Below are 72089 nucleotides of genomic sequence, written 5' to 3'. Positions count from 1 at the left end.
TTGAGGTGCTAAGGATTTTATTCGCTACCGAGGGTTGTTCTCCTTTATAAACTGCTTTAGCGCCTGAGTTCTTTAAGTCTTAATGACTGCACGCCAGCCCTAATATTGGAGCCCCCTCTGATTGGAACTTTTTTAAATGGAAAGTATTACAAAGCTTCGATATCCTCAACCTCTGATATGCCAACCTCTGATTATGACGTCATCATTTCCATGTGGCACCTTCTGAGTGGTGACATGTGTCACCTTGCTTTGCCCCCTTAGGACCCCACGAAATGCTAAAATTGTTCGCTACATGTTTGTCATATCTCTATGTCATGCTGACGTCAGATGCCACATGGATTTATTAGAACCAATCATATTTCAGCATGCGTACCACTAGAGGAGAGAGAAAAGGGCCCGCCCATCCTTGATTTTCAAAGAATTTCTTTGTAAATTTGTTTTGGCGTTCCCCGACGGTTTAAGACTATTGACACTTTTTATACGAAACGATTATTATTAAAGTAGATTCACTTCTCATTGCAATTGAATGATCTTTATTACCAATTTCTTTCAGATATTATTGTCGATCACATACATCAAGTTAAATACTGGGTATATTTATAATTAGATAGAGCTTAAATTAGGATGAAATCCATGTGATTAGATTACTTTTAGCTTAGACATTACTATAAAACGTCACATATCATCCCGTTAGCACAAGCATTAAATAGATTTAGAAACTGGTCCCATTATCCCAAGTCAGAGCCACTACTCCAAATGGAAAAGGAGCTGCCAACCAAAGTCTAGATGGGGTGGTTTTCCCCCATGTTGAGGCAACAATTTTCGAGATTTCAACAAGAAGATATATTTTATATCATAAAGGTACAGGTTGCCAAAAACTATGCCAAAAATATCTAACGACACAACATCAAGCTCCACTTCATCTATGAAATTGTGCATTGTCACACACCCATCCAAGTGGATACATTTTGTGATGTCGAACGGTTTCCAATATTAAACTTTTGAAATTTTTTTCAGAGATAAGATTGGCTTGAGAGCCATTATCGAAAAGCGTATCAATCTTGTTGTGTTTTGATATCACCCTTATGTGAAAAATTTCTATTCTCCTCTTTTTGTTTGGAGTTTCATTTTGCAAGTCTGAAGAACTAGTGTTGGTAATGGATTATTTTCCTTTTAACCCCATGGTTGTGATTTTAGTTTCATCACCCGAATCAGATCCCAAATCCTGTTGAGTGGTTGCAGTTGTCTTTTGTTTTCTTTTGTTGTTGCTTCTCTTTGGTCTCATTTTGGGATGAAGCTTCCGACAATGAGCTTCATCATGATCTTCTCTGGAACAATGTTTGCATGTAACTTTCTCTCCTTTTTTGATAGATGCATTTTTCTTTGACTTCCCTTTGAAATCATTTTCCTTTCCTTTACTCTTAAATGTATTTTTGCTACCTTCTTTTGGAGTGTTTTTCCCTCTTTCCTCAAGATGAGTGGCTTGCAAACACACATCATCTAGATTATTGGGATTAAACATTAAGACAATATGCCTAAGGTAATTGTGTAAACTCCCTATGTACTTCAACAATGTGTCATGTGATTGCAAATCTACACCTAACATCAAAAACCTTTTTTCTGAATTCTTGGGTGTAATCTTGCACATTTTGACCTTTAAGCTGTCTAATGTTCTGCCAATTCATGATGGCTTTCTGCTTATAAGCTAGAGGGTAGAATTTTCTTTTGATTGCAGCAATGAAATCAATCCAAGAAATTAATATTTTACGGTTTTTTTTAATCTCCTCTTGGGTCTTTGATTCCCACCATACTAGTGTTGCACCCTCCATTCCCAAAGAAGCTAACTGAATCTTTATGTCATCCTCTTGAAGGTTTTGAATCCTGCAATAGACCTCCAACTGATGAATCCAATTGTTGAGCTTCTCTGCATTCACTTCACCATTATACATGGGCAAATCAAATTTAACATCAAGTTTTAGAAAAGGTGATTTACCAGTTCCTTTTTAAGAATGATGATGAATAGGAGTAAGGGTTTTGTTAGTGGAAAAGGGTGAAGATGCTTGTGAAGAAGAAGATGAAGAATATGGTGGAGAGAGTGGATGTTTGTCTCCATTTGCATTACCTCCTCCCGAAGAGCCTTCTCCTTTGGGAGGTTTGGAACTTTACCCTTGCAACCTAGTATTCCTCTCTTCATAGAGGACCTTCACCATCTCTATCATGTCAAAGAAATCCTTTCTGAAGGTATTCTAATCTTCTGTCATGTTTATAGGTTCTCCTTCATGAGACATGATCTTTGGATTCTCAATTGCAACTTGAGGCTGAACTGGTGTTGGATATTATGGCAACCTTCGTCTCCTTCCCCTTGACCCAACGTTAGGGATTCCAACCAGCTTTCATTCACCTCTTTTGAGTTTTAACCTTGTAAGCATGACATAAACTTGCAAATAATTAAATCATTCTTTCACAAAGGAAACCTAGTGTTCTGATTCCAAATTGATCTGATTTAGAATATTAGATTGTTGTGCTAAGATCCTCCTCAGATTAGAAACAAAATGTTTTCATTGTGCTTAAGGATTCATGAATTTTTGCAAGTGAAATGAAGAGTTTTTATATTAATTTTATGAGAAATTTAACATAAATAAGAAACTGAATAATAACATAAACATGTACAAAAAATCATCAAAAACACATTACAACAAGCACATGATAAAGGAGTTCACCCTTCCTGGGCTACGTCTCCTTGGTCTAGCTTCCAATGGCTTGGGCCTCTCTATTATGCTCAAAAGTGTAAAAACATGTGTTTACAATACTCAAATGCTTCTTAAACCTACTCCAATGAGTGTGGAAAGTCCAAAAATGGCTATCTAGCCTCTTTTTGCATCCAATTTGGTAGAAAACTAAAGAAGTTATGACTTCTCCTTGTTTTCCCAATATTCGTCCCACAAATTACCCCATTTCCGGCATGATCCTACAAATTAGCTCCCAAAAGCGCTAACTGAGCAAAAAATTTTCCACGCAGTGGTCCATAATCTCTCAAAACCGACTATCCCATCGAAAATCACAATTGGTGGAAATCCGACGGTCTTATGGTCTGTGAATGTGGCGGGGCGGTGTGTGATTGTGATATGGCAGACCCGACGGTACTATTAACGGTAACCCTTAGTCGCATCGCATCTAGGATTTCGTAAATCGCAATCGACAGAGAACTGATGGGTAACATAATGCGAGACTTTGCCTTCCGTGGTGTGTGATTACGGTCTGTGATTACGATTATCGCATTGCAACCCAGGTACACTGGGGGCCGATTTCTGCAATGCCTTCCCTGTTGCGAAGTGTGATTCTGCTTTATCACATCGCAACCACGACCTTGCTTGGGGCTGCTTCTTTAGCATGACCTGCCTACGATACACAATTTTGTGAAATGCGGGGGCCAATAGTGGCCTACCACTTGGCACTTCCCCATTCGTTGAAGGGCCTTGCCACATCATCTTTTCCTGCCATATGTCCAAGTTAAACCTGAAATTTGACTTTCTCTAACTTCTTCATATGAGCTCGGATTCGAGTGCCGTTCACATCGTTGGAATTAGACTAATGAGCTATTCGATCTGAATCTAAGTTTATCAAGATTTTGAAACTTAGAGTTTTGAGCCTAATTTTGAGCACCTATTCACTGTTGCACCAAATCTCACTATAATATAGGTCAACCCTTAAGCTAAAAATATGAGTCCAAAAAGGTGATTTACCTATCGTTGACTTAAGATTTCTTTATATAGTCCAATTCCTTTATTCACAATCACTTTTTCACCTACAACAACCCCAATCCATAGCACTCTTTCACATTAGCTTGTAATCCAACGAATGGGATCGGTTTCAAAAATCAACACTCCATTAGGCTCATGAACTTTCCTTCACGACTCCAACATACGATGGCCAACAATTTTCACTCGTAGAATTCCAAATATTTTGAATTGTGGATAAATTTCACAACTATAACAATTATCATTACAAATAGTCTTTCATTATATTCATAAATATTGCAATATAACTCAACATAATTCCTACATCAATTATATGGCTGCTTATATAGTCAATTTTTTGTGTCCTTAAGTGAATATACTCTATATAGTATCTCTAATGACATTAGGCTACAAAAAACCAATTACTTTATCCAAACAATTCCCCAAACCTAAAATTTCCTTTTAAATAAAATAATTCATATTTATAATTTAAATATTCAATTAAATCACATAACATATCACATCTTCTTACTTCTATGCTACTCTTTCCTATGCTACAACCTTACGACGTTTCCTTTGCAACATTTGGTGCGATTAAATATATCTATGTTATTATTAGTTTATTATAATTTGGGCCCATTATAGTCTTTTTTTTTTTAATTACTTAATTATTATTTTTCTGAATTTTATTGACTTTCTATTTCATTTCCGTTTTTCAAATAGTTTGATTTTTTAAATTTATTCTCTAATTATATTGGTAAATTTAATATTATTTATTGGATTTAACTAATGCGTCTCCACTTTATGTATTTGTTGTTTTAGTCAGATTATCTATCTTTGTCTTGATGATAATATCATTTATTGGATTTAACTATTGCATCTCCACACTTTTTTGTTGTTGCTTTAGTCAGACTATCTATCTTTGTCTTGATGATGAACCATTGTAAGAGTAAGTAGTTCCAAACACGCTGGGCTTAAAAAATTCCATGTGATTTATCCAGAAAATTCTTTGTAGATAATTTAAGAGCTTGGAAAATGTGCAAGGTGAAAGAATGTAGTTTCCAACATCCACAAGGTCAAAGAATGTAGTTTCCATCTTCAACTATTCTCACTCCATATAACCCTTCTAATGAAAGCCAAATCTTTGCTTTACCTCAGAGGAAAAAAACTTGTATTGGATAGTTATGGATATAGAAACTGAACCCAATTTTGCCATTGAAAAATCCAAATACGTCAATAGGATGGACAAGGCGTTTGGTCCTCTATTGTTGACCATTTCTCCAACATTGTGCTTCCATGTGGACACATATACCACTCTAAATGAATAATGTACAACCTTGGAGAAATTATTTGGAAAGTAGGATGAAGTTTTTGTCGGTTATCCATAGTTTAACATTGAGAATTTATTTTTTATTTTATTTTTAAGTTGATTGGTTTTGGTCTTATTATGGGTGTTGTTTGGTGACTTACATTTTTCTATTATTTACTAATTGTTTTTGTTTTTATTTTTATAACATGTTTATTTAAACATGCCCAATTAAACATATGTAGATGTCTCAGCCAATTATTCCCCAAGCAGATGGGCTCAGATATTAAACGTTCAGGAACAACTACTTAGAAACATATACATAAGAGTCATAACTCAGTCAAAAATCATAAGAGCATAGAATAATTTACTTATCTGAATGATTCAATGAGCAACTTAAGGAGGGACTTCCGCTCTCCTTCCAATTGTAGGCCAGTTTTCACTGTGAATTCTCTTGCAATCGACCACCTTGGAGTCAAATCCAACATTTGAGGATTTTGCAAGTGGTTTCAACGGAAAAATAGCAAGCACCGAGTTTTCAGCTCTCAGACATTTGCTTCGAATTCATAGTCTTCTTTCCTTGCAGAGATGAGTAATAATGCTCTAGTTAATGCTCTAATTTTAGTCAAAGCTCTGAAATTCAGACTTGCAACAAGGGGTGCAGAAAATTGGTTTGCATATACAAATTACGTCTTGAAGCCCCTCTTGTTTTAGAGAGAATAATGTTGTCGAAAATTTGGTCACAAGTGCGATGAACCGCGATGAACCACGTTTGTAGTTGCAATTGCAAAAACCATTATATATATGTTTTTATTTTGGTTTAAATCCAGTTACATATTTGTTATATATATGTTTTATATATTTCATATATTTTATTTAATTTGATTTATATATGTGTTATAATTTCCATGATAATATGTGAAAATTTACTTTGAATACTATTACAAAATGTATCCTATAAAAGTTTTATTGGAAAACATAACATAAACCATAATTATTGTGGTGAAAAGAAAAATTAAAAGATGAAATAACAGTATGCAATATAAGAATTTATTAATAATATTGTATCATATCTTGTCGCACTAAATGTGGAAGGGACCCGAATTAGACTAGTATAAGAATATGGTAACAGATTATTGATGGACGACTTTAGAAAGCACATTTTAACCTTTATCCCTATGAATGATACCACCATATATGTTTCTAACCTTTTCAAAATAAGTTAGAGTTACGCATGGCCATGCTAAGTAGAAGGATTTGGTGGGCGAACTTGGTACCAAGTATTCATGATACCTAAACACTGCTCTGTTGTGCCACTTCACCATTTCACAACCCCTGATTGTTTCCACCGACTGTGCCAAGTGCTAGATCCAACATCTCTTCGCTAAGTTCCTGCCCAAGAACCCCTTCTATAAAATATAGATCCCATGCCGAAAACAACTAAGGTATATAATACAAAGGTAGCAAATTTGACGTATCGATATTGAATGACAAGTCCAGTTTAAGTTTCACTGGTTGACCTAATTCCATCAGGAGTTCTTGCAGATACCATTTAAGATACATATATAGTGCCAGTTGATCAAAATCTCATAACTTAATACCTGGAGATCCAAACCCTGCCTGTAACGCCCTGGCAGTTCGGGCAGGGCGCGCACGACATTCACCCGGCGGTTAGACGTGGGCACGACCCGGGCGGGCGCCCTTACACGATGGGCGGGCGGCCCGACGAGATGATGTGCGACGGTTGAGGCACGACACGACGAGGTTTGGCACGAGCTGCGGAAGACGAGTTGGTGCGGTGCGTTGGATTGGTGGGCGAACCGATGGGCGGACGACCCATGGGCAACCCACGCTCGATGGACGAACAGCCCGAACGACAAATGCGGTGGACAGCATGACAGAACGAGGGCGCGGTTCGACAAGGTGGGCATAAGGCAACAGTTAAGGGCGCGGTTCTGCATACAAGCACGAGCACGACCACCCGACGAGCGGACACGGTCATCCGATAATGTGCGACGGGGCTGCAGGATAGTGCGACGAAACAGAGTTACAGTGCGACGAAATATATGGAGACACATTGGCGGGATGTGGCCAAGTGTCGAGCGAATATATTGAGAGCACGAAAATGGAGCTTATGCGCATGTATGAAATAGCATGTAAACATAAGCGTATATATTAGCGCATAAACATATGTTATAAGGACGTGAACGCGTGTGGAAATATACAATGTGCATACGTGGATTTATATGGGGATAATGGGGATGGCCGTAAGTGAATACCCCCTTAAAAACATATAAAAGGATGCGTATGGGACAAGGGCTTTGACACATGGCGAAAGACCAACATAACGTATGTATGGGCATAAAGATCATTCATATAATGGCTGTACGCGCATATGGATATGGGCGTGAATTAAATAAAACATAATATGTACATGTATGGACTTATATGTAAAATGACGTGGAGGCCATAAAGCATATGAAGGAAAACATGTATATATCGATGGAGAATGGATGGAATGAAGTCGACGTGTTGAAGGTGCATTCGTGGGCTTATGGTGAGAAAACGGTGTCGGCCTTAAGGCTAAGACACCCGTTCATAATCCTACGATGAGGCATATAAATAAACATGTGATAAGAGTTCATTTAGATCATCACCCATCGCTCTTGTCTTCGCATCACAAGTGAGAAATGCGCAGTTCTTATGCGCATAACTCATGCGCATGACAAAGGGAATGCGAAGGACTTCTACTTGGAGTTTGGGGGAACGAGAGACTACGATTGGAGCAGAAATTAGTATTCGGGCAGCAGGTTGGTTATATACGATTGCGCAGATTATGTGAGTGTTTGGTACGCTCGGGTAGCAGCGCAGAGGGTTATACATAACAGGTTGTCTCGGTTGGGGAGATCATATATGAGCACGGTTTATGCAGTCGGTTATACGTTGGAGGAGTGAGCAGTTTGCGCAGTTTTGGTGAGAGTGCCTCACGGCCTATGGTATGAACATACGGTTGCAGGTGCAGATTTATGGTCTCGATATATACACGGTTTTAGTGCAGGATTGGGGTGAATGTCTTGATGATTGTGTGGGCATTCGTTCACAACAAAGGTGTATAATCGTGTATGCAAAGGCTTCTTAAAGTCTTGTTGTAATTTTTCTAAGTATGGCCGTGAATTAACCGGCATACTTGTGTATATGTATTATTGAAAAGGAAGTTTCATAATATATAATTGCGGGCAGACTCACTTGGGAGTTGCCCCTCCCGTTCATATGAATGTTGTTATTATTGTTTCGGTTTAAGTTATACATGATGATGTTATGATGTATAATGAATATTGAAGATTTAAGCATTTATATGAATAAGATAATAGGTTAATGCATGTTATATCGGTTTAAGAATAAATTAATATCGGTTAATGCTCGGTTATCTTGGTTAAGGCGTAGTCCACAAACGTGCACTTGGCAAAAGTGAGCGTTCGGTGGTGCCGCACACCGCCCAATTAAAGAAAAAAAGATTGGGGGCGTGACAGGTGGTATCAGAGCTCGGTCGGAGCTGGCAGTTGACAGGTGAAGATAAGGTATGGAGAACAACCGAGGACTTGTAACCTTGAATATTTGTGGCAGAGATGTTCAAGCGTTGGCAAACACAGGTGGTTCATATAACCTTATATCGGCACGGTTTGTAGAGGAAGTGGGGCTGATAGCTACTATGGAAAGCTGGGAAATAACCTCGTGGAATCTGGCAATAGGCTTGATACAAGATGTACCGGTACAGTTGGAAAGATGTAGAGGTCAGCTAGACTTCGTGGTGATCAATACCGATGGCATTGATGTGATACTTGGACGAGATGGGCTTCTTCAAATTAGTCAGGCAATAGATGAGGTTGCAGACCGAGAAGAGGAAGTCTTGATGGCCGAAGATGTTGAAGACTTAACTATGATGGAGGTTAGACTTGATAATGATCAAGCTAAGCCCGAATCATGTAGCTCGTGGACATGGACCGATGAAGATACTCATATGGAAGGACCATGTGATGATGAGGATATGATAGAGGCCGAACTTGAGTTTAATCAAGTTGAACCGGGGTCATGCAGGTTGACAGCATGGATGGGCACTCACATGGATGGACCACATGAGGATGAGGACTCGATGGAGGCCGAAATTGTAGATGAACAAGTTGAACCAGGATCGTGCAGCTTATCGACATGGATAGGTGAGGTCACTCATAAGGAGGAGCCTCATATGGATAAAGTAAGTATGGATACTTGTGTTTCATTTGGGCATTTGGTAGATGGATCATGTGTAGGAGAGGACAAGATCAGCTTGTCTAAACATAACATGGAGACATTTTACCATGGATGACTATGATGGAGCCTTGTATGAAGAAGCAAGGATCGTTGGTTGATGCAGGACTTGTTGAGGTTACTTGTGACCTTGAGGTTGAAGGTGCAAGGGCCCGTGACAAGGGTGGAACTTGATGATCGTTGTGGATGATTGAGTCATGCTTTAGCCATATGGCTAAGTGCCCGGCATGACTCATGGACAGATTGGAGGGCACACCCTTGGGTGGACTTCTCATGGCCGAAACCAAAAGGTAGTCTTGGTGAACCTTTGGTGGAGGAGCTATGGAGAAGGGACTTATGATGATGTGGTTGGTGACCGAGTTCACTAAACCGAAGATTGATTACTTGGATGGATTCTTGATGAGTCGGGGATGTGACAGGTTGCTTTGAGGAACGACTGATGGTGGCATGAGGATGTTCACTCTCATGGATTGGACGTGATGGTTGGACTAGCTACCCAACTAGTTCAGGCGTGAGGGCATGCAGTGGGCAGAGATATGTTGACATCATGTTGGAGTATCATGGCAGCGGTTCACATGAGGACGACACATGGTGATTGAGCATCATGGATTGAGATGACTTCCTATTGATGCAGTCTTGGTGGGGAGCTACTGAGACGGTGTGTTGTCGGGACGACAACGTTTTCGGGTGGAGGAGAATGTAACGCCCTGGCAGTTTGGGCAGGGCGCGCACGACATTCACCCGGCGGTTAGACGTGGGCACGACCCGGGCGGGCGCCCTTACACGATGGACGGGCGGCCCGACGAGTTGATGTGCGACGGTTGAGGCACGGCACGACGAGGTTCAGCACGAGCTGCGGAAGGCGAGTTGGTGCGGTGCGTAGGATTGGTGGGCGACCCGATGGGCGGACGACCCATGGGCAACCCACGCCCGATGGACGAACAGCCCGAACGACAAATGCGGTGGACAGCATGACGGAACGAGGGCGCGGTTCGACAAGGCGGGCATAAGGCAACAGTTAAGGGCGCGGTTCTGCAGACAAGCACGGGCACGACCACCCGACGAGCGGACACGGTCATCCGATAATGTGCGACGGGGCTGCAGGATAGTGCAACGAAACAGAGTTGCAGTGCGACGAAATATATGGAGACACATTGGCCGGGATGTGGCCAAGTGTCGAGCGAATATATTGAGAGCACGAAAATGGAGCTTATGCGCATGTATGAAATAGCATGTAAACATAAGCGTATATATTAGCACATAAACATATGTTATAAGGACGTGAACGCATGTGGAAATATAATACAATGTGCATACGTGGATTTATATGGGGATAATGGGGATGGCCGTAAGTGAATACCCCCTTAAAAACATATAAAAGGATGCGTATGGGACAAAGGCTTTGACACATGGCGAAAGACCAACGTAACATATGTATGGGCATAAAGATCATTCATATAATGGCTGTACGCGCATATGGATATGGGCGTGAATTAAATAAAATATAATATGTACATGTATGGACTTATATGTAAAATGACGTGGAGGCCATAAAGCATATGAAGGAAAACATGTATATATCGATGGAGAATGGATGGAATGAAGCCGACGTGTTGAAGGTGCATTCGTGGGCTTATGGTGAGAAAACGGTGTCGGCCTTAAGGCCAAGACACCCGTTCATAATCCTACGATGAGGCATATAAATAAACATGTGATAAGAGTTCATTTAGATCATCACCCATCGCTCTTTTCTTCGCATCACAAGTGAGAAATGTGCAGTTCTTATGCGCATAACTCATGCGCATGACAAAGGGAATGCGAAGGACTTCTACTTGGAGTTTGGGGGAACGAGAGACTACGATTGGAGCATAAATTAGTATTCGGACAGCAGGTTGGTTATATACGATTGCGCAGATTATGTGAGTGTTTGGTACGCTCGGGTAGCAGCGCAGAGGGTTATACATAACAGGTTGTCTCGGTTGGGGAGATCATATGTGAGCACAGTTTATACAGCCGGTTATACATTGGAGGAGTGAGCAGCTTGCGCAGTTTTGGTGAGAGTGTCTCACGGCCTATGGTATACGGTTGCAGGTGCAGAATTATGGTCTCGGTGTATACACGGTTTTAGTGCAGGATTGGGGTGAACGTCTTGATGACCGTGTGGGCATTCGTTCACAACAAAGGTGTATAATCGTGTATGCAAAGGCTTTTTAAAGTCTTGTTGTAATGTTTCTAAGTATGGCCGTGAATTAGCCGGCATACTTGTGTATATGTATTATTGAAAAGGAAGTTTCATAATATATAATTGCGGGCAGACTCACTTGGGAGTTGCCCCTCCCGTTCATATGAATGTTGTTATTATTGTTTCGGTTTAAGTTATACATGATGATGTTATGATGTATAATGAAGAATGAAGATTTAAGCATTTATATGGATAAGATAATCGGTTAATGCATGTTATATCGGTTTAAGAAGAAATTAATATCGGTTAATGCTCGGTTATCTTGGTTAAGGCGTAGTCCACAAACGTGCACTTGGCAAAAGTGAGCGTTCGGTGGTGCCGCACACCGCCCAATTAAAGAAAAAAAGATTGGGGGCGTGACACCGCCCCTTGTAGATTCAAAACCCTAACCACTTGGAGATCTAAACCATGCTTCTTGGAGATCAAAACCCCTGGTTAGATAAACTAAAGAATGGTAAGACTAGGGTTTTTCTTGATGTTTTTGTTGCTGCTGTAACTTCCTCATAATACCTTTGCCTCCATGTTTCCCAAACTGATTTATTAAATGCATCCCCAACCCACCCTCTAATTAATTCATTTCCATGCATTTAGACCCAATACTCTATTGTGTTGCCCTGACACTTTGTTTCCTTAACATTCCCTAGAAACTATCAACCTTGATTATTGGGCCTGTCTCGAAGGGGATCAAGAGAGTCAGACCCATGATCGCCCCAACCTTTGGGGGAGAGATCTCATGTCTAGATCAAAACCAACTAAGATAATCCTTGGGGTTTTCATTTCATTAAATAGAATTATGTACTTGTTATTTCAGAAAATATGTAAAATACTATGTCACTAAAACTATTACAATCATAATTTATTATGAAATATTTTGTTTTTATATTAATTGAATATTAAAATTCATTAATCTATAACCCATCTTCCACGAGATTGAATATTCTACTTAACACTCATTGAAATAGGTGATTTTCATAAGGGCGAAGAAGGGGGATTGAAATCGGTAAAATGAATAATATATCATCAATTGTCACCTTTAGGTCTAGTGCCATATAACCAAGAAGTCATGGGAAGGTCACCCATGGAAAGACTCCTCCAAATCTCATAGACTTAACCATGATCTTTTCTCAATATTCAAGCTCACTTATCTTGCTAGCCCACCCACAAATTATTAACAATCATCATGCCTTGTAAACTATTCACTTAAAGCTTCTTTCTCTTTATATAAACAAATAGTTTCAACATTCCAACATTATGAAATACCATTATTATAATATTAATTGCATATTTTAATCCATTAATATATAACATATATCCTATGTGCCTCCATCACTAATAATGAGCTTCTTATGAGGTTAAATCATCTATTTAACAATTTCTTTTTGGTATCAAGTGATGCTCACATAAGTGAAAAATAAAATTGAAAAGTGCCAAAAAAATCACATAACATCCATTTCTCACTTTAAAACATATGAAATAGAGGAATGATGTCAAAGAATGAGCCTTTTAGAGGATCTTGAAAATTCCTAATTTTAGATGAATGCTATGAATTTATCTTAGAATAATGGTATCTATGAAGCATTTTGATTTGGTCATCATACATTCAATTTTAGTTGACTTGATTAAAGATGATGATATTATCATTGTTATCTTGTTACTTTATGTATATATTGAAAACTAACATAATTATTTTTATGGAGAATTATTATGTATGATGATATTACTATCTTTGGATGGATGTTGTGAATTTACCTTAGAATAATGATATTCATGAAATATTTCGATCTCGTAATGACACATTTGAATTTTAGTTGATTTGATTAAAAATGATGATGATATTATTAGTATTATCTTGTTACTTTATATATGTGTTGAAAATTGTCAATGTTTTCTGATGGAGAATCATTATGTATGATGATATTACTATTTTTGGATGAATGTTGTGAATTTACCTTGGAATAATGATATTTGTGATAGGTATTGATTTGGTAGTCATATATGTATATTGAAAATTCTTGATTTTAGACTTTTGTGATCCATACTGATTTTGATAAATTCTTTTTGATTAATCACATCATGAGTTTTTGGTCGATGTTTCGAACCATCTAATGTGGTTCATCCTCAGGACAAAGGTGAAAAAATTAGTCAGTTAGAATGTTTAAATAGCAAGGATGCATTTGGTTCCAGAGTTAGCCGTTAGGAAATAATTGTTAGGAATTAGCTGTTAAAAATTAGTTGAATAAATTTATTATTATTTTGTTATGTTTTATTTTAATTTATTAATATTTTTAATTAAAATAATATTGAATTCAAATTAGTTAGATTAATTTAATAATAATATAATAAGAATTGAATATTTGTAAATATATAATTAAAATAAGTTTAATATGGTTATTATTAAAAAATGAATAATATTCAACAATAATATTTAAATATTGGATAATATTTTAATACGGAGGTCAAAGAGGATATATATTGCAATATAAAAGTAGAATTAATAAAGCAATAATTTATTTTATATATATATATATATATATATATATATATATATATATATATATATATATATATATATATTTATATATATATATATATATATATATATATATATATATATATATTATATATATATATATATATAGTAAAAAAAAAACAATTTACAAAAAGAGGGTGGGGATCCAACTTCTACTTAACTTCCAACCATCATCACTGTTAAGTTTAATAGTGCGCTTTTCAATTTCAATGGCTTCTCGAAGCTTCCTACGATGGAAGTGATCAACCCTAGCGATGACACGAGGATCCTCGATACAGACATGGTGATTGGATTTCACTGCATGTTCAGCTAAATATGAGGAACAAGAGCGATTGTGCTTAATATCTGCTGCATGTTCTTGGATTCTCTAGTTAATGGAGGGACCTGTTTCCCCAATGTAGGGAATCCCACAAGAACATGGGATGGAGTAGGCCCCTTTCATGTCTTTAGGGTTTACAGGGTCTTTGACGAATGTAAGAGAATTTCTAATGGTATTAAGGGGGTTGAAGGTAGCATAAACTTTGTTAATGGTTTTATGATGTGGAATTATTATATATGATGATATTGCTATTTTTTTGGATGGATGTTGTTAGTTTCACTTAAATTTCTTTACAAACAGTATGTTATCAATTTGAATTGTCATGTTTTTTTAACTGATATTTAGAAATTGTAATATATTTCACTATGTAATTGAAATTAGTAAAATGAACCCTTAAGGGGGGTCATAAATGGAAAGAAACATACGCTCTAAACAAGAAGGAAATGTGGTGTAACCAAGGATGCAAAATTGGGAGTAGAATTGGATGTTAAACTAGGCATCAAAACAAGATGCAAACAAGGACAAAAAAAGGTTTTAAATGAGAAGTAAAAAAGGATGTAACACTAGACACAAAGAAGGGAACCAAACATGACATATAAAAGGATACAAAATTGGGTGCAAACAAGGACACAAAAATGGAAACAAAACTAGATACAGAAAAGGACAAGAAACTAGATATAAAATTGGATGCAAAATAGGATGCCAAGTTGGGTGCTAAAAATAAGAAAAAAATGACGCAATTTTAGATGCCAAATGAGTATGCAATGAATGGTGTAAAATTTGGATGAAAAATTGGGTGCAAAAATGGATGTAAGACAAGACACAAAAAAATATGCAAAATGGGGATAAGAAAAGAGTCAAATCAATGACACCATATTGGATGCCAAAGATAATGCATAACTAGATGCAAATTTAGACTGAAATCTAGGCACAAAATGAGATGCTATTGCGGGCACAAAATGAGGAAGAAAAAAGGATGCAAATTTGATGCCGAAAAAGATGCAAAATTAGACAACAAAAATGATGCAAAAATGGATGTAAAAAATGGTGCAAAATTGGACACATAAAATGGTGCAAAAATGGGCATAAAAATGGCTCAAAATTGTATGTAAATTGAGATGCAATGTTGGATGCAAAATGAGGTGCAAAAAGCAATGCAATACTTGGTGCAAAAACGAATGCAAAAGTAGACGTAAAAAATGGCTCAAAATTGAACGTAAAATTAGACACAAAATGTGATGAAAAGGTGGATGCAACACATGGATCAACATTGGACGCAAATCTAGATGAAAATTTGGATGCTCAAAAGGATGCAAAATTGGATGCAAGAAATGATGCAAAATATGGTGAAAAAAAGGATACAAATCAAATGAAAAAGTGGATGTAAAAAGTGATGCAAAATAAGATGCAACAAATGGGCACAAAAATGGACGAAAAATTTGGTGCTAAATCATATTCAATATACGATGCAAAATTGGATGCAAAAAAAGGTGCAAAAAATGTACAAAAGTGAAAGAAAAAATTGGTGTAAGACTAGATGCAAAAATTGGCACCAACTAGATGCAAAAAATGATGCTAAATCGAATGCAAAAGATCGTGTAAAAACCGATTCAAATGTTTGTACAAAACTAGAAGCAAAGAATGACACAAAATTGGAAGAAAAAAATGACGCAAGAACATATGTAAAAATTGGCGCAAAACTAGAAGCAAAAACTATGGTAAAACTAGATGTAAATCCTAGTGAAAAATTGGAAGCAAAAGTTGTCATAAAACACATTGCAAAACTAGATGCAGAAAGTGGTGCAAAATTAGACGCAAAACACGACGTAAAATCTGATGCAAAAAAGGATGCACAATTTGGTGTAAAAAAGGACTAAAAATATGGCACAAAAAGGGATGCTTTAAAAATTGTACAATAGAGTCAAATTTAGCGCTAGGATGCTCATCCAATTTGAAAAAAATGCACTAAAATTTGTTGCTAAATCTAGCGCAAATTTCTTGTTTTGTTGTAGTGGATGGTGTCGTAAATTATGAGTCCTATGGATCAAAGAGACTGATAATACCATTAAATTATTTCATCACTTTACCTCTAAGACGAGTAACAATAACACTATCTAGAATATCAAAAGGAATGATGGGTCATTAACTTTATTTTACAAAGAAAAAACTGTGCAAGGTGTGGAACAATTTCAATTCATCTTTAAAGATCCTTGAGGATGTTTGGTATAGGAAATCTTGAGAGCCTTTCCTTTCTTCCCTATTATGTTTACAAAGGATATAAACCAATTTATTAAGGAAGAGATATATTATAATATAAAGTTATATCAGTTATCATCTTTATATAAAGAGGTAATATCCTAGGTCTAGATGGAATCTTGAATAAATTCTATATCGTTTTCTAGAATTTTCTTAAAGATTAAACTTTGAAAGTGGTTCAAGAATCTCAAAGGTCCTGCAAGGTTATTGGGGCCTTTAGTTGCACCTTTCTGACCCTCAACCCAAAAAAGTAAGATGGAGTTTCATTGGATGACTTCTAGCTATTCTCCTATTGCAACGTGATCCAAAAGATCATTTCCAAGACTATAACTTGACGCATTAAGGTTGTCTTCAGCAAATTTATTTATGTGGAATGATCATTAGGGGAACTTTATGGTCTAAAATGGGCCTCCTAAGAAAAAAGTACAATGAAAATAAACTTTATAAGAACCAATAGGATTCAAGATGACGATGTCAACCATGGGGGATGATTCACCATTTTTGGAGTAAAAAAGTAAAAGGATTAAAAAATAATAAAATAATAAAACTATGACCATTTCCATGAGAGGTAGTCGTAACTGACTAATTTCTCATGATTTTTGAATATTTCACTTAGCACTCATTGCATCGGGTGATGCTCACAGGGGTGAAGAAGTGGGATTGAAACTAGTGAAATGTGGAGAACGAATCACATAGCATCAATCTAGCATCAATCATCACTTCCGGGGCTTGCACCCGGTAACCAAGACTTCCCAGGAGGTCACCCATCCCAGAACTCCTCTGGCTCAAGCGCGCTTAACTGTGGAGTTTTTCCCCACAATCAAGCCCACTTAGCTTGCTACCCCATTTGCAAAACCTTAGCAAGTATTGTGCCTCATGAACCATTCAAGAAGAGATCCCTTGACTCTTTTTGAATTTAAGTATGGGGGATTTACGCAGTGCATTATATTAGATATCATTTTTGGGATTCAACTGCGTTAAATAAGTCATTCAAACGTATGACCATTTCCATGAGAGGTAGTCGTAACTGACTAATTTCTCATGATTTTTGAATAGTTCACTTAGCACTCATTGCATCGGGTGATGCTCACTTAAGCGCGCTTGAGCCAGAGGAGTTCTGGGATGGGTGACCTCCTGGGAAGTCCTGGTTACCGGGTGCAAGCCCCGGAAGTGATGATTGATGCTATGTGATTCGTTCTCCACATTTCACTAGTTTCAATCCCACTTCTTCACCCCTGTGAGCATCACCCGATGCAATGAGTGCTAAGTGAACTATTCAAAAATCATGAGAAATTAGTCAGTTACGACTACCTCTCATGGAAATGGTCATACGTTTGAATGACTTACTTAACGCAGTTGAATCCCAAAAATGATATCTAATATAATGCACTGCGTAAATCCCCCATACTATAATAAAACTAGTTTTTCAACTCATATTTTCAACTTATCTCCCTAAGGTTTTACTCAAATTTCAAACATGAGTACTCGTTGGATGTAAAACTTAAATCCTCGTCCAAAGAGTACCCATGTTTCATACTTTCGATGGACCCTACTACACGAAAAATGAGAAATATATGAAAAAACATGATTGCAATCACGTTTTTCATGTATTTCTCATTTTTCGTGTAGCAGGGTCCATTGAAAGTATGCAACATGGGTACTACTTAGACGAGAAATCAAATTATGCATCCAATGAGTGTGTCTTCTTGAAATTTGAGTAAACCTATCGGGAGATAAGTTGAAAATACGCGTTGAAAAAATAGTTTTTTATTTTTTACCCTCTAAAATTTGATGATGTAATCTAATATTATTTTATTATTTCCACTATAATTCTATAATTTCCTTAGGAGGCCCATTTTAGACCTCAAAACTCCCCTAATGATGGGTTCCTTCATGGCAAATAATTTCATGATGTTGTTTTCCTAACCTAGGAAGCCAGCGATTTTATCAAACCTTTAAAAAATCCAGCAATGGCTCTCAAGTTAGATTTATCGAAATCTTTTGATTGGGATAAATGGATCTTTCTCTAGTTGGTAGTAGTTAATATGGGAATGGGGCTTCACATTACCAACTGAATAATAGGCTTCCTATAATCAACATCCTTTGCGATTTTGTTAAATGGTGTTCCATTTCCCTTCTTTAAAACCTCTCAAGGTATTTTCTAGGGATGTCCCCTTTCTCCTCTTATGTTCCTTCTTATTAATGAGGATATTAGCAATAATATCTTTGATGCATATTCTAGAGGTTTTTTCAAGGGTGTAAAGGTTGTTCATACATAGTTTCTCTCTCTTCTATCTTTTAATGATATTCTTCTCTTTTTTATCAGTAGTAGAAAGGATCTCCCTATTCTAAAGTCTTCCTTAGACCTTTTCTATAAATACTCTAGAATAGAAATAAATCCATCAAAATAATCCTCCTTTTACATAGCCTTCTCAAATAGTTTCATACAAGATGTTGATATTTTGTTTCCCTTTCCCTTTAGGTCACTTGTTGATGGTTTCAAATATTTAGGCCTTTCTCCAAAACCGAATCATTATCATTTTGATGACTAGATGTGGCTCTATAAGAAGCTAGAATCTAATGTTTCTTCTTGGATAAATAAGCTACTCTTAATGGGAGGCAATATCACTCTTCTCAAGGTTGTCACTGAAAATATTTTGGTATCTTGGTTGTCAATTCCCCATATTCCTAAATGGATTTTAACCAAAATCCATAAACTCAATTTTAACTTTCTTTATTCTAGAGATCACAATTCTAGTGGAGTGCCTTTAGTAAAATGGGACAAGATTACTCTCCCAAATAAATTTGGAGTTTGTGGCATTAACAATATTTTTAATTTTGATAAAGCTCTAGTAACCTATGATGGAAAGGCAAAGGAGTAAAGGCACAAAATTTCACACACACAAACAATATGAGTTGCGACTCTTCTATTGATCACACAAACTTCATTTGATTACAATGAACCCAATATGGGGTATTTATGTTTTTTAATTGACGACTCAACTGATGCTAACTTCATCATACAAACACACACTAAATTTAACCTTTTCAAATATAATATTGAACTCAAATTAATACACACTTCACTCAAATTAACTCACACTTTGAATGTAGACTAATCTGCATGCGGCAGTAATTAGCTATTTTTAACACTCCCCCTTAATTACGATTGCTAAATTAACACATGACTCATGACAACTCAAAACATGCCTACTAGTCTAAGTCTCAAATAGGTTTACAACACCTGTGTTTCCTCTATGAAACTCAAATACATATTTTTCTAATGACTTAGTGAATATATCAACCAATTGATCACTTGATTTACAAGGCTTTAAATAAACTTCTCCATCGCTCACAAGTTCTAAGTTTTCTCTTTTGATGGAACACACTATGCTTGGATAATGCAATGGCTAAGGTGTTGTCACAATATATTGTTGTTTATCCTCCTTATTTTTTCTAAATTCCATTCAAAACTCTTCGTAACCATATTACTTGGCATGCTGCTGATGTCGCTGCTACATTTTCTGGTTCTATTTATGAGAGTGCCACAATAGGTTGCCTCTTAGACGTCCATGATATCACACCTGAACCATGATGAAACACATAACCAAAAGTCCTTTTCCTATCATCCAAACTTCCTATAAAATCACCATTAGTATATTGAACCAATCCTTCTTTTACGTGCTTTCATACAATATGTCACAATTTGTAGCTCCTACTATGTATCTCAAAATCCTTGTGAGCCATATGGAGACTCCATAAATCAGACTAACTCCTTCCATAATATCTGGTCTTGTAGCTATTAGATACATAAGGTTGCCAACCAATATTTTTAATATAGTTGGATTGACACCTCATCCTTCATCATCCTTACTTAGATTTGTACCTTTCACTATTGGTGTAGGAGAAATTTTAGAACTTTCCATTCTAAATCTTTTCAATAATTCTTTAGGATATTTATTTTAACAAATAAAAATCCCTTTCTCTGATTGCTCAACTTCTGTGCCAAGAAAATATTTCATAAGACCATGATCCATCATTTCAATTTTTTTCTTCATTGCAACTTTAAATTGATCTAGTTTAAGATTACCGATATAGATAATATAATCCACATACAAGAAAACAATCAAAATTTGACCATTCTCATTTACCTTTTTGTACAAGGTTGGTTAAATGCTTCTTCTGTAAAATCCATTCTTGATCATATAATTGTGAATTCTGCTATACCAAGCTCTTGGAGCTCGTTTGAATCCATTTAATGCTTTCAACACTATGTAAAATTTGTCTTCATGACCTTCAACATCATAACCTGGTGGTTGTTGCACATAGATTTCTTCTTCTAGAATTCCATTCAAGAAGGATGATTTCACATCCATTTGATACACTTTCCACTTATTCTGAGTTGTTGTTGCCAAGACTGCTCTTATAGTATCCAATCTAGATACCAAAGGAAATGGTTCTCCAAAGTCTATTATCGGTTACAAGAACCCTTTTGCAACAATCCTTGCTTTAAATCTGTCAGTCTATCCTTTCCCATTCAACTTTGTCTTATACACCCATTTCATATCAATTAGATTCTTATCTTTCGGTAAATCAACCAAATCCCAAGAATCATTCTTTTATATAGATTTTATTTCATCTATATATTACACCCAATTCTCATCTTTGATAACTTCTTCAAACGATTGAAGGTTGGAATGAAAATAATGCAAAAATTCAACTAATTACATTCAAATCATCATAAATATCTTGAAATATTCTCATTTTTCTCTTACCATTACTTGATTCATCACCTGAATGATAGTTGGGAGTACTTCAATCTATTGATTTGCTTGAAGATCCATGTTGTTCAAAAAATCTTGAAGTCCCTGCTAGCATGAATATGCTTGGTGTCTTCTCTTGTGATCCCTACAACTCATTTTATATTACATCTTCTTCATCCATGAGTGGTACTCTTGCATCAATTTTTTTGTCTACACTCTCATTCCATGATTCTTGTTCTTTGGAAAAACATATTTTCTCATTATAGTCTTTTTGGTGACAAGGTTATATAATTTATATGCTTTTGAATGCTCAATATAACCAATAAATATGCATTTTTCACTTTTATCATCTAAATTTCCTCTCATCTCTTTAGATACATGTGCATATGCTACACATCCAAACACTCTAAGGTAAGATACACTACAAGGCATACCTGACCATTCTTCTTGCAAAACTTTGTTCATTACACTCTTCGTAGGAGGTCTGCTTATGACATAAACATCACATGCAACTGCTTCTACTTAGTACTTGTTTGACAAGTTTCTTCCTTTCAACATGCTTCTTTCCATGTTGATAATGGTTTTGTTCTTTATCTCTACTACACCATTCTGTTGTCATGTGTATCTGGTTGTAAACTACCTTTTAATTCCATGTTGTCTACAGTAAGCATGGAATTCCTTCAAATCATATTCTCCACCACAATCTTATCTCAATACCTTGATCTAACGATCACTCTAATTCTCTACTAAGGCTTTGAACTCTTTGAACTTTTGAAAAGTTTCATACTTATGCATGAAAAAATAGATCCATGTCTTTCTGCTGAAATCATCAATAAATGTGAGGAAGTAACAACTTCCACCAATCAACTATGTCTGCATGGGTCCACACAAGTCTGTATGAACTAGATCTAGTGGCTGCTTTGCTCTGTATGCTACTACTTTTGGAAAACTTTCACATTGTTTCTTTGCCAATATACAACACTCATAAGTACTAGAGGGTTTTTTGATGGGAGGTAATCCTCTAACCATCTATTTTTGTTGCAACAATCTTAAACTAGAGAAATGGAAATGTCCAAACCGAAAGTGGCATAACCAATAATCATCATAACATGAAACTGTAAAAGAATTGACCTGATTTCTATAATTCATGATAAGGGGAAAGAGTTTGTTCCTTGTCATATACACCTTTTCTATTAGATGCTTACTTGGGGGATTGTCACATATAGCACAATATTTCCCCTCAAAAATAATTCTATATCCTTTCTGCATTAATTGACCAACACTTATCAAATTATGTTTTAAACCAGGAACATAGTATACCTATGAGATTGTCCTTGACTCCCCTTTCTTGGTTAGAATTTTGACCACTCCTTTTCCATCTACATCCACAGTGTTGTAAATTCCTAATTTTACCTTTGTCTTGACCGATTAATCTATATTTGCAACCAAATTCTTGTTGCTAGTCACATGGTTACTGCAACCACTATCTAATAGCCAAACATTATTAGAAGTTTCATGCATGGTATGACAAGCTATGAACATGGAGTCACTACTTTTTGTAGTTAAATTAGCTCTATGCTTTCCTTGATCAATTATCCTGTCCCTGCAATCACATGCATAGTGACCAAATTTATTACAATAATAACATCTCACCTTTGATTTGTCAACTCTTTGATTGTTGTTGAAGCTTCTATTGTTGCTTCCACTTTCTTGTTCCTGCTCTCCTCTGTCATCTCGCTAACCACCATTTCTTCCACTTGATCCGCTGCCTCTCATCTACTTCTGCCTCGAACTCTATCACTTGAGATAGAAACTTGGTTTTTAAAAGTGGTTTCTAAGAAGGAATCCTTATTTTTGTCTATGCTTGCCTCATGGGATAGAAGTGATCCCATCAATTCACCAACTATCAATGTTACCAAATCCTTGACTTCTTCAATAATTGCTACTACAACATAAAAGTTAGTAGACAAACATCTGAGGACCTTCTCAACCACTGTTTGATCTTTAGTCTTATGACTCATCACCATAAATCTTTAACTAGCTAACAATAGTCAAAATCTGATTCATGAATGAATCGATATCCTCTGTTTCCTTCATCTATATACTTTCAAAATATCTCCTAGTATTCTGTAACTTAACAATATTGACTTTGGCCATACCTTGATAGATTGTTGCCAAAGTCTTCCACGTTGTCTTTGCTGAAGAGATGGTCATAATCTTCTGAATACTACTTGGTCCACTACTTGTTGGATAAGTTACAATGCTTGTACATTATTCCTTTTGTGTATCGTCAATTGCTCCCTTTGTGCATGTGTGACGACTCGCTCTTCTTCCTCATTTTCAAGTTCAAGAAATCCAATACTGGCGTAGTCCCAAACATCATGAACCTTTAACATCATCTCTGTCTCAATGTCCCACATATCATAATTATTCCCTGCAAACGGTGGTAGTTGCAACTAAAAACTTGTTGAAGCCCTATTTTAAAAAATAACTCTTCTTCAAATAGTAAAACACCCTTCTTAATCTCCCAAAAAAAAAAAAAACTACCCCCTTAAACCTTTTAAAGCTTTGTAACAAAGCCTTTTTTTATAATATTTTATAAAACCCTTTCTATTATGAACCTAAATTAAATCCCTTTTTGCTTTCTTTTCTTACAATAAAGATATTTGTTGAAAAATAGGTCATGTACTAATAAAGTACTTTAAAATGACCCAAGAAACCACGTGACTCCTTTTATAGCTTTTGAATAAAACTTTTGAAAGAATTGAAATTTACGGGAGTTTCATCACATGTTATAATACAAGCCCCACAATGATTCCCAAAAATTTGTCGCACTTTTTGATGCAATAACTGCCATGATTATGCAATAACTGCAATGTTTCCCTAAAATGTTGCACTTTTAGGCTTTAAACCTGCAATGAATCTTCAAAATGATTTTTTTTTTTAAATCACAAGCCTGTCTCGACTCTCTTCTTGGTAGCTCTACTCATTATTTTTTTCTAGCTCCTCTGATCTTGTGATCTATCCTCAATTCTGATACCAATTTTACGAAAAGGCAGAGGAGGAAAGGCATAAAATTTCACACACACAAACAATATGAGTTGCTTCTCTTCTATTAACCACACAAACTTGACTTGATTATAATGAACCCAATATGGGGTATTTATGCTTTTTAATTGACAATTGAACTGATGCTAACTTCAACATGCAAACACACACTAAATTTAACCTTTCCAAATACAATAATAAACCTGAACTGGCACACACTTCACTCAAATCAACTCACACTCTAAATCTAGAGTGCTATGCATGTGGGAGTAATTAGTTATTTTTAAGAACCTATAGCTTCTAGTAGCTTCCTCAAAACATCTCACTATGAGAAAGAGTTTTGAAGGAATATTATCTTCCAAATATGGCTTTTGAAGAGTGGTTCAAGTAGCCTCCACAATGTACTAAAGGCTCAATAGTATGAAAAGCCTTTGTTCTCGCTTCCCATTTTATTGAATCGTGGATAACTTGGTGTATTGGTAATGGTCACAATGTTCATCCGTGTGGATACTTGGGTAGGGCCTAAGGATGATTTTCGCCTCTTAAATGCCATTATAGCTCATTGTCATTAAGTAGGGATCTCCAATCTATCATATATTAAAGCTTAAGCCTCCCAGTTATGTGCACATGAGAGTTAGAAATCCAGAACTCTTTTGGGGATGTCTGGTCTCAAAGCTTCAAAATGGGAGTCCTTCAAAATGGGTAATGGGGGTAAAAAATTACCCTTTCATTAGCTCGAGAAAAAAAAACTTATCTCTTGAGACAATGGACCAAAGATGGACTACTTAGACAAACCTATTCAATGTCACCCTCCTTTCTACAAGGTTGAGGTGGCCCTATACATAAACAATAATCACTATTTGTATGTTAGACATGCTTCTAGGTGTAACATCAATAGCTGCATTGAATTATCACCTTCAAAACTCTTGGTTACCTCTTAGAAATATCACAAACTTATAGGTACATGGAGAATCCAAATTAGTAATTGAATAGGCCAATAAGAAAATTAAGGTAGACAACATTTTCTATCCATCTTTATGGTTAGACATTCCTGAAACAATGTGTTCTTATAAATAGTTATCTTTCAACCACATTTTTAGAAAGCTTAACATTAAAGCCATTGCACTTTCAAAAGAGGCTTTAGAGCTTCCCTTGGACTATTTTAGCATCACTAAAGTACTGGAAAAATAAAAGAGGCTTTAGAGCTTCCCTTGGACTATTTTAGCATCACTAAAGTACTGGAAAAATAAAAAGATGAATAGAATTCAACCTGCCACCTTTTTCTTTTTCTATATTTTACTCCCTTTTTAATTTTCTATGTTTTGCTCTCTTTATTTCGATCTATTAGATTGATATAAATACATGTGAACATACACGTGGATAGAGGTCCAGCTAGATTCTCATTTTTTTTTGGGTTTAAATTTAGTTAAAATAACTTTATTTATTTATTTTTTAAAACCTAACATATATATTCATTTCTAAGAGATTTTTTCTCTATGGAAAAATATTAAATTTCAAAAAAATTATAATCCAAATTCTTATTTAATAAAACAATCTCTTCAAATGAGCTCTTAGATTGGCCATTTATAAAGTTTTGTTGGATATTCAAGTTGTTATTAATAAACCTTTAAAATAAGTTTATGAACCAAAGGTCCGAGTTGTTAATTGTCAACTTTGTTGAGTATCGGAAATTACGGAGGAAAATTTAATATTGGGAACTTAGTTGAGAACAGCGAAAAGTCTGACTCGTCTATTGCTTCCACGTTCAAATCATACCGTGTGGACCCATTACAATGACGTCCATCAATATAGCGTTGACGAAGATAAATAAGACCAATAAAGGACGTCCATCAATATAGCGTTGACGAAGATAAATAAGACCAATAAAGTATCCTTGATCGAAAAATATTCACATAATATTAAGCCTATAAACATAATTGAATAAAATTGTAGCATTATTGCTCTCCCTAATACACTGCACATTCTCCACTGTCGGATGGCAAACAGAGTCCTCACGAATATGAACATCCATGGAAGGGGTTCTGCATATTCTCTCTTCAAATCCCAAATTATTACGCTATTCTACTTTATTATTGTTGTTCCGGCGTTTATCATTACTCTTTATGGACAGATTTGCAACGGTGCAGTGCCGGAAACGCCGACATATAGATGTGACACGAGCTCTACCTATGCAGAGGGCAGTACGTTTGAGAGCAATCTGATTTTTTTACTGGATAGCCTTGTTCAAGGTGCGAACCAAACTGGGTTTAAAATGTCTTCCTATGGCCAAAGTCCCGACCAAGTATATGGCCTCCTCCAATGCCGGGAGGACATGACAGTCGACCAGTGTTACACTTGCTGGCAACTGGCAAGGACTAACCTTCAACAAAATTGTTCGAAGGCCCGTGGTAGTAGTATTTGGCCCTTTCACTGCTTCCTACGTTATGAAGACTACAATTTCACCGGAATACTGGACACAGATTTAGGGTCTATTTACGCTGAGAGCATCGGCGTCTTGGCGGGTGTCTTTCTCCCGACTGATTTTCAAACAGCTGCGGAGAATCTCTTAAGTAATTTATCAGGGGACGCAGCAGCTGAAACGAGAAGATCTGCTTTGGGTACAACTGTAGACTCGTCTCAAACGATCTACGGTCTGGTCCAGTGCACCAGGGATATGTCTAGTAACGACTGCACCACATGTCTAAACCACGCAATCAATACAATATTCACATCTTATTCTGGAAATCAAGGAGTTCAGTATTGGAGTCAAAGCTGCATAGTTCGTTATGAAATATATCTTTTTTTTAATATGACTGCACTTTCACTAACCCCTGGGGAAGGACCAGTGAATACACCACCGAAGCAGATCATACCATCCAGTAATAGTGGGCAGATCAAGCATTCAAACAAAATACCAATAATTTTAGGTGTTGCGGGTGGCTTTTCTCTGGTGTTAATCGTATGCGCGTTCGCAACTTGGAAAAGCATGAGGTCTACCAAAGTTCGAAGGGGATACGAAGGTATTTTACTGCCACATGGTTATAGACACTAACAGAGTGGATGTGTAATTATCCCTATGATTTTCAGTCTTTATGATTTTGTAGATTAGTCTGAATGATATAGGTAAAATTCATCTTTTGTAATATATATCTTTTCTGATATAGTTCTTTATTTTCATAAAATAGATCATGAAGATGAAGAATACACACTCGGGCACGACCGACAAGTAATATTTACAATGGGAACATTACTCGCTGCTACTAAGAACTTTCATGATGATAATAAGCTTGGACAGGGAGGATTTGGCCCTGTATACAAGGTAACATAAGTTAAGGAGGCCTAGCTTCATTGGTTTCTCTGATGTTTATATTGTTAAATTATTATATTATGCTGATTGCTCTGATTGCACCATTGAAAGTTGGATGTAGGAAGGCCGTCAATATGAAATGCTTTACAGAATTTTCCGACGAATCTTTTGTTTGAATCTTTGGAATCAAGCTTAAATGCTTTGCAAAATTTTCATCTGGATCTTTTGATTGAATTTTTCAGGGAATCACTCCAGATGGAAAAGAAATAGCCGTGAAAAAGTTGTCCTTGAGATCTACGCAAGGAAAGCAAGAATTTATGAATGAAGTTAAATTTCTGGCTAAGATTCAACATCGAAATCTTGTGAATCTACTAGGCTGTTGCGCAGAGGGATCAGAAAGGTTGCTTGTTTATGAATACTTACCCAATAGGAGCCTTGATAAAATCCTATTCGGTGGGCTCCTATTGATAAAATCCTATTCGGTGGGTGATTTTCAGGCCCCTTTTATATATGTAGTTAGAAAATATCACTGTTTCAAGAAGCTTATTCGGTCATGATAATTAAATATTGTTCTGAATATACAGATCCAAACAAACGCAACCAACTTGATTGGCCTAAGCGTTACAACATCATAATGGGAGTAGCCCGAGGGCTTCTTTATGTTCACCAGGATTCTCCACTGCGGATTATTCATCGTGATATTAAAGCAAGCAATGTGTTGTTGGACAGCCAACTGAATCCTAAAATAACAGATTTCGGCCTAGCAAGACTTTTTCATGAAGAGGAGACTCACGTCAGCACAGGAGTTGTTGCTGGAACTTAGTAAGATTTCAATATGAGCATCACTTTTACAGTGCCAATGCATATGTTTTACACCATGCTGATTTGATTTCAAGAGTTTATTTGGAGATTTACGTTCTCCGTTTAAGCTTTTACTTTATAAGATCTACTACAGTTTTCTTTCCAAATAAGGTATCATTTCCAAATCTTAATATTTGCCCTCATTATACAGCGGGTACATGCCACCAGAGTATGCCATGCAGGGGCATTTATCTGTAAAACCTGATGTTTATAGCTTTGGCGTTCTTCTCCTGGAAGTTATCGCTGGAAGGAAAAACACTGATTACAATTTGTCACCTGAAATACAGGTTCTTCTAGGATGGGTGAGTGATACTGTAACGGTTGTATCCTAGATTGAGCATATCTACATCGCTTAAAGAAGCATGACATCACGAATTTCAGTCTATCTTATGGATCTCTCCATCTCCTGTTGTGGCTTATATGTGTTAAAATGTTAATTTGAACAGCGCGGTGGAGGTTTTCGAAAACCAGCCCGGTCTCCCCGCACCACCATTCGCAGAAGGCGGTATCCGAAGGGGAGGCTCCGAACACCTTCACACTCTGCCACGCGTTCCATGTACGAACGCCCCAAAACCACTTTCCCCGGACGGTAAAAGTCGTTTGGTTTGCCGGAGGAGGGTGTGCGAACCACGTTGGATCGGCTCAGCGATTTGATCGCTCAATCAGAGCCGTTGACTTCCCGAAGGTGCCTGCTCGCGTCAAATCAATTTTTACGTGGAGTGAAGTTTTGTTTCGTTGACCACCGTGAAGGAAACATTGTAGTTTTAATGCATTTACGTAGAATTTGGTGGCAGCTTTTATTATGGTAATGGGCATACGTCCCATGCCTTTAATACGATATGGGCATATAGTTAATTTTTGGTTATGGGCATTGTCCCATATGCCATACGATATATTTTTTTATATTTTTTTTTGGTGAGTGGTGCATGCGCACGGTGTTATGTAAGTTTTTTTTTGTTCTTCTTGTTGCAAGCACAAAACGCACAGCAGTGCGATAAAGAAATGGCAATGTAATGTTTTGATTTAGTTTTTGAAGAACAGAGAGCTGTGTATGTAATTTCCACAGCAGTGGAAAATCTGTGAGAGCAACAGAGTTTATTTTGTTAATCCCTCTTTGCACAGAGGATGGAATTTGTATCAGTCTTTCAGTTTTTAAATTAATAGAAATGTTTTGTGACTGTGTAATGTTGTGTTCTGAGTCATTTTGGTTTTAAGAGATTTTCTGCAAAGATCCTGGACAAAAGAAACAGAGCACTGTCTCTGTGGTGAATATTTTTATTTGGTTTTGGTATTTCTCCATTGAAAAATACCCAACAGTGGTATCAGAGCAAGGCTTAGGCTCTTTGTAGGAGAAAAAGAAGCTGAAGGGAGAAGGTTGTTGCTGCAGCAAAACCTCTCAAGTAGACAGAAGACTCAGACAGTGAAGGATTCAGGTATTCCCCAAAAGCATTTCTCTTGTTATTGCTGAAGACAGTCAGTTTTAAAAAAATCACAGTCAAGGATTTAAAACCATAGTTCAAGATGCAAGGAATGGCAAGCACAAGCATGGGTATGTTCAACACCCAGCTCCCACACTTTAATGGGAAGAACTATGACTACTGGTCTATAACCATGAGAGCTTTGTTCATCGCTCAAGATATATGGGAACTAGTAGAATATGGGTTTGAGGAACCAGCAGATGAAACTGAATTCAATGCATTAACTCAGGGAGAGAAGGATCAGCTGAAGCTCAATAGGAAGAAGGATGCAAAGGCCATTGTCTTGTTGTATCAAGCAGTGGACCAGAGTATATTCCCAAGGATAGCAGCAGCTACAACATCACATGAAGCATGGCAAACTCTCAAGACAGCCTATCAAGGCATGGAGAGAGTGAAGACAGCAAAATTGCAAATGCTGAGAAAGGATTTTGAAAACTTGAACATGAAGGAGTCAGATAACATTGACTCATTCTTCACTCATGTGATTGGTGTAATCACACAAATGAGAACTCATGGAGAAACAATTGAAGATAGAAGAATAGTGGAGAAAATATTGAGGGTCTTACCCTCAAGGTTCGATGCCATAGTCACCACCATTGAAGAGACAAAGGATCTCTCAAAATATTCAGTTGATGGGCTACATGCATCACTGATAACTCATGAGCAGAGGTTGAGTAGGAATGAAAACTCATCCCTTGAGCATGCCTTCAAGACCCAGATGTCCTTTGGAAGAGGAAGAGGTCAAGGCAAAGGAAACCGAAGAGGAAGAGGCAGAAGCCAGAACAGAGGTGGAAGGAACAGCCCAGCGAATGCACAAGGAAGAGGCAGCAATACAAATCAGAACCAAGGCCAAGGCAACAACCAACAAAGAGATCAGTATCATGCTCAAGGACAAAGGTATGATAAATCTAATGTTCAATGCTATTATTGCAAAAAGTATGGACATTATGCTAGTGATTGTAGAAAGAAACAACATGATATGAACAGCAGACAAAATGCAAATGTTACAAGAGAAAACAGCAATCAAGAAAATGTCCTGTTAGCTTGTAACATGGCTGAAACACATAGTGAGGATATATGGTTTTTAGACTCAGGTTGCAGCAACCATATGACAGGGAATATAACCCTCTTTTCAGCCTTAAATCAGAATTTGAAATCAGAGGTCACACTAGGAACTGATAGTAAAGTGTCTGTTATGAGAAAAGGGGAGGTAAAAATATTTACAAAGCAAGGAGAAAGGAAAACCATAGCAGATGTCTACTATGTCCCCGGAATGAGATGTAACCTATTGAGTGTTGGACAGCTTATCCAAAAGGGTTACAATGTTTATTTTGTAAATGATGTGTGCACCATCATGGACATACCACCCAGCAAAAGATGCATTGCTGAAGTAAAGATGACAAGGAACAGGATGTTCCCTCTCCGGATCCGGGCAGACTTGAAGAACAAGAAGGAAATTGCAGCAGTCACCCAAGAGGCCTTCCAAAGCGTGCCAAAGGATGAGAACTGGTTATGGCACTTGAGATTCGGGCATCTAAATTTTGGAGGTCTAAACTTATTGAGCAGAAAAGGAATGGTAAGAGGATTACCATTGATAGAGAAGCCGGACAGCCTTTGTGAAGGTTGTATATTGGGCAAACAACATAGAGAGAGTTTCCCATCAGGGAAAAGCATAAGGGCAAAGGCACCCTTAGAGATTATCCACTCAGATTTGTGTGGACCAATGCAAGCTCCATCATTAGCAGGCAGCCTATATTTCTTGACATTCATTGATGATTTTACAAGAAAGACTTGGATATATTTCCTTAAGAACAAAAGTGAAGTCTTTGAGAAATTCCAAAACTTTAAAGCACTTGTGGAGAACCAAAGCGGGCTGCACATAAAAGTATTGAGAACTGATAGAGGAGGTGAGTATATCTCCAATGAATTCCTAAAGTTTTGTAGAGAAAATGGGATTCATAAACAGTTTACAACTCGGTACACCCCACAGCAAAATGGAGTTGCTGAAAGGAAGAACAGAACCATCATGGAGATGGCAAGGAGCATGTTGAAGGCAAAGCATTTGCCAAATGAGTATTGGGCTGAAGCTGTACATTGTGCAGTGTATATTTTGAACAGGTGTCCTACAAAGGCAGTCATGAACAAAGTGCCAGAAGAGGCATGGAGTGGGAGAAAGCAAGGAGTCACCCACATGAGAGTTTTTGGGTGTGTGGCCTATGCACACATTCCAGATCAGCTAAGGAGGAAGTTGGACAGCAAAGGGGAGAAGTGTATCCTTGTTGGATATAGTGATGAATCCAAAGCCTACAGGCTGTACATCCCATCTACCAAGAAGTTCTTTGTCAGCAGGGATGTTCAATTCATTGAAGAGGAAGCTTGGGATGGAAGCATAGAGAAAACAGTGAACATTAAAAGCTGTTTGCCTCATGATGAAGATGAAGAGGAGGTGGCTGAAATGAATCCCCAAACAGCAGCACCAACACAAGAACAGCAAGGTACACCATTGAGGATCAATGAGAGTGCTTCTCCAAGCACACCACAAGGAGGAAACTCAAGTGCATCTTCAAGCACTTGCACACCAAGTGAAAGAGGTAAGAAGTTTAGAAATCTAAGTGAAATTTATGAAGAAGGAATGAATTCCTTATTTGCCTTGTTTTGTCATGTTGATGATCCTATTCATTTTGAAGAAGCTATTAAAGATAGAAAATGGATAGAAGCTATGGATGAGGAAATGAATGCCATAGAGAGAAACAAAACATGGGATTTGGTTGAGTTACCAAAAGGCAAAGAAGTCATTGGTGTGAAATGGGTCTACAAAACCAAGAGCAATGCTGAAGGCAAGATTGAAAGGCATAAAGCAAGGCTGGTTGTCAAAGGGTATAAGCAGCAGTATGGGAGAGATTATGAGGAGACTTTCGCACCGGTTGCAAGAATGGAAACCGTGAGAGCAGTGCTGTCCATAGCAGCTCAAAACAAATGGAAAGTCTACCAAATGGACGTGAAGTCAGCATTCCTAAATGGAGTGTTAAAGGAAGAGGTTTATGTGGAACAGCCTCTTGGATATGAGAAGAAAGGAGAAGAGCACAAAGTGTGCAAATTGAAGAAAGCTCTTTATGGGCTGAAGCAAGCGCCAAGAGCATGGTACAGCAGGATAGATTCATATCTATTGGATAATGAATTTGACAAATGTGAAGGAGAACCCACAGTCTACATCAAGGAAAATGATGGTAAAATTTTAATTGTTGTCTTGTATGTAGATGATGTTATTTTCACTGGAAATGATATTTATCTTATTGAGAATTTTAAATCAGTCATGAAGAATGAATTTGAAATGACTGACATGGGTTTGTTGAGATACTTCTTAGGCATAGAAGTAGATCAAAATGAAAAAGGAATTTTTATATCTCAAGCAAGATATGTAAATCAAGTTTTGGGCAGATTTAACATGCAAGAATGCAAGGCAGCCATCACTCCCACAGTAATGGGATTAAAGCTCAGCAGAGAGGACAGCAGCAAGGATTTTGATCCTAGTTTGTATAAAAGTATTATGGGCAGCCTTATGTATTTAACAGCAACTAGGCCTGATTTAATGTATGCTGTTAGTTTAATTTCCAGATTTATGGAGAGGCCAAAGGAGGCACATTGGCAGGCAGCAAAGAGAATTTTGAGGTATGTCAAAGGTACCAAAATGTTTGGAATTCTATATCATGCCTCAGAACATTCAGATTTGGTTGGGTACACAGATAGCGATTGGGCTGGAAGTGTAGATGATCGGAAGAGCACTTCCGGTTATGTTTTTAATATGGGTTCAGGAGCCATTTCATGGGCTTCTAAGAAGCAGTCCATTGTAGCATTATCTACAGCAGAGGCTGAATATGTGGCAGCAACAGCAGCAGCATGTCAAGCAGTATGGATGAGGAGGATGTTGAGAAGCTTAGGCCAAGAGCAGGCAAAAGCAACAGTGGTCTTTTGTGACAATAGCTCAGCTATTGCTTTGTCAAAGAATTCTGTGTTTCATAAGAGAACGAAACACATTGATACAAGGTTTCACTACATCAGAGAATTAGTGAACAATGGAGAAATTGTCCTCGAACATTGCAGGACCCAGGAACAGGTTGCAGACATCTTGACAAAGCCACTGGTTCAGAAGAGTTTCGAATTTTTGAGAAAATGCTTGGGAATGACTGAACGTGCGGCTGTTAAAATTAAAGGGGAGTGTTAAAATGTTAATTTGAACAGCGCGGTGGAGGTTTTCGAAAACCAGCCCGGTCTCCCCGCACCACCATTCGCAGAAGGCGGTATCCGAAGGGGAGGCTCCGAACACCTTCACACTCCGCCACGCGTCCCATGTACGAACGCCCCAAAACCACTTTCCCCGGACGGTAAAAGTCGTTTGGTTTGCCGGAGGAGGGTGTGCGAACCACGTTGGATCGGCTCAGCGATTTGATCGCTCAATCAGAGCCGTTGACTTCCCGAAGGTGCCTGCTCGCGTCAAATCAATTTTTACGTGGAGTGAAGTTTTGTTTCGTTGACCACCGTGAAGGAAACATTGTAGTTTTAATGCATTTACGTAGAATTTGGTGGCAGCTTTTATTATGGTAATGGGCATACGTCCCATGCTTTTAATACGATATGGGCATATAGTTAATTTTTGGTTATGGGCATTGTCCCATATGCCATACGATATATTTTTTTATATTTTTTTTTTGGTGAGTGGTGCATGCGCACGGTGTTATGTAAGTTTTTTTTTGTTCTTCTTGTTGCAAGCACAAAACGCACAACAGTGCGATAAAGAAATGGCAATGTAATGTTTTGATTTAGTTTTTGAAGAACAGAGAGCTGTGTATGTAATTTCCACAGCAGTGGAAAATCTGTGAGAGCAACAGAGTTTATTTTGTTAATCCCTCTTTGCACAGAGGATGGAATTTGTATCAGTCTTTCAGTTTTTAAATTAATAGAAATGTTTTGTGACTGTGTAATGTTGTGTTCTGAGTCATTTTGGTTTTAAGAGATTTTCTGCAAAGATCCTGGACAAAAGAAACAGAGCACTGTCTCTGTGGTGAATATTTTTATTTGGTTTTGGTATTTCTCCATTGAAAAATACCCAACAATATGCAGGTATGGAGATCATACGAGGAAGGAAATGTTGCGCGGGTGATTGATCCAACCATAATTGAAACGTGCGATGAGGGGGAAGTGTTGAGATGCATTCATGTTGGTCTTTTGTGTACACAGGCCGAACCATCACTTCGTCCACCAATGTCTACAATCACTTTGATGCTTACAAGTGATTCCGTGTCGTTCTTACCAGATCCCACAAAACCTGCTTTTGTGAGTTCTCGTGATCATCAAAACACCTAGTCCACGTTATTCTGCTCACTCCTCCGGCTCCTGCATCTAACGCCGATGCTTCCGTTGCTGACTTGGTACCCAGATCACGCTAGATCTGCCGCTGAAATGAAACGGATTTCAATTAATTCTCTTACATTAATTTTATATGGTGTGTTTCAAAGAAGCAAGCGATGATAGAGATAGAGAGCTAAATGTAAATCTCGAAGCTTGGGTGACTACTATGCGCAAAACTATAAAGGAATTGGAAGTTCTTATTCTTGTAATATTATTAATTATAAGAGTTGGGATATGAAATATTTGCTTTCGTTTAAATCTTATCATTTTGGTTTGAAAGTTTCCTAGAGTTGTTTTACATTTAATGACGTTGGCTCCTTTAATAAGTCTAAAGTAAAATAAGTTCAAATAAAATAAATATTTTATAAGAGTGTCACTTTTTCCCAAAATTTATAGAAAATGAAAATATTTGATTTTTTTAATAAGACTTTTAAAATATTATAAATTTTAGTTTTTTCATCTTTCAAAGAGCTATTCATAGGCTCAATTCTTCACCCACCCTTTTAGCTGCTAAGTTCTTTTATGTCAAGTTGATCAAGGGCTACTTCTTGGGTCACCTACATGCTGCCCTCCAACATTCCAAAATACAATAGTCAAACAATCATTGTAAAAACTTCTCACTGGTTACGGCATCTAACCACTAAGTCCGCCCCTCCTCTTTTGGCTACTAGAGGATCCCAAATCTGTCCACACTAGGACAATCTTCCCTAGCAACAATTCAACATGAAAACATCAACATACCTGTACTCATAGGATGGTGCAACTACTGTAGGTTGTCAATCTGGTTAGGGCATCAACAAAGTCCATGTCGGCCTTCTCTAACCCCTTCAACAGTCATCTCTTCTAACTCGGCTTGCCTCCTTTTCCTCGCTGCTTCCCAGGCTCCCTGTTCCTTTGCTTTTGCACTAGGGAATAAGCCTTATGGCCCCTCAAAGAAGCCTAGAACATGCATGTGGTGCCTCTGTAATGGCTACAAGGCTTGCGACCTACTAAACCAAGGAGGATCCACCCTTAAACTTGAACAAAACAACCCAGAACTTACTCAGATTGCCTCTGCTGCACCTCGAACCTGTCAAACCCACATAACATACCTCAGATCAACTCTAATACTCCTCATCCCTCTCCTTCTTGTGTTGTGGCTACCACAGGTGATGTTTTCTCAATGAATTGCTACCCTTGAATGCTCAAATGAGCTTTCACTCACCTCATATTTATATCCAATCATGAGGGCTTCTTTAAATCGTCTATATGAGCTTTTCTAACTCTCATAAGGCCTCCAATCACTAGGCCAACCTTAACTAAGCCCACCTATTATCTTCAAAACTTCATATCTCATCGTAGGCAACTCGAAATTCGATGATTTTCATTGCGTTGGATTCCTCTCAGCGTCCTCTATCATTTCCATCCATCACATGTCCAAAAATCATCACAGATTCACACCCATCAGCTTGGGTGCAAAGGCCACATCTTGGGTTCCAAGCCCACAATGCCCTATTGTGGTGCTCCAACCTCCAAACCCCGAACCCTATGGCTTGGAGTACCTCCCAAGCTACCAAAAATCAACACTCCCTCTTAGCGAGGAAGGTACTTCCAAGACTAGGAAGTAGCTCATCATCATCATCATCATTTTTGTCTACAACACTCGCCCAACTCCTGGTGCTCACAACTACAACAATCCATGTAGTGTGAAATGCGTCTCTCTCGGAAGTGTCACTGTGAATGGAAGCATCCTGCTTCTTCTTCTTCACCTGAAATGTCTTCCACTCTCTCCATGATTCCTTCTTGGAAACTGTAGGAGCACCCTTGCTCCCCACTGACCAAACGCTCTTCTTGGGATGAAAAGTATCCCTCTAAACATGCATGCTCCCTTTAGAACTTGACTCTTTCTTAGCCTTTGAAATCTGGACCTCCTTCTCTGGAACCTGTGCCTGCTCCTCTGAATCCTACACTTGCACCTACTTTTCTGGAACCTGCACATGGTCCTCTTGCTTCTCCATCCCATGATCCATAGGCTCATTAGCCTGTATAGACCATGCTCTCTAACTACAATCACCACACATGTGGAGCTAGAGCTTGTGGGACTAAGTCTTGCCTTCCCACTCTAGAACAAGATGTCAAACTGCTTCTCCTTGATCGTTGAGACATTTGTCACACTATATCTGAGTCATGGTAGAAACAATACATCCTTGAATCTCATCACCTTTCCTGACTCCATCCTAAATGGAACAACTCTCGATCCTTTGATCTCCTTTTGACTCTTGTCACCCAACACCATGTGCAACTTCGAGTCCCACTTAGTTAGAGTCTCAAATACCTCCTATGTCCCTGTCATATGTTTTAACACCCCATTATCTATGTACCGTGCAACCTCATTGATGGTACCTTGCGAGAAATGAGAGATTAAGGAAAAGTTCTCCTCCAATCTCTTGGTGAGAGCATTTATCTCAGCATAAATGGTAGTCTCAAAGACATGCTTCCCTTTCTTCTTCTCGTCATCTCCCGTCTTCTTCTTCATTGGACATCTAGTTGAAAATTGGCCCATCTTGCCACAGTGGAAACACTTGATCTTACTCAAATCCTTTTTCTACTTTCCTTTCATTCTTGTTGCAAGTGCCACGTCCTAATCTGAAGCCTATCTGAGGCCTTCTTCTTCGTATGAATATCCTCGTCTCACAACTCTTCCTGAATGAAGTCTTCCCACAACCTATTTGAGTCTGACAAATTCTCTCTAGCAATGATCCCCTTGATGAAGGGTTTCTATTCCTCGGTGAACCCTTTCAAAGAAATCCTCACCATATCAAAATCTAAAATAGTCACACCGATGGCAGCAAGCTCATCTTTAACCTGATACAACCTCGTCAGATACGAAGTCACTCCTTCACCCTACAACATCTTGGTGGAATTCAACTTGTCCTCCAATACTAGTATCCGGTTCTTGTTCTTATTCTAGAACAAATTTTGAAGAGCCATCCACATCTCATGAGTAGAGTTCTTCCGAAAAAAATGTGGTATTAGGAAGTCCTCCACACCATATAGGATGATCAATATCGCCTTCATATCCAATTCCTCATATACTTCCAGCTCCTTAGGCTCATTTGGCTTCTTGATGGCTTTCTCGGCAAACTCCCAGATCATGTTGACCTGTAAGACCAACTTGATCCTTTCCTTCCTAGTTGGATAACCCTTCGAACCTATCCTCATACTGAAGACCAACCTACAACTTCAACATTGTAGTGAGCCCTTCACCTACAATGTGACCAACTCCCTCTTAATTTGTACTTCGTTGTGCACACTCTGATTTATTGTCCCTCAAAGTAACTCAGACACGCTCTGATACTATGTTTTTCTTCCATGTCACTAGTGTCTAGGACATAGTCTTAAATCAATGGCACTACCAAACCAAGTATCACAATAAGAATACTTTGCAACAATGGAAAAATATACACAAATAATCTACAAGTGTACAAAAATGTAGACAACTTTTTACAAAATTTACAATATGTACAATCAACCCAACTTCGTTATATTACATCATCTCATAATACAACTTTCTAGGGCTCCCATACTAGGGATAATGGCCCTCAAAATCCACTAGTATAAGAAAATACAAAATACAAGATACTTTGATGATCTAGCTTTTAATGTGCACCTCACAGCTTCTTTGTCATACCTTGTAACCCGTCGGTCCTTCTACTCCTAATTTTCTCACTAGTTTCTCCTTATTCCATCAAGGAACAACACATAGAGACTTCAAGAGGCTTCCCCCTATCACTTTTGCAAGTTTCTTTTGCTATAATGAACTTTGGCTTATCCAATCTACTCCTCTAGGCTGGCCAATACCTGAGCTCCAAAACTTCCTTCCTAGTGGCTTCCTTCATCCTTCCAAGAGCTACTCATATGCTCAATTCTTCACCCACCTATAGCTGCCAAGTTCCTTAATGTCAATCTGATCAAGGGTTACTTCTTAGGTCATCTAAATGCTACCCTCCAACAGTCCAAAGGTTCCCAATACAACTGTCAAACAATCAATGTAGAAACTGCCCACTGGTTAGGGCATCTAACTAGGTGGAAAGCGCCTTCTCTTTTGGCTACTACAGGCTACCAAATCTGTCCACACTAGGATAGTCTTCCCTAGCAACAATTAAACACAAAAAATCAACATACCTGTACTCATAGGCTGGTGCAACTGCTATAGGTTATCAATCTAGTTAGGGCATCAACAAAGTCCACATCAACCATCTCTAACCCCTTCAACAGTCATATCTTCTAGCTCGGATTGCCTCCTTTTCTTTGTTGCCTTCGATGCTTCATATTCCTCTGCTTTTGCACTAAGGAATAGACCTTACATTCCCTCCAACAAGCACAAAATAGGCCCGATATTCCTCTGTAATGGCTAAAATGCATGCGACCTACTAAAGCAAGGAGGATTTGCCATTAAACTTGCACCAAATAGCCCATAACTTACTCAGATTTCCACTGATGCACCCCAGCCTTGTCAAATCCACATAATAGACCTCAGATTAACCGTAATTCTCCTTGGCCCTCTCCTTCTTATGTTGTGGCTACCACAACTGATGTTTTCTCAATGAATTTCTCCCTTGGATGCTCAAATGAGCTCTCATTCACCTCATATTTATATCCAATCACGAAGGCGTCTTCAAATCATCCAAATGAGCTTGGCTAGCTATCATAAGGCCTCGAATCATTAGGCCAACCTTAATCAAGCCCACCTATTATCTTCAAAAATGAATATCTCATCATAGACAACTCAGAATTCGATGATTTTCATTGTCTTGGATTCCTCTCAACATCCTCTATCATCTCCATCCATCACATCTCCAAAAATCATCACATATTCACACTCACCAGCTTGGGTGCAAATCCCACACCTTGGGTTCCAAGCCCATAATGCCTTATTGTTTTACTCCAACCTCCAAACTGCAAACCTTAGGGCTTGGAGTACCTCCCAAGCTACCAAAAATCAACAAATGACACCTTTTATGTATTTGGGTGAAGTGTATAATTCCATTTCCTCTTTTATATGACTTTTGTAGTAATTTATTTTTTAACACTATTTTTTCAAGACTTAAAGATCAACAAGTAACCACTACTTTGCACTTGTTTGAAATTATTGTTTTCAATGATGTCAAAGAAAAAACAAGACTACCTATGTCAAGGATAAATATCGGAAAATAAAAATTGTTGGAAACATTTTTTTTGAAATTTTTATGCCCCATTTTGATATCCTATCTTTCAAGGCATTTTTACTCCAATTACCTAGTCAAATGGGATCATAGAATATATGGTTGGAAATCTTATTCTGGGAAATTTTCAATGGTATATGGAACTCCCTCTCCATAGGATTGAGGAGATATGAAATATTTTGTTAGGATGACCCAACCAAGTAAAGAAGACCAACTTAACTAGTATTACGAGTTATCCCCATAAAGTAAATGTAAAAAAGCTATAGATAAATGGCATAGGAGTTCATTTTAACACCAATCCATCAAAGAAGAGATGTGAGGTTGCAAGAGGAGCTGAAGAATAAATTTTGTGGTGATTCTTGGAGTCTAAAGGTGGAAACAAAAATGTGATTTATGGGGTGAACGAGCCATCTCATAATTTTCACTATAACTTTTCTTCTAAGATGTTTAGAAATGTGAAACTTGGAGGATACAAATATAATATATTCATGTAATCATGATTAAAATTTTAGACCTTGATTTGCTATAATTCCATAGATATGGTCTAAGGAAGTAACACTTCTTAAATAGTATTGAATCCTTTTTCACATAGGTCATCTTGAAATTTTCACTATAATTTTTTTTTCTAGGACGTTTCATAACGTGAAACTTGGAAGATACACATAGAACATCATAATGTACATGGGGTTCAAATTTCAAACCTTGGCGCACTGTAGTTTCAAAGATATTCTCTAAGGAAGTTACATTTCTAGAATGCTCCTCAAATCTTTTTCAAATAAATCATCTTGTAATTTTCACTATAGCTTTTGTTCTGACATTTTTTAAACTATGGAACTTAGAGGATACAGATAGAATATTTTCATGTACCTGTGGTTCAAATTACATACCTCGGTTCACTATAATTTTGGGGATATTATCTAAGGAAGTTAACTTCTTGAAAGATCCTAAAATATTCTCCAAACATGACAACTTGGTATTTTTGCTATATCTTTCTTTCTGTGATGTTTCAGAACCTAAAATCTAGAGGATTCAAAGAAGAGATATCAAGGTACTTGTGATAGAAACTTTAGAAGATGTTTTTCTATAATTTTGGAGATATTATACGAGGAAGTTAGTGTTCATGAATGCTCTTGAAACATGTTTAATATAGGTTAGCATTTGCTATAACTTTATTTATGAGATGTTTTAGGTTATGAAATTTGGACGAGATAGAGAAGAGATCTATAGGTACCTACAGTGGAAATTTCAGAATTAGATTTGAAAAATTGAATACATGGTACATTGTCAAAATTTATTCTTGGGAAAAAGCCAAAAGTTACAATTTTGAGGAGAAATAGAATTCGTGACGGAAGAAGCAACATAGAGACCTAGTGAGGGTAGAATTAACTAATAGAGCCTATAAATATAGAAGCAACAAAAAGACTTGGTGAAAGCAAAAGCAGTTAACAGACGATGTGAAGAATCAAGAAGAATTAGTCAAGTAAGTTGGTTCCTATGAATATTTGTAGTAGTGGGGATTAGTGTATCATGTAGGTTGGTGTCCATAAATAAGGAGAGGGGATTGGTGTCTCCTATAGGTTGATGCCTACATAGAAGCAAATGGACTTGTTGTCTCTTGTACTTTGGTTCCTACAAAAAAATATAAGGGTTTTGTGCTTCTTATAGGTTGGTGCCTACAAATTGATGTAATAGTTGATTTGTGCCTACAAGATATTTCATATAAATAATTTTTATGATTTTCACTTGTAAGGGTTCCACATATATCTTGTGTTACTTTTTAAGTTTATGAGACTAATGTTTTATGATTTTTTAATGGAAATAAATAAGTAATATTTTCATTATATTGATTCACCCCACAAAGCCCCTCTCAGTATAATTATGAATTCCAATATTTGGTATCAGAGTAGGTTCCTTTAGAAATATACTAACCACTGGAAGGCAATTACTAGAGGGACAAATGGCTAGCAAGGATAGTTTTTTCTCAAATAGATCCTTGCTATTTGATGGAAAAAAATATGTTTTCTAAAAGATAAGGATGAGAGCATATCTAATGTCTTTTGGTGTTGATGTATGGCTTTTTGTGGTAGATGGCTATAAATTTCCAATAATTACTCCAACAGATGTAGATAAGAGAAATGATTTTGGAAATAATGACAAAACAAACAATGCCATTATAAGTGGTCTTGATAATTCAAAACTTTTCAAGGTAATGCAATGTGAATATTCTAAGGGAATTTGGAACAAGCTTCAAAGAATCTACAAAGGAAATGAAAAGGTAAATAGGGTTCATGGGGGCTTCACTCAATGAACCTATGACACATCACATGTGTTCGTGGCCTACTAAACAATACCCCTAATTTGACTACATATTGGAAAATACCTCTAAAAATCACATTATTTAACCCCCTACCAATACAAACCCAATAAACCTTCCCAATTAAAAAACCTCAACTTTCACTAGATATTATTGGTATCCATTTTTTCATTAACATTTTTAATACCCTTTTATATTTTTTCTTTAACTTTGAGCTCCATATTTTATACTTTCCAATATAAAAACCATTTAGCCCCCTAATATATGCTCAATATATTAGGTCATTTTTTCCTCTATATATATCCCCCAATATGAATGCACGTGGTATGGTATTTCTCTCCCAATGAAGCCCCCGTGACATGATTAGACTTCAAACTCACAAAATGAAATTAGAAATTTTAAAGATGAATGAAGAAAATACATTGCATTTTTTTTTACTTCAAGAAGAGGAAGTTGTGAATGCTATGAAAGGATTGGGTGAAAAGATTACATAACCAATAATTGTTCAAAAATTGTTGAAATATCTTCCATTGACGCTTAATCAAAGGTTTCAGTGATTTAAGAAATGAAAGAACTAGAAAATATGAAGATGGTTGAAATACATGGAATCCTCACTACATATTAAATGAGAACAAGAAAAGAGAACTCATTATTAAACGAAGCATCGTTCAAATTATTAAAGAAAATAAAAGGAAAAAAGGACCATAATCCTTCCAATTCTTAATGAGATGAATAAGAAGCTCAATTTGTGAGAAATTTGAAAAGAGGATCTTAAAAATATAAAGGTAAGCTACCATTCAAATGTTTTGAGTGTGGTAGAATAGGAAATTATGCTTCTAAATTTCCATATGTAAAATTGAAAGATATTGATGATGAAAGAGAACATAGAAATAGAGGAAAATTTCATAAAAATAAGAAGGGAAGATCTCTAAAGAAGAAAATATTATATTTCAAGGAAGATGACAACTCATCATAAGACAATGATGAATATGCATCTACTGATGACAAATAATAATTTCTAATCATGGCCTTGGAAAATCAGGTATTAGATTCAAAAGAAGAAGATGTTGATAGGGAGATAGATTTTGGAGGAGAGCTTATCAATGCCTTAAAAGAAAAAAAAAAGACTCAAAAGAAAGAATAAAAAGCTAAAGTATTAATTACGAAAGCATGAAAATAAAGATCTCGATTTGGGTGAAGCATCATTCATCCTCTTAAAGACAGAATTACACGTGGCGACGAAAAAAACGATACACTCATAAGTCATTTAAAAGAAAAAGGAAAGAAAATGTGAGATGATAGAAGTAGAGGTTGTATCCTTAAGAAATAATATAGAGAAGGAAAATGTTTATCTAAATATGAACATAAATTTTGAAAAAGGGACTAAATCATTAGACAAAATTATCTTCTAGTGGAGATCTCCCTCTACTAAAATAGGTCTTGGTTTTAAAGAATATCATGAGATGTTCAAAGGAGAATTAAGCTCAAAGACACTACATGACGAAGAACCTAAAATCTATGCCAATGTGCTCAAAGGATCTAGCAACAATGGAAACAAAGTAAAAAATGAAGCTAAGGATCGACAAAGACATGACCCTATCAACAACACAAATAGAAATAGGAAGGAAAGTGAAGAATAATTGAGATCTAGGAATGGATTCAAAAGATTTTCTCCACCAAGAAGGCTCATCACATCCAGATATGAAAATTCCTTTCATGGTTATTTCTTTTCATACAATTTAATTTTGGTCATAAGGTAATATATTGCAAATATTATGTCATAAATGATTGTATTAGTAATAGAGGCACAAGATATTATAAGACCCCAATGAATGACTATGAAAGCAACAAATCTAGAAATCCTTATGAAGGCAATTACAATTCATTTACCCCTCTATTGGATTATTTTGAATGCTAAAAATGTAGTAGTTATGGAAATAAATCAAGTGAGTATATAAGTAGCTCAATAAGGCCTCCCAAGCAAAACAAGCAAGAAGAATTCACAAATATTTGGAAAAAGAGGCAAGAAAGACAAAAAGAGTGTGGATTTGTACTATATGTTCAACACTAAGGAAAACAATGGTACATTGATAGTGGATGCTCCAAGCACATGAGTGGAGATAAGAGAAAATTTCTATATATAAAGGAAGACAAAGGAGGAATTCTTGCTTTTGTAAACAATGCATCAGCCAGAAAAGTGGGTAAAGGGACAATCATCATCGATAATGGAAAACCTAAATCTCAAAATTTTTTGTATGTTGATGGTCTAAAACATAATCTTTTAAGTGATATCCAAATGTGCGATCAAGGATATAATGTCATGTTTTATTCAATAGGATGTGAAATCAAGAAGGTAGGTTATGGAAAAGTGGTGTCAAATGCAACAAGAACCTTAAGTGATGTATACATATTAGGTGGAGCAATAGAAATTTGTTGCATGGGGAAATTGGATGAAAGTTGTTTATGGAATAGAAGGTTGGGTCACATCAACTTCGATCATCTTAGTAAAATCAATGAGAATGGGGCAGTATGAGACATGCCTAAGATTTCAAATCCATGTAATATTATTTGTAAGGCTTGTTAACATGGGAAGCTAGCCCGAGCCTACTTGAAGACAAATGATCACTCATTAGCAAGGCCATTAGAAATTGTTCCTATAGATTTGTATGGGCCCACAAAAAAAAAACTCTTAGGGGTGAAAGTTACTTCATGTTGATAATAGATTATTATAATAGAATGGGAGGGGTTGGTTTGCTTAAAGAAAAATCTGAAGCATTTGAAAAGTTTAAAATATTCAAAGCCCAAATTTAGATTGAAACTAATTTAAAAACAAAGTTCTTGAGATCTAATATAGGAGAAGAATTTACTTCCAATGAATTCAATAAAAAAATTGAATAACATGTGATCAACAAACATATCTCAATAGCAAAAACCCCTTAGTATAATGGATTTGTCAAAATATAAAATAGAGTTACGCAAGAACGAACAAGAACTATGATTGATGATGACAATGTTCCAAACACCTTTTTGGGAGAAGTTATTCATACATCAGTTAATATACTAAATAAGGATCACATTAGAGTAAAAATAAACAAAACTGCCTAAGAAATATGGAAAAGTAAATCTGCTTCAATATTTTTTTTCAAGGTATTTAGAAGCACATTTTATATCAAGATAAATGAAGACAACATGGAGAAATTTCATTCTAGAGCAGATGAAGAAATCATTATTGGGTACTCTTTCAAGAGAAAAGGCTACAATTGCTACAATAAAAGATTACGTAGGATAGTTGAAAGAATTGATTTGAGAATAGATGAAACATTACCTCATGAAGAAAAACGAAGAAATGAATAGTCAAAAGAGATAATAAAGATAGAACTTGAACATAAAGATCGAGAAAAACAAGATCAAGAGGAATGAGAGGAAGAACCTCCACATATAAAGACTCCCTTAAGGTATGTTTAGAAGGTTCATCTTAGTGATATGGATTCATAGGTTTAGACTAGAAGGAAATTAATAAGCACAACAAGGCATGGAAACCTTTCCTTATTCTACAAAATAAAACCAAAAAAAAAATTGAATCCCGCGAGATAACCATTTGGTTAATTCTATGGAGGAAGAGATAGACCATATTAAGAAAAATAATACATGGAAAGATTTTCCTAAACCAAAATAAAAGAATATTAATGACACTAAGTGGATCTCTAAGAACAAACTAAAGGAGGATGGACAGATAGTGAGGAATAAGGCTAGATTAGTTTGCAAATTGTATGCATAATTGGAAGGTGTTGATTTTGAAGAAACCTTTACTCCTTTAGCTATAATCAAAGCGTTTAGAATGTTTTTGGATTTTTCTTGTTTCAATTAGTTCAAAGTCTATCAAATATATGTCAAATAAAGCTTCCTAAATGGTGATTTAGAGGAAGAAATATATATTAAACAAACCTAAGGATTTCAATTGTCAAGAGATGAAAACGATGTGTGTATATTGAAGAAAGAATTGTATGTTCTAAATCATGCTCCTAGGGCTTTGTAATCAAGACTTGAAAAGTATCTACAACAACGAGGATTCAAAATAGGAACAATAGACATCAATATTTATATCAAAATACATAATGAAAATTTGTCAAGTATTATGGTATATGTAGATGATATCATTTTTAGAAGTGATATTTATCTAATGATTCAAAAGTTTCCAACATAGATGCAAAAGGAGTTTGAAATGTCGATGCTGGGAGAATTGTATTTCTTCCTAGGATTTCACTTAATGACTCAATCAGACGAAGCTATATTCAATTCCCAAACAAAGTATCTAAAGGAAATTTTAGAGATATTTTCCATGGAAAATTGTGCACCTATCAACACTTTTGTGGTCACAGGATGAAAGTTGAGTAAAGAGGATGAATCCCTTGATGCAAATCAAACTATGTATAGGGAAATGATTAGAAGCTTACTATATTTGACAACTCAAGGCCATATATTATGCAAGCAATAGGATTGGTTGCAATATTTCAATCTGCACCAAAGGAGACACATGTTTAAGAAGTTAAAAGAATATTTTGATATTTGAAGAGAACTCTTGACTCTGGCCTATCGCACTCAAGAAGAAAATACTTTAATTTAATAACATATACTAATGTAGATTAGGTAGAAAGTGTAGATGGCAAGAAACGCACAAGTGAAGGAGCATTCTTTTTGGGAAATTATTTAATGTCATGGTTGAGCAAGAAACAAACCTCAATCTCCCTATCTGTAACCAAATTTGAATACATTGTAGAAACATGTTGTGCTCAATTTCTATGGATGAAGCTAACTCTTAATGATACCAAGATAAAATATGATCATCCAATATCAATTGTTTGTGATAATACAACCGAAATCAAAATTCCGAAGAACCTTGTGATGCATTCAAATAAAAAACACAATCCGATTAAGTACCACTTTCTAAGAGAGTATGTAGCTGAAGAAGGTGTTAAAATAGAAAACATTTCTACCATGGAACAAGTTACAAATATATTTACTAAACCTCTTCCTAAAGAATCATTTGAAACATAATTTTTTATAGATATGAATTAGTAGCCAAAAGTGAAGTAAAAGGTGAAATTCAATTGGATAGAAAATAAAAAGGGGGGAAGTATAAAATAAAGAGAAACATCACTTTAGGGTGAGTAATGCTTTAATGTTGAAAGAGTTAAGTTGTAGAAAAAAGGAAGAATAATCCCAAGGGAAGTAGTCCAAAAAAAAAAAAAAAAGTAATTTTAAGCATAGGGGGATAATTTTTAAGAGAAGTTGTAGTTATTGAGAGAAGTTATAAATAAAGGAAGAGTTGTAGTCACTAAGAGAAGTTTCAAATAGAGGAAAAGTTGCAAACACTAAGAAAAGCTATATATTGAAGAAAAGTTACAATAAGAAGAAACGAGGGTTTAGGGAAACCATCCCTTTGTCATCGATTTCAAAAGAGAAGGAGTTACACACACAAGGAGAATTGCGAACATGGAGAGTATTACAATATTATTATAGAATTGACTAAGGGTTGCCATGGATTAAAAAGGGGGAGATTGTTGGAAATATTTTTTTCATTGATATCAATTATAGGAGAGACTACTTATTCCAATATAAAGATTGGAAAATTAATACTATTGGAAATATTGATTTTGGACTTTTGATGCCCCATTTTGATACCCTATATTTGAAGGCATTTTTATGTCGATTACCTAGCTCCAATAAAAGAATAGAACATGTTGTTGGAAATATTATTTTTATATATTTCGAATGTTATATGGAACTCCCTCTAACTCCATAGGAATGAGAAGATATGAAATATTTCGTTCGGATGACCCAACCAGTTTTACAATTTATTTGCACAAAGTGAATGTAAACACACTATAAGTAAAGGGGATATGAATTCATTTTAATGCCAATCCATCAAATGAGAGATATGAAGTTGAATAAAAGTTGAGGAAAAAAATTGGGGTGATTCTTGGAGTCGAGAGGTGGAAGAAAATGTGATTTATGGGGTGAATGTGTCATTTGAAAATTTTTGCTATAACTTTTATTTTGGGATGTTTTGGAATGTAAAAATTGGAGTACGCCAATATATGATATTCATGTACTTTTGGTTCAAATTTCAGACCTTCTTTCGCTATAATTCCAAAGATGCGGTCTAGGGAAGTTAGGCTTTTTGAATGCTCCTGAAATCTTCTTCAAACAGGCTAGCTTGGAATTTTCACTACAATTTTATTATGGGTTGTTTCAAATAGTGAGACTTGGAGGATATTGATAAAGTATTTTCATGTACCTATGGTTAAAATTTCAGACCTTGATGCACTATAATTTCGTAGATATGCTCTAAGGAAGTTAGTCTTCTTGAATGCTCCTGAAATCTTCTTGAAACATGTCAACTTGTAATTTTCACTAGACCTTTCATTCTAGGATGCTTCAAACTGTGAAACTTGTAGGATAAAGACAAAATATCATCATTTACTAGTGGTTAAAATGATATACCTTGGTTTTCTATAATTTCATAGATATTCTATATGGAAAGTAGGATTCTTGAATGCTTATGAAATCTTCTTCAAATATGATAACTTCGTATTTTCACTATATATTTCTTTCAATGATGTTTTATAATCTAAAATATGGAGGAGATAGAGAAGAGATCTCAAGGTACTTGTGATAACAATTGTAGACCTTGTTTCACTATAATCCTAGAGATATGATATGAGGAAGTTAGTGTTATTGAGTGCTCCTAAAACATGCTTCCAGGCTAGGTTGACATTTTTGATATAACATTTTTTTGAGATGTTTCATACTACGAAATTTGGATGAGAAAGATAAGATATACCTAGGTACCTATGGTATAAATTTCATAATCATATTTACAAAATTGAATATGTGGTATATTGTGAAAAATTATTATTTGGAAAAATCCAAAAGCAACAAGTTTCAGGACAAGTGGAATTGGTGAAGGAAGAAGTAGAATGTAAATCTAGTGAAGGAAAAAATAACTAATATAGATGGCGAAGACAAAAGAAGAAAGAAGACTTGTTGAAAGTAGTAGCAACTAACAAAGACTGTGAAGAACCAAACAAACTCATTCAAGTAGGTTTGTTCCTACAAATATTTGTAGTAGTGGGAATGAGTAACTCTTGCATGTTGGTACCCACAAAGAAGCAAATGGGATTGGGGTCTCCTATAGGTTGGTTCCTACAAAGTATAAGAGGGGATTGGTGTCTCTTATAGGTTGTTTCCTACAAAGATGAAAAGGGGACTAACGTCTCCTATAGGTTGGCTTCTATAAATTAATTGAGGGAAATGGTGTTTCCTATAGGTTGGTACCTACAAATTGATGTAATAGTATGTTGGTGTCTACAAGCGATATTTCATATAGACTTTTGTGGTTTTCTCCCCTAAGGGTTTCCACGTATGTGTTGTGTTACTTATTCAATTTATGAGACTGAATTTTTATGATGTTTGAATGGAATTAAATAAGTAAAAAATATCATTATATTTATTCACTCCCCCACTCTAATTAGAATGGTGAATTCCAACGGACACATCTTATCCTTATAACCCAAACTGTGATATTTAATTTAACACTTCTAATGCACACTTATTATTTTTCATTTCTACAACCATGACTGGTCCAGGAGGATCCGTCGATTCAATTGCACAGGTGTTCAAGTGTCATCATCGGTGTTCAGTGTCGTCGTCGCTTCAGTTTAGCTGCGACAGTGTTGGTTATGATCAGGTTTTTCAAGTAATGTTCATAGGTTTACATGGCGTTCAGCGGAGATGGTTTAGCACCTGGTTGTTGAATTGTGTTCGTCGATAGTTCCACCAATATTGATTGACGACATGTGTTTTTGTCATTCGACTTTGCAGGGTTGGTGTCGACATGGTTGGTCATCCATCACAGAAGTTGATATGTCATTAGGGTTGTCATCGTGGCAAAAGATCAATATCGTCATTTGTCGACAATAGACATGTGGCTTTATGTCACATTGTGATGAAATATTGTAAAAGGGTTTTTAAAATTCTAGACCTAAACCCTAATCCTACATCTATGTCCTAATGACTAAAACTAAACCTAAAACCCTGATCAAATTCATGCCTTACAAACCATTTTTTTGTGTAAATCAGCATTTGTATTAAGACAAATATCTATCTATATATATATATATATATATATATATATCTATATATATCTATATATATATATATCTATATATATCTATATATATATATATATATATATATATATATATATATATATATATATACATATATATATATATATATATATATATATACATATATATATATATATATATATATATATACATATATATATATATATATATATATATATATAGATATATATATATATATCTATAGATATATATATATATATCTATAGATATATATGGATATATAGTACAAAAAGGTCTGCCCGTGCAGACTAAAGATCAACATCCTTGCCCGATTCCAGCCAATCCAAACTTACTAGACTGTTAAAAATCCCCAAGGCACACCACGCAGGGCGGCACTGAGAGGCTGGGGACGACAAAAACAGAATTCCAACTGAGAGAATGTCAAAACAGAGACCTATCCAACTCGAGTTCCTCCAATACTAGCAAGGAAAACTAAGATAAAGACTGTTAAACAGAAAGACAGAGTGTTGAAACATGACATATAGACTCGCTGAGCCGAAACAGAAAAGAACTGACCCAAGACCCATGAAAATACACAGAGACTCTTCAAGCTTCCCATTACAGTTCCAGACCAATATAATCCTTGGTGGAGGAATCCTGGCTAGTCGAAGTTGTGGCTCTGCCAGCTTGAGGTGGCCGCTTCCCCTGACTAGTGCCCATGGTTTCCTCTGCCCCTTCCCCCACGACAGCAACTTCCTTGCAAATGGAATGCCTCAGAAGGCTAATCAACACTGTTAACTTCTTGGTGATGGTACCAAATTGTTGCTCCAAAGCACTGATTTTGAAGTCCAGAGCTTCCAAAACTGCTGTGTGATCCGCAGAAATTACAGAAATAGCCTGGTTAGCCTGACGAGCCTGATTGAGATACTCCCCTTGCATGCTGATTGCTTTTGCTAACATTGTTTTCATACGCCACATCTCCGCCTGAGTGCGGACATACTGCGTTGCTCGTGTTGACGTTGTGCCAGGATCCTGAACCCACTCCATATCCTTTTCCATATCATTATCCTCCAGATTTTCTTCCTCTTCAACAACAATAGCTTCCAACTCCTCTATTTTGCGTTTTTCCTTCTGCGAGGTCCTCGTTTCGTATGCCTCCCAAGCCTGCTGCAGGTCTTTGTTGGCCAAAGCATTCCTGCTGCCTTCACGCACCATCCTCCTGTGACTAAGAATAGATAGAAACCTCCTTATGAGAGCACAATTGAGATGATGTAGGTGAAATTCGGAGATCAGAGAAATGCTCTTGTAGTTGGGGATGGGAATTATAGAGGGATGAGCCCTTGAGTCACTTGAGGCTCCCCATCTTGTCACCTAATGCTCGCATGTCCCTACATGATTATTTTTGCTTCGAGGATCACAATATTGTTGATGGGCCAGATCCTTGTTATTATATTTGCCCCGCTTGAACCTTTTCGGTAAGTGCCATGTGGCTATTATTTTAATTTTATGCCTGCAGAGTTCATACTTATTATTCATGGAGCTCCTAAGATCTGCCCCGACCTGCTTGTGCATTAAATGCCCCTACCATTCGTGTACTACTTTCACCTGTCTACCCTTTTTCCTTACTTCCCTTCGATTGGATGGCATCATTCTCCACTACTGGTGAAGATCTTCGTACCCCTGGCCTTATCTTTCGTTAAAAATGTCTTGCCTCGAAAGTAGTGTGTACCTACTTCTCAGCTCCATGTAGGTGATGTCCTGCCAACAACTGTCCAAGACGACTGTGGGATTATCTATGCCATGGTTTGCCAAGTGATCTGCTACAGTGTTAGCTTTGCGTCTAACTGCCTGAAAGATTAAGTTGTTCAGCCAAGAGAGATGTTCGGCAATGTTCTCTGTCACCTTGGATAACCTCCAGTGCTGAGTGACCTTACTCACTTTGGTTCTCGAATACAGTTTTCTCGTTGCTGTAATAGCCAGCTAAGAGTCCCCTTCTACTACAGCTGCACCCACTTTTAGATGCCTGAGAATTCTCAAGCCCTGTTCCAACGCTGCAAACTCCATTTCATTGTTAGTCCCTTCCCCCAGAGCTCGACTGTAGATGTACTGTATACTACCTTCACTATCCCTGAGAACCCCTCCAATGCTAGCAGGTCCCAGATTTCCCCTTGAGGCTCCATCGAAATTGAGCTTGAGGAAACCTAAAGGCAGTCGCTTCCAGGTGTTCATGCTAGTGTTCAACTCCTGCCGACAAATCGAGGAGGAAGAAAAGTTTCCCTTGTCAAGGTTAAAAGCTTTCAAAATTTGTAAGTCTGCATTTGAAATGTTTGTGTCTTGTTCTATCCTTCCTTTGGCGAGAACCGTCTGCTTGACATTTTGGAGAATTGTCTCTATTAAGTGGTTTAAATTTCTCATTTCGTTTAGGAATACTCTTCGATTCCTCTCTTTCCAAATTGACCATGCAATGAACCCTGGTAGGAGTTTCCAAATGGTGTTAACCAGGTGATTATTGGAGAAATTACTCCTCCAGTCCTCGATGGTTTCTTGAATAGAATTCATGACCCTGTCCGTCTTTTGAAGTATGGTTTCCACCCATTTCCATAAACTGTCTGCCCAGTCACAGGTGTTGAAGAGGTGATTCATGGTTTCCTCTTCCTTTCCACACATGGGGCATCGTGAAGAGCCTAAGAACCCTTTTTTCCGGAGATTCTCCCAAGTAAGTGTTCTTCTGTGCATTAGGAGCCAAAGGAAAGTTTTGATTTTTGGCCAGAGCTGGGAATCCCAAACTTTGTTGCACCATTTGACCTTTTCTTCCTGCTCTAAGTTTTCTAAGTGAGTTCTGGCTTCTTTGAGCATGAAGTTACCTCCTTCTAGCTTCCCCCATTGTAATTGGTCCCTATCTTCTGCTATCCTTATCCTTCGCTTGTCTAGTTGTGTTCTCATGTTCCTCATACTGTTATGTTCCTCGTTTATGTCCTCTGTTTCATTGAATATCTAGGTTCTCCACACCCGGTCCCTTTCATTAGGCTTCCAATAATGATTCACTGTAGTTCGCCCTAGCTCCTGGTTATTTCTTTTGCAATCTGCAAACTCAGGCCTTTCCAACTTGGGGAGTTGTTGCCATGCATCCTCCCAAAAAAGGGCGGTTTTCCCATCCCGAATTTCCCAAAAGCTATGTTCCTGGATAATTTGCCGGTTGTTTCTTGCTAGGTTCCAGATGGGTGAGCCTTCTGGGTTTTCTTGCATTCTGATTAGGTACTGGGAACTATAATTTGGAGCGTACTTTTCCTTCCAATGTTTGGCCCAAGGTAAATTAGGTTCTTTCAGCCACTTCCACCATAACTTAGCACCACAGGCTCGGTTAATCGTGGAAGGATCTTGTAAATTCAACCCTCCCAGGTGTTTAGGTTTGCAAAGTTTGTTCCACGCTATCAGTGACCATTTTCTCTTCTCTGAGTTTCCCGACCAGAGAAATGTCCTTTGGATGGCCCTTATCTTTTGCAGAACTCCCTTGGGAGCTGGAATAATGGACAACATATATTGAGGTATGACCTGGAGGACTACTTTGGTTAAAATCAGTCTTCCTGCAAAATTAAGGGCCCTATGGGTCCAATGATGACATATTTTCTCCAGATTGGCTAGGATCTTTTCCCAGTGAATTTTTTGCCAAGGTTTGTCAGTCAACGGTGCTCCTAGATATTTTGAGGGGAGGCTGCTTCTTCGGAAGCCTAGAATTGAGGAGAGATTTTTTTGCACAGCTAAATGAGTATTGAAAAAGAAGATAGAAGATTTCGATAGATTTAGCTCCATACCTGATGCTTGGCTAAAGAGATTGAGAATCCTTTTGTAGCCCAAGGCTTCTTTGACTGTGGGAGTGCCATGCAGCATCGTGTCATCAACAAATTGTTGGTGGGTAGTTGCTGGAATAGAGGGCAGGGGTTGTAGTCCTTTAATAACTCCTTCCTCCTTAGCTTTGTGGATAAGTCTGCTTAACCCTTCCATCAAGATCACGAAGAGGAAGGGGGATAACGGATCACCTTGTCTAAGACCTCGCGAAGGAGAGAATTGTGCAGAAGGGGCTCCATTCACCAGAATAGAAAATCTGGGAGATTTGACCAAAGCTAGAATCCAAACTATCTAATGTTTAGCAAAGCCAAAGGCTTTCAATATTGTTGCCAGATAATGCCAGTTGAATTTGTCGTACGCCTTTGACAGATCTAGTTGCATCAACATACCTGCTTTCTTCCGAGTTTGAAGAGTGTGAATCATCTCCTGTGCCAGAAGGACATTGTCTCCCCTCCACATAGCCGGATTGCTCTTCTGAGATAAGGCCCAGAAGTATGATTTCATTCTATTAGCTATTACTTTGGAAATGATCTTGTAAACGACATTGCACAGCGCTATCAATCAAAACTTTGAGGGGTTATTAGCTTCTTCCTCTTTAGGAATCAGGGCTAGGAAGGTGGAATTGAGGGACTTGAGGATTGAGGCAGATCGTCGGGAATCCTCCACAACCTCCCAAACTTCTGTTTTGACTATTTCCCAACAAGCTTTGTAGAAGTTAATGGTAAAACCATCAGGCCCAGGAGCTTTATCATTGGGCATTTCTTTCACGGCCTCTTCCACTTCTTCCATGGAAATTTCCTGAGTTAGAGCTACGTTCTGCTCCGATGTGATCAGCTTGGGAATTGAGGAGATAAGTTCATCAATGGCCTCCGTTATGTCAACTTCAAATTCTTGAGCTATGCTACTGAAGTGTGTAGTAAGCAGGTTAGCAATTTCTTGATGTGTCTGTACCATGGCTCCCTGATTGTCTTTAAGGCTAAGGATTTTATTAGCTCCTCTGTGGTCAATAGCTGATCTGTGGAAGAATTTTGTATTATGTTCTCCTTCCTTAAGCCACTGGACTCAAGATTTTTTCTTCCACAGAGTTTCCTCCTATTGGCAACGAAGTTTCCAGTCCTGCATCAACTTATTTTCCTTGCTCACAGTTTCTAGGTTTATGGTCCCTTTGATCCATCCTTCATGTATCTGCTCTAATTTCTCCTCTAGTTTCTGTTTTTCCTTGAATATGTTCCCAAAAACTGCTTTATTCCAGATTTTGATCTTGTCTTTAATTTATTTCAACTTACCTTGTAATCTATACATTTTGGTGCCTTTAATGCCCACAGGTTCTTTCCACCATTGTTCAATTTGCTGTATGAAATCAGGATGGGTGAGCCAGAATTTTTCGAATCTAAAAGGTTTATTTCTTAGAGTGCCCTGTATAATAGCTGTCAATGTGATGGGCCAATGGTTTGACCCTCCGCTGGGAAGAATATTTGATTCTACTATGATTCCTTCCAGCAATATATTTTCTGAAACCAGAAATCTATCTAGACGAGAAGCTATTTTCCTTTCACCTCCCCTTCTATTGTTCCATGTGAAAACACCACTTCTGGGAAACACATCCACTAGCTTAGCCGTCTTGATGAAGTCTAGGAAGGCTTCAGAGTCTTTGTTGAGTTTCCTTATACCTCCTTTCTTTTCCATGAGGGTGGTTATCATGTTGAAGTCCCCTCCTATGATTGCCTTTGCTTGAGGATACCTTAGCTTTAGGTTGAGCAGAGTTCTCAAAAAAAGAAGCTTGTCCTCTTGCTTTTGTGGACCATAGACATTGGTGCACAGATAGGTCTCAGAGTTTCCTACAACTTGAGCTTCTACAGCTATGAAAGATCTGGCTGCCTCAGAGGAGAGGACCTTGAGTACTTGTGGATTCCACAGAGTGATTAAGCCACCCTCCCATCCATTGCTGGCAGTCTCCAAGTATTCCATATGCTTACCTAATCTTTTGCGTATATTGAGTATCGTGCTGCTTGAACATTTAGTTTCCTGTATAAACACTATATCTAGTTGTTCTTTTTGGACTTTCTTCTTTAAAAGACTCTGTTTTGTTTGGCTATTTAGCCCTCTAGCATTCCAAGAAAGAAATTTCATTTTAAACAAAGTTTAAGAGCTTAGAGAAAAAGCCTCTAGGGCTTTCATCTTACCGGAGTTCAGGAGCATTTGTCCCAACTCTTGCAGTGCTTCATTTTTGGTTTTGCGTGTGTTATGAAACCAGCTCAAGAAAAGATAGAAAAGATAGATCAACGACTTAGAATTCAGCCTCTTCGAGGTGGCAACCTCATTTACATTACATAAATGAACCATTCTTGGATGATTCAAATGATAAAACCTCCTTTCTATATATAGGAGTCTCAGGAGTCAAAATATAACCCAGCCGACCTAACAATAATAATATAAAGCCACAAAAATAACAATAGAGGAATTCTATGGGGCACAGTAATAACAATATGGGGATAATAGGGGCACAACAATATTAATAAGGGATGCAACTACAATACTAATGGGGTAATTACTAGTATTATAGGGACCCAACATGCCCCTCTCCTTCAAACAAAGTGTTGTCCTCAACGCTTGAGTAGTTCTGGATGCTTCTGTATAAAATTCTCATCCTCCCATGTGGAATCTTTAGCGGATAAGTTCTTCCACTTGATAAGATACTCCGAAATTGATCAATTTCGTAGCTGTCGAGTTCTTGTTTCTGTGACTGCTTCCGGTTCCAATATAATTTTTCCTTCCTCGTCAAGTTCTGGCAATATTGTTTGAACTGGGAGCTTGTCGCCTATAACCTTCTTTAAACATGAAACATGGAAAACTGGGTGCAATCGAGAAGCTGCAGGAAGCTCCAATTTGTATGCCATAGTACCAATCTTTTGCAACACCTTGTATGGACCATAATACTTTGGTGATAATTTATTATCCTTCTTAGCTTGCTTGAGGGACATTTGCTTATATGGTTGTAGCTGTAGGAATACCCAATCACCTACATCAAAACTTCTTTTGATGCGATGTTGATCTGCCTGTTGTTTCATTCTATTCTATGCCAACACGAGGTTGTTGTTGATGTTCAATGTGATGTTCCACTGCTTGAACCTTAGAATTTTCTCTTAAATATGATGTGATGGATGGTGGCTGATATCCATAAAGTGCCATAAATGGGGTCATTTTTGTTGCTGTATGGAAGGAAGTGTTATACCACCATTCAACCAGAGGCAACCATTTGACCCATTGTGTCTATTTATCGTATACAAAGCAACGAAGATATCCTTCCAAACATTTGTTTACTATCTCAGTTTGCCCATCAGATTGAGGATGATAAGATGAGCTATGAGCTAACTGAGTACCAAGACAAGAAAATAATTCTGTCCAAAAATTTCCAGTGAAAATGGGATCTCTGTCACTTACAATAATCTTTGGGTTTCCATGTAGCTTTTGAACTGTTTCCATAAATGTAGTAGAAACTGTACTTGCTTTAAATGGATGTGATAATGCACAAAAGTGTGCATACTTGGTAAGTCTGTCAACTACCACCATGATGACACTCTTTCCCTCAGACTTGGGTAAACTTGTGATAAAATCCATTGAAACCTCCTCCCAACGTTGGCTTGGAATGGATAAAGGTTGTAATAGACCCGGTGTCTTAATTGTTTCAACTTTATTTTGTTGGCAAACCAAACATTCCGCCACAAATTTTTGAATATCCGATTTAAGGCCATCCCAAAAAAATTCCTTCTTAACCCTGTGGTAAGTTTTTAAAATCCTGAGTGCCCTCCTAAGGGAGAAGTGTGCAATTCCATAAGAATCTTTTGTTTTAGTTGGGAATTCTTACAGAGGTATAAGCGATCTTTGTACCATAAAGAATCATTTTTCCAGCTAAATGTATCAGACGTACTGGAATCTTGTTGTAACTTTCGAATAAGTGCCCACACTTCTTCGTCATTCTTCCATTCCTCCCTTGCTTCGTTTATCCAATCTGCTTGGATAATAGAAATGGCACACAACAATGCTTCCACATCCTCATCCTTTCTTGAGAGTGCATCTGCCAACACATTTTGCTTCCCTTTTTTGTAGATGATTTCAAAGTCATAACCCAACATCTTTGTGACCCACTTTTGTTGCTCTTCAGAGGATAATCTTTGTTCTAAAAAGTATTTAAGGCTATCATGATCCATTTTTACCTTGAAGTGTCTTCCCATTAGGTAGGGTCGCCATTTCTTAAGTGCATGGAGTATTGCCAACATTTCCTTCTCATAAATAGCTTTGTGTAAAAAATTTCCCTTGATTGGACGACTTTCAAAAGCAATGGGTCTTTCATCTTGCATTAAAACAACACCAATTCCATTTCCTGAAGCATCACATTCCACAATAAAGGTTTTTGTGAAGTCCGGTGTAGCTAAGACCGGTGCTTGGCACATTGCCTCTTTAAGATGTTCGAAGGCCTTTGTTGCTTCTGGAGTCCATGAAAATGCATCTTTCTTCAATAATGTTGTTAGAGGTGCTGCTATTCTCCCATAATTCTTAACAAACTTGCGATAATACCCTGTCAACCCGAGAAATCCTCGCAGATGCTTTATGGATGTGGGGATTTTCCATTCCTTAATGGCTTTAATTTTGCTAGGGTCTACCTTAACTCCTTCATGAGATACAATATGACCCAGATATTCCACCTCTTGTACTCCAAAGAAACATTTGGATCTTTTTGCATATAATTGTTTCTCCTCCAATAGTTGTAGCACCCTGTCAACATGTTCAACATGATCCTTCCAAGACTTGCTGTAGATTAGTATATCATCAAAAAATACTAACACAAATTTTCTAAGGAATGGTTTGAAAATGGAATTCATCAAACCTTGAAATGTTGAAGGTGCATTGGTAAGGCCAAAAGGCATGACCAAAAATTCATAATGACCCTCATGAGTTCTAAATGCTATTTTTGGAATGTCTTCAGTCTTCATTCTGATTTGATGATATCCTGAACGAAGATCCAACTTGGTGAAGTAAATTGATCCATGCAATTCATCTAGTAATTCATTAATGATGGGAATGGGAAACTTATCTTTAATAGTGAGCTTGTTGAGCTCCCTATAATCCGAACACATGCGCCATGATCCATCCTTCTTGTGCACTAATACTACTGGAGTAGAGAAAGAACTTTGACTAGGTTGAATTATACCAGCCTCTAGCATTTCTGCAACCATACGTTCAATTTCACTCTTTTGGGCATAGGGATATCTGTACGGCTTGATGTTTGGAGGAACACTTCTTGGAATCAAATGAATAGCATGATCATGATCATGAATAGGTGGGAGACCTTTGGGAGTCTCAAATACCTTGGAATGATTGTCCAAGACTTTTTGGAGATCTGGAGAAATAGATGATTGTAATGTGGAAACATCTAGCAAACATAATTGTGCAATTACACCCCTTTGTTCCTTTTTTAGAAGCTTTGTCATACCATTAGAGCTAATTATCTTTCCTGGTTTCCGTGCAATACCCCTTAATTCAACTTCCTTTCCTTCCATGGAAAATTTCATGAAAAGTTCTTGAAAATTAAAAGCTATTGTACCCAAGGATTGTAGCCATTGGACTCCTAATACAACATCAACACCTCCCATTGGAATGGAAAGCATTGGGCTAGTAAATATATATTCTCCCATTGATAGCTTGATATTATGGCACTTTCCAGAGCAATTTATTGTTCCTCCATTTGCAACCATCACCTGACACTCTAGAGCTGGATATAAGAAGCAATTCAATTCTTTTGCTACCTTACAATGAATAAAATTGTGGGTACTTCCTGAATCAATCAACACTATTACCTTTTTCTTCTTGATTTGTCCTTCTATCTTGATGGTTTGAGGAGTGGTAATTCCCGCCAATGCATTACAAGATATGGTCAGATTCATTTCTTCTTTATCTAGGGTTTGTTCCTGGAGTATATCCTCTTCTTTTGACCTTTCTTGCTCCTTTTCTTCTTCTTCTTCGCAATCTATGTAGAATAATTTCTTCTCAGCACACTTATGACCTTTAGTGTATTTTCTATCACAACTGTAACAAAGCCCTTTTGCTCTTTTTTCTTCCAATTGTTGTGGTGTCAACCTTATAGGTTGTGGAAGACTAGGGGCCACCACACATCCATCTTTATAGTTGTGAGTGGTATGCTTCCTGGTTGCCATAATTTTGCTTTCCATTTTTCTTGCTAACCTGAATGCCTTCTCTAATGAATCAGGTTCCCAAAGGCGAACATCATGTTGGATATTATCCTTTAAAGTCCCTATGAACACATCAATCCTATGCTCCTCTGAAATATTTTTTACCCTTATGTTCAATTTTTGGAACTCCCCAATGTGCTCCATTATTGAACCCTTTTGTTTGAGACTTATCAATTGGCTAAAAAAAGTGTTGCTTTTTGTATCCTCATAATGTGCTATCATTTCCTCCGTAAAAATTGCCCAAGTGATAATTTGTTTAAGTGAGAAAAGCCATTGATACCATACAAACTGATTTGGTTCCAAATATAAAGTTGCAATACGTACCTTTTGTGTGTTTTGCACATTATTAAGATCGAAAAATTGCTCCATTTGTATTATCCATGTTGCGGGATCCTTGCCATCAAACTTCCTCATATCAATTTTTGGAATATGGTGGGTCTTCGATCTCACATTAGAGTCTAAGAAATCATGATTAACATTTCTTTTGTTCGCATCATGAGTTTCCTTTACTACCTTTTCACCATTAGTAAGTATTTCTTGTAGAAAATTTGTCAAATTTGTCTTCAAATCTTCCATGCCTGCCTTCAAATTTGTGTTCAAATCTATCTTCAAGTTGTCCATCTTAGCTTCCATGCCATTCACCTTATCTTCCATGCCATTTATCTTAGCTTCTGTTAGCTTTTGTGAGAGTGTCATTTGTTGCACTTGTTCTTGTAATTTTTATATATCATGTAGCATTTCTTCCTCTTCTTAATGAGTCATGCTAGAGATTTCAGGTTGCTTACTAGGTGTTTGCATTTTCTTTCCTCGGGGCATTAGTCACCAATAATTTTTCTCTACTATGCCCTTTGAATTCCTTCAAAATAAATTTTCAAAGCAAGATTAAGCAAAAATTTAAGAAAATCTACACACCTTTTTTCACTTTGTAGGAGCTCAATATTGCCTCTGATGTATCTCTGTACTTTCTGATCATCCATTTCTAAAATTGCAATATATAGTAGCCCTCTCTGTCCTCTTTCCAATGCCACTATTCTGACCCAAATTGGATTCTCCAAGGAAGAGTTATGCGAAATCTCCCACAGTGACTTGATTATAGACTAGTTCAGTAGAGCGAACTTGTACGACGTGCCAGGAGTCACTATTTCAACCTTTGGCTCTGAAAACTATCTAAAAGAAACTACAGTCCGTCCTCTTTTTGTAACTTCTTACTAAATTTCAATCTGATGCTCAGAGAGAAAGTTATGATGATTTTCCCCAGGTTACCTGTTTGGAATGTAATTCAGGAGTCTGCAAAAAGACCAACTTCCTCAGATCATATCTCCTCAAATATAGCGCAAAAAGCTCTGAAATTTAGACCTGAGGTTCAGTGCGATGTCTTCTCAAATGGGTTTTTTTTTAGATTCTGAAACATTGCAGAAAAAAATTTATAGTGAAAATTCCACGATGACCTATTTGGAGCAGCGAAACCCTAGAATCCAAAGCTCTGATACCAAATGTTATGAAACCAATTCAAGAAAAGATAGAAAAGATAGATCAACGACTTAGAATTCAGCCTCTTCGAGGTGGCAACCTCCTTTACATTACATAAATGAACCATTCTTGGATGATTCAAATGACAAAACCTCCTTTCTATATATAGGAGTCTAAGGAGTCACAATATAACCCAGCCGACCTAACAATAATAATATAAAGCCACAAAAATAACAATAGAGGGATTCTATGGGGCACAGTAATAACAATATGGGGATAATAGGGGCACAACAATATGAATAAGGGATGCAACTACAATACTAATGGGGTAATTACTAGTATTATAGGGACCCAACAGCGTCCTCTTTTTTTACGGTGTTTGGAACTTATGGAGGTTTGATGCAGACCCTGTGTTCAGACTCCCAACCCTTTAGCTATACCCAAGATTTTGCTTTGCAGTTCCATCTCTGCTCTTTGTCGTGCAATGAGTATATCATTAACTCTTTTTACTTCCTCTTCCGATATGTGTTCCATTCCCTTCTTATTCCAATTTTCTACCATGTTTGTTAGATCCACGCCCTCTTGCTCTAGTATATCATTGAGTTCCATATCTTCGCTTTCGATTTCACTTATGATCATTTATGAGTCTTCTTCAGCTCCTTCTATTGTTTCTGGTTCCTGGAGTGCTAAGCTCAGAGGGTTTCCCTCCAGTTCTTTTATGTCAGGCCCTGTTGTAGCTTTAGTTATTTCAGTGGCTTTTTGTACATTGATGTTGTCCTCTAATTCTGTTTCAGTTTCCAAGATTTCAAAAGCATTTCTTATGTTACCTTGTGAGGTGCTTGCCTTAGTTTGGCATTTCCTATTTTCTCTTTGTCTAGCTTTCGGTCTTGTAAATATTTCCTTGTTCTTCTCTGCTTTGCCATCCTTGTGATCTCCTACTGCTTTGTTTAGTGGGCATTCTCTTATTAAATGACCATGCTCATGACATTTCCTACAACGGAATGGGATTTTCTCATAGTCTATGGCTTGGAAATAATCCTCATCCCTATACTCCAGCCATAGGCCCTCATGCAAAGCCCCCGACACATCCATTTCCACACAGATTCTGGCACAGGAGGTGTACCTTTTTTGCAGAGTCGCTTCTGAGGCTTTGATGAAGGTCCCTAGCTTGTTACCTATTTGTTCAAGAGATGCATGTCCCCAGTAATCAATTGGTAGGGAAAAAAGGCGTATCCACACTGGTACCTGCTTGAAGGTTTCCTTTTCTGGTACAAAGTTGGGTTTCCATGGCCTTATGTAAAGGCCCGCAGAGGCAAAGAAATAAGGCCCTCCATCGAATATTCTGTCCTTATCTTCTAGATTTGAGAAAACAACAGTAAAAAAACCTTTAGCTCCTAGGTGTAATCTAACATCACCTTTGGGTTTCCACTGTTGTTTTATCCATTGACATAATGCCCATTCTGTTGGCCAAAACCCCATGAATCTGCAGATCACTGCATGTTCACTCATGTGATCCTAGTATGCCTGAATCTCCGGGTCTGATATCAAAACCCTTAGGGTTTCTGCAGCTTTGGGTTTGCACGGACCTTGGTTCTTCTTTCGGTTAAATGTTGATGTTGTTTCCCTTTGTTCCTCTTTATCTAGATTTAGAGCTTCTTCCTCTGCTTCTGCGTGCTTCTTTCCCTGTTTATTTTCATGAGCGAAATGTGCTTGTGTTGGATTCTCTCTAACTCTGCTTTATGTTCTTTTGCTATCATCCTTGCCTTTTAGTTTTTGATTGTTGTTTCCTTCATTGCCTATAGTGCCTTTCCTCCCCTTGTTGGTCAAATCTTCCTTACTTGACCTTTCATAACCTGTTATCTACACCCCATCTCGTGCTGTCGGCTTATTCATCATTATTTGTTTGAAAGTTGGGGTCCCTATGGACCCCACGTTTTCCATTTGTCGGGTCAGAGTTTGTCCTCTTCTATGGAGCTCTGCCACTCTAGCCCTGTTCTTCTCCAGGTTTGAAACCTCGATATGATGAGTTCGTGAGCGTCAAACCCTCATTTTCACCAGACCTCGCCTGCGCCTCCAGGAAAAATTATCATAATATTAAAGCATTCATGCCTTAGAAACCATAATCCTATGCTAAACCATGTATTAACCCTAACATAAAGTCCTAGACTCTATGCATCAAAAGACATGTATTAAACAAAGTGCATAAAACCTATGTTATAGTCCTTGGCCTTTGTTTATAATTAAAAACATATTAATAAACATTACAAATAACACACAAAACCTTATAACATCCCTAACCGCAACTCCTTAACCGCATCAGAACCATGGACATGTTAGAGGTCAGGCAGCTAGGTTACAAACGGCAGGGTTACATGTTACGGTTCTAACTGTTGGGCTTGGAGACCACAACGGGACCGCAACATGTGAACACGATGCAGTCACCATGGTCAGACCGCAGCGGAAGCATAAGTGGTAAGCCGCCAGCAATAACCATGTGATGAGAATGCGGTCACATGTCAACCGTTATCGCGAGGGTAGCCGGAACCGTTGGAGATAGTCACTAGGTGGCAGTTGACTACCCTATTCACATGTAACTATCTCCCCTCCGCACGGTTAGCAAACAACTAACGGTTTCTGCCTTATAATAAAGTTTATTTTGGGTTTTGTTTTTAAGTTTGTTAACAAACTAATTCGAAGACCATGACATAATGAACCAAGGTGACAAAACATAAACAAAAACCCTAATTCAACCCCAGAAGTTAGCTCATACACCTCAAAGGTAGTCAAAGAGGTTTGAATGTACTTGCAGGCCTATAAGAGGTAGTTTTGCTCATTAAAGAATAGATTGGTGGTTTTGGGTTTTTGTATGCAGATTTTGGAGGTTAGAGGCTGTTTTGTTTTCAGTGTTTCGGGAGCATCGTGAGTCAAAACTGGAAACCATAAGTGGTGTTGGAAAGCTAGTTCAGAGGGACATCTAATGATAGTGATCAAAAGTGCCTGTGTGCACATTCAGTCTGGTCTTTTCTCTATGTAATCAACACCTTCTCATCATTCCTAATAAAACGTTCACCCATCTTCAAAGCAGACCCAGAGATGTAGTCCATCAAGGATGAACTCCGTAATCAATCTTGTTGTCTCGTATATCTGTGTATTTGCTGTTTTCACTCTGTTTTTGCATCTTACTTATGGTTTATCAGCTGTCGTAAAGTGTTCTGTTCAAGCAGTTTACATCGATTTCCATTCTTTCAGTTAACACTCAACTCATTAATGGCTAATCAATTCTACATCATTTTTTAGTTTATGATCATTTCTGATCAATGACACCTTTTATGTATTTTGGTGAAGTGTATAATTCCATTTGTCTTTTATATGAATTTTGTATTAATTAGGTCTTTAATACTACTTCCTTTAACACTTAAAGTTCAACACATGCTTGCTACTTTGTACTTGAGTTTGAACACACTCTTATTCTCCTCTAATTATTTGTCAAACTCTTACCTTGGTTGAAACAATATTATTCTAAAGAATCATATTCTCCCTTACTCATAATGTATTATTGTAACCTCCACCTTTGCTACTTTAGAAAAGTTTGTTCTTGCTTACTATCTCCTTCATTCATTTCACAACTTTGACATCCATAAAATATGTGTCCTTGAACTCCACGTGTGAAAACAAGTTCCTATTCATCTTATTAACACTCTAATTTATTAGCATCATTTCCAATTCTAGAAGCTTGATGTACAACACTTACTCTTCTTTCATATTATAATCTTCTCCATCTTAGTATTCAACTTCTAACTTCTATACTTTTGTTATCTTTAAAGGTATATTGTATCCTTAGCAAGTTCTCTTCAATCCTTATGATAATTATTGTGGGTCCACTCAAACATATGCAAAGTGGCTACCCATTAGGTGTAGAGTTTAATTATGCACCCAATGAGTGAATACCCTTGACATTTGAGTGAATCTACAAGGATATTAGTTGAAAATATGACTAAAAAAAGAGTTTTCTTCATTTCCCTAAAAATATTCTTACCCCTAGGGATGACATCATCATCTTGAATTTATTGATTCTTCTAAAGTGATTTTGTTTGTATGTATTTTTTGTTTTGAGATCCATTTTTGACCTCAAAACTCCTCTAATTGTTGAAATCAAATAGATGAAAATTTTAGAGAAGATAATACTTTAAAATGATTAAAATATGGAACATATGTTTAAAGGAAAATATATCTAATGTAAGGCAAGCCTAGGAGAAAGAGGAAGCATATTATATTTAATCTTTCCTATTTCTGCAAAAATATTGGAAACAACACTTGATATTCTAATAGTGAATGATCAATATTTCAATTCATCTAAAAGGTCATGAAACTCTATGGTAGAATAGCCCACTACTAAGGGTTAGCTACCAACTTCAATTTCTAACCTACCTTTTGATGGTGTTGGATGTTTCCAACATGCAGTGGGCCTCCTCGATATGAAGTTCCAATTAGACCTCACACCGTTTGGAGTAGGATTCCCATTTGGATACTAGGCCCGACCACCATTGCAAGAGATCTTAGAGGTATGCCTTGGCAACAAAACACACACAAGAGATCATGCACATAAGTTTGGGGACAACAAGTGTGTAAAATTTTGTGAGACATTGGTTGTAAAGAATAAAGGGATCTTTCACAAAAGGGAAATAAGATGCATGCCTCAAATAGAAAATTAGTAGTACTATCCTAAGAGAGACACATGAGAACAATATAAGAAGAATTGTTAATTAACCTGCAAAATAGTTCACAAGATAATAATGATCATGAAAACACATAACAACGCACACTCAACAAGATTCATATCTAAATTTAATGAAGGATTTAATTCTATTTAGTATACATACCATAATCATATACAATAAACATTCAAAGAATAGTCTTACAACATTCATAATATATGCATGAAAGTATGCTGCCACCAAGATCTCTTGATGATTAAATGAAAGTTCCAAGTACACTATTTGATGAAACACTAGCCCAAATAGTGGAACATGAAACTACCACTTGATTCTCCAAAGAATTGTCCTCTCCCCTATGCACAACTAGAGAAGCCATGACCAATTATCCGAAAGTCCAAGCCCTTTGCTTGAATCGTGACGCCTTATTTATAACAAATGAAAGTGACCTTTGAGCTTCCTCATGACCCTTGAATTTCCTATAACCTATGGAATTCTATATGATTCTTCATATTCCACAAGTTTCTCTTGGACTTCCTTTACATTTTAATTTCTTATTCTCTTAAAAGACAAACTACATTAAAAATGGTGGCTATATAGGAAAACAATTCCTCATGTAGGAGGAAAATACAAATCAATAGCTTGAGAGTGGAGTTCATTTGTATTGTAAGAGTGGCATGATTTGAACTCTTCTACAATAACTTTGATTCTTGGTGGTAGATCTACAATGTATCACATTTTCACCTCCATTGCACCTCATAGTATAGATTTGGAGTTTTCTTGTATACTACTCCATAGCATGGATAACTTCATATGGACTTTGGCTGGACCAGTTGTATACTGTAGAATGGTGCTTTTCATTACCTCCAAGTTTTCTTGATTGTTTTCTTGCTTGATCTATTCAATAAACTCTTTAAAATCATGCATGGTGACAAACTAATTCCTTTTTTCTCCAAGTGGAACCATAGAAGGTATTTTATGATTTCGTGCCAGTGACTCTAAAATGTTGTGTAGTCGAACATAAGAAGCTATAGTGTTGGTCACTTTCTCACCAAGCTAGTTATAATTATGAGTGTGTAGCCTCAAATCTCCTCTATCCACGTCAACTACTAATCTATCCTTTTTAGCCAACTATTCAGGAATATTTAGTTACTTGGTGCCCCAATCCTACATTAAATCCGTAGTTGTGCATGCAACATTCATAACCTTTAGGATTTCTTGAGATATTTTCTAGATTTCAACGAGGGGTGTCATCACTTCATGTAAGAGGATCATATCATTGTAAAGTTTCTTCATAGTGTCCTCCATTAGTTTCAGCTCTTCAAGTATGGTAGACTATAGTTTTATCATGTTGATACTGGTAGAAGACAACTTCCAGTTCTATGTAAAAAGATGGTCAAGCTATTGTTTTACGATAGTCAACAACTTTTTCAATTGATCATTCAAAAGATATTTTGTATTATCTTGTGTTGCTATCATAAATTCCACATTTGTTGCAACATCTGCTCAAGTATTCCTCTTGGTATTACATGTTATCACCCTTTTTGTTTCTATGGTAATGGGATGAACAAGGTCATATGAATAGTACCTTTTCCTCTCTTATAAAATCCTCTTCTTTAGCTTTTCAAAGGTAAAATTTGATATATCCATGACCCTGTCGTCATGTGGACTAACAATTCTCGTCTTGCTGAATGGGAGATGGCCACCAATGAGAGGAGGTTCTTAATAGATATTTGGATCATCTTCAATTAGTTCAATATATTCCTCCTCTTCCATCTCTACCTCTTGTCACAATCCATTAGTTATTCCTCCATTTTCGGTGTAGCTTCTTCTTTTTGCTTTTTCTTCATCTCCTCTTCCTCCAACCACCTTCATTATTCTTCTTCCTCTGCTTTCTGTTTCTTCAAGGTTTCTTCTTGTTGTTTATTCTATAGATCCTCTACCTTTGTCTTCTTTAACTCTTCTTTCTTCTTAAGGAAGTCATATTTCTTTTTCTTCTCTTGTTCCTCTTTATGTTTGCGCTCTTCCTCTCTTTTGCACTCTTCTTCTTGCTGCTTCTCTTCTTCTTGCTTTCTCCTTTCTTCCTCCCTTTCCTTTATTTTTTGTTATGCACTATTTCACCTTTGCAAATAGGATCTACCTTGAAATTTCCACTTCTCTTCACTATTGGATCATTCTTTGGCCTCTTCTTCAGTGATACAATATTAGCTGGGGTGATCACTTCTTGCTTAATCTCCTCCATTTGTGCATATGGTAAATGCGTAACATGGGATGGGCATACCTCATCTATTGGATGATTCTTCTTTAATTCATTGTACCAGTTCTTTATCTTCTCATATTCTGGAAATGTGAAGGATACATATGGCTAGGTGTAATCCAACTTGGTACAATATTGTTTGAAAACATTTCTAGGGTTGTATCTAGGAAATCTCATTTCTCCAAAATGAAGACATTTAAGATCTTCAATATCAGATTCAACTGGATTAATTTTTTTTAGATCATACGATTCGATTCATAAATGAAAAGAGGGACAAGAAGACTTCTTCTTCCTTTCGAGTTGCGCAAGTAAAACTGTGTTAATTTGGTAGGAAACTTCCTGAATGACCACCTTCTTGATCACATATCTCATCATAAGATGAGGGCTAGTGTAGCACCTAAAAACTTTAATATATGTTCCTTATGGTGAAGTGAACCAACATGAAATCTCGCTAAGTGCCCCCTTCACTTGATTTTTCATGCAGGGAGGTTCCACCTCAAAGATCATCTGATACAATACTGTGAAGAAGTGTTTGACCAGTATCTTAGATACTCCCCTGAAACTGAATTCTGACAACATTCTACAATGATAATAGACAATAAGTTTCACTTTAGGGGTCCAATTCCATTTAATCCCTGTGAATGCATAGCGAGCACAAATTCCATCTAGCAGATAAGAAAACATATAAAATTCTAGTGACTGATTGACTTCTAAAACTTTCTTGGTCTGTTGTACATTGATATGCAGTTGTTGAGTGAGGATGTCAGCCTAGTTGAATATCCTATCTCTAGAAACAATCAGGTTGAGTAAATAAATCCATATTTCCTCAAAATATTCTGCATTCTTCTGCCCATGCAATCTGCAACACATCACCATAAGGTACTGATTGAATTTTCTCAAGGAATTAATCTTGTAAGAAACACTTGGCTCTTGGAAAAAATTTGTAGCCTATTGCCACCATGACTTGATAACCTCCATGGTGTTCAAGTTAGCGCAAGTTGCATAAACTTATGTGTTCAAGTACTTCCTATGGGTTACTAGCCTATAATAGGAATGCAGATCATGAGGATAATAGGTGGAAATTTCCTTTCCTCTTTCGCTAATGAGAATTATTTTCTTACTATCCAAATTTATTAAAATCCATCCAATAGCTTCTACACATGGTACTACTAAAAATCTGCATGCTACTCTATGCATTCTGGACCTATTTATGTTAATGTATACCTATGTATCCTCTAGGTTTTCTTGGAATTCATTTTGATTGAAGGCATATTTTATATCTCGCCATTATACTTTGATAGATTTATTGATGAAACATTATGTGTATGATAAGATTGGCACATTTGGCTTGGAACATTCCACTACCTCCTCATTACTAATTTCTGAAATATCTTTTGATGGAGCCTGCCGAGTGATGGGAGGCATTATCTCTACAAAGGATGAGAGGCTAATGTGTCATGTATCTGTAGCACCTACAAGTGGAATACTCATGGGGAACAAGGATTAGTTCATGAAAATATCCTAGCTGTCACATGCAAACTATTCAAAAGACAATGACTAGAAGAGGGTTCGCAAGTTGGGAGCACAAGCTTAGAAAAGATAAGACATGGTGGCTTCACTAGCCATTGGAAGTGCACACTGCGCCAAGGAAAGGAAGAAAGGGAAAAGTAGTGTGAAATTTAGAATAACAGTGCACAATGGAGTCAATACTAGAGCTTAGAACTATGAAATGCATGCTTGTGAGAGAGAGAGACTTCTCTTTTGCACAAGTCACATGATAAGCAAGAGACAAGGAGAGGCACATAGCTAACTAGAAGTGCACAGTGCAAGGGAGGCGTAGGAAGGGAACATGTCACAGTTGCAGTGGGAAAGAGATGCCTCAATGTGGTCTAGAAGTGTGAAATGCACTATAGAAGAGAGGCTTCCTCTCAGTTGGGCACAAGTGACAGTCACAGTGAGTAAGGAGTGGGTGCTTGTTTCCTGCAAGTGTGCAATGCTCAATGTGAGAGGATAATCTTAAAAATGGTTAAGCGATGACCAATACAAGTCAAAAGCTCAGTGAAGGTAAGTAAAGAAGCTGTAAGTGTTCATATATCCTATCGCAATGATGAATAGAAGGTGAAAGGTCATGGAATATCAAGAGTTAGTAGAAGCGCCACATGTGACAACAAAACAACACTTGTAGGAACAACAATACATAAAGGGACACTCAATATGAAAAATCATATCAAAACACCACTAAAAAAAGAAAAAGCGACACGAAAAATGACAAAAGAAAAAAAAAGTGACACTTTGAAAAACCTACCAAGAATCAGTGCACTTGAGAC

General features: G+C 37.0%; 1 protein-coding gene across 1 annotated transcript; it reads left to right on the top strand.

The window, feature by feature from the left end:
* The first annotated feature begins 26496 nt into the window (after positions 1-26496).
* Positions 26497-35534, top strand: LOC149174768 (cysteine-rich receptor-like protein kinase 15). Its single transcript, XM_089422688.1, has 6 exons — positions 26497-27526; positions 27692-27825; positions 28056-28266; positions 28398-28635; positions 28826-28976; positions 35271-35534. Exons 1-6 carry the CDS (start codon positions 26503-26505, stop codon positions 35511-35513), a joined length of 2001 nt encoding a protein of 666 aa, XP_089278814.1. The 5' UTR covers positions 26497-26502; the 3' UTR covers positions 35514-35534.
* The last annotated feature ends 36555 nt before the right edge of the window (positions 35535-72089 follow it).

The sequence above is a fragment of the Pinus tabuliformis genome, chromosome 4_1, assembly GCF_031772625.1.
Source record: "Pinus tabuliformis cultivar Carrire ecotype Pingquan chromosome 4_1, CPIR1, whole genome shotgun sequence".
NCBI lineage: Eukaryota > Viridiplantae > Streptophyta > Pinopsida > Pinales > Pinaceae > Pinus > Pinus tabuliformis.
The sequence above is the reverse complement of the archived record's forward strand: the minus strand, read 5'-3'. Positions and strand labels throughout refer to the sequence as shown.

Coding starts and splice junctions, on each gene's coding strand:
- LOC149174768 (XM_089422688.1), top strand. CDS start 26,503: ATGGCAAACAGAGTCCTCACGAATATGAACATCCATGGAAGGGGTTCT. Junction 27,826..28,055: donor GATTTGGCCCTGTATACAAG/GTAACATAAGTT, acceptor TGAATTTTTCAG/GGAATCACTCCAGATGGAAA. Junction 28,267..28,397: donor CCTTGATAAAATCCTATTCG/GTGGGCTCCTAT, acceptor CTGAATATACAG/ATCCAAACAAACGCAACCAA.